This window comes from Apteryx mantelli, chromosome 1, assembly GCF_036417845.1.
Source record: "Apteryx mantelli isolate bAptMan1 chromosome 1, bAptMan1.hap1, whole genome shotgun sequence".
Lineage (NCBI taxonomy): Eukaryota > Metazoa > Chordata > Aves > Apterygiformes > Apterygidae > Apteryx > Apteryx mantelli.
This window is the reverse complement of record NC_089978.1, coordinates 71,878,375-71,939,322: the sequence shown is the minus strand read 5'-3', so window position 1 is coordinate 71,939,322 and position 60,948 is coordinate 71,878,375. Positions and strand designations below refer to the sequence as shown.

Below are 60,948 nucleotides of genomic sequence, written 5' to 3'. Positions count from 1 at the left end.
CTACTATTGAAGGTACAAGATATTCCTTATTATTATTCTTTCCTGAAACTCACCTGCCCTGTACTGTCCTCCTGCCCCAAGGATACAGTCTTAATTCCCTTCATTAATTCCCCAAATTCCCATCTCCTCTCTGGATTTTGAATAATAATATTTCATCTTCTGGGCCTGAGTCACCTGTGCCAGTTCAGTTTAAATCAGATTATAAACCAGGTTAGCTAGTACAATGCAAATTCCAGAGTAAATAGCATTGCACCAGTCTAAACCAGGAGACAGTGGATTAATTTACCTTTGTAAATTTACAAGCACAAGAATTTAAGAATGTTCTCAAACTTGAGGACTTAAAGTGGGTTTAAACTCACACCCTAAACCAGTTCAATTTTTTTAAAGACCAGGCCTCAGCATCCATAACACAGTTAGTCACCTGTGATGAAGCATTGCTGTAGTTATTGCCATTCCGGCTATAAGCAACACGTTTCTTTAAGGTGAACTTTTTTTCCCACAATATGTAATCTCGTGTAAACAAAAAAACAGTACAACTTTATAGTTATTGGCATATATTTTATATGGGCATCTGCAGCATTGCTTCTTGGCTAAAGGCCAGCAAACCCATTAACAGCAACTAATGGCACAGAAGGAAAATTTCCTACAGTCCTATTTTCTAATTGCTAGGAAAGCAAACTAAAAATAAACTTTACAAGTTTGGGGCCAGATTGCAAACCTAGGAGAGCTCCATTAACTTCTAGATGTTCTACAGCTTTGCACTATTTGAAGATGTGGCTCATTGATTTCTTAAGAGAAAAGATTAGGAATGAACCAAAAGTGGGACATTTTACTCCAGCTATGCACTAGTTTTATTTGTATTTTAGAAAGACTTTATTATTTTTCTCCAATTCTAATAAAAATGGTCATCTGAAATTGAATGCTTCACTCCCTACTTATGGATAATTACATACAACATTTTAAATATTTTAATAAAGAATTTGAGAGTCGATTTTAAGCATGCCTTTTAAAAATACCCTAACCAAATTGCACGGATCCCTCCTTTTCATGATGTATCCTTTTGGTCCCTTTCTATGTTATCCTAGGCATCCCATTAACCTTCCTCTTCTTGCCCAGTTTGTATCTGCCCACTTTCCCCAGACAGCTCCTTCATTAAATCTTCTTAAAGAGAAAATGCTGCATTTGCAGCTCACTGTATTTCCTCTGTTTAATCTCCTTCACATTCTCTCTCTTGAGCCTACCTTTGAAGATGAGTCATTAGCCTCTCTTCACCCTCCACTCAGGTTACCACTTTCTGTTCATCACTATCCCCAAGGCTTGTCTCCAGTTCACATCACCCACCAACCAGTCCTGGTGATCCCATCGTCTCCTGACTCTGCAATGCAGAAAGCAGTTCTTAGGCCTCCAATGCCCTCCTCTGTGCACCTACATAAGCTGTGCGGCATAAGGACCATGTCAGACAAAAGTTGATTTTGCCCTCAGTTAAATTTCTTGTGGTTACTGCATAGCTCATAGTGCAATTTAAAGCCTGATCTTGTGTGATCATCCTGTTTCATTCTTAAAATAATGTTTTTATTGAGATTTGATGATACCTCGATATAACTTGCTGTAAGATTTAGACCTGGCACAAGGTTTTTATTTAAAAGCTATCTATCTGGGGTGTTTCATTTTGTCTGTTTGTTTGTTTTCTATTTCATATAGTATGTTGAATCTGAGTTTACTTGTTGATTTTCAGGTATAGAACTGTATTTCCTTGTTTATTCACAGTTGGTACAAAAGCCAAAACCTACTTTCTGTATTAATAGTGTGCCATTGCATTTCATGAAAGGAAGTTGAATACTTTCTCTTGGCACAATAAAGAAAAGAAAATAGGACTTAAAAGTTCAGAAGGCTTTGTATAATTTCAGTACAGATGATTCATTATGACCTGCTGAACATTACAAACTATGAACACAAGAAAAAAGGAAAAAAGGACTTTTATTTTTTTTCTCCAGTGGCATCTTCCAAATTTGTTGGTTTGGATGCTACCTGTTCTGAATAAGAAATCCATTGTAGGAAATGTGATAAAGTCATAACTTACGCATAAATGCTTTTTTGGACCAGAACATACAAGTGCTTAACAGTAATAGTCAAAAAAGAAAGCATGGAGACAGCATTGCTATCTCTAATTCTCCCTGATTTTCAAAGTAAAACCTTGAGTGGGGCAGCTAAGCAAGCTCTGAGTGGAGGAAAGAGAGGGAGACGTGAAGAAAGCATGACTGAACTTGGTGTCTTTCTCAGCTGCAGATCTGAGTTTAGTGCAGCCGTAAGCTCAGATTTGTGGATTTCTGGACTCAAACCATCCCCCCTTTGGGTACAATCAACTCACCTACATTTTTAAAACACAGCTGACAGTGGCAATGCTGCTTCCATTTAGGAGAACAGAGCTCAATCAGAGAAACAAGCTGATTGGAATTTTAGACGTTATCCAAAATGACTCAAATCCAGAGCTTCTTGCTTCCTAAGGGAAACGTCCTTACCGCTACTCACAACCACCATTGAGGCTAGAGCACGGACTCACGCAATCAGTTGGAAGGGAGCTTGGTAGGAGGGTTGGGATATACACCCTTCCTCCCCTAGGTATTTCTGGTTTTTTATCAAATGCAACATGTAAGCAGATGATACTCTAAAAAAAGCTGGGATCAAAACACAGGGCCCTTCTTTAATGCCAATATGCTAGAGTTAGGCTCCCTTTTCCTTTAGTCCCATTCTCTTGCTTTCCAACTCCTGTGCTGGTCCAGCTTCATTGTGAAGAGTGGCCTTGTGATTTGGGCACCTTTGAGCAAGGAGGGAGAGAAGGTGGAGGTCAGACTCTTCTCTACAGTCAAAGCCACCTGCTTGCTGGACTAGTGCTGTTAACCACAGGACTACTGTGCACATTCTTGCAGGCCCATGTTCATAATAAAAATGTTGAGCTTTGTGTTAGGGTTCTTACAGCACTCCTGCCTGAAGAGGCCTCTCTGGAATTGTATGTACCAGGGTGCCTGCTTTATTCATCCTAAACAGGTGTATGTGGGTGATAGGTGTCTACATGCTGAAACTGGTTGAAGTTGCAGGAGTTGTGGACCACCACAGCAACCAACTGTAGCTACCTTGCGGAGCCAAAACCTGAGGTGCCAATGGATTGCCATTGAAAATGTAAACTAAACAATTCTTTTGACTTGAGTACCCTTTTAGGCATCTTCAGAGGCATTTAGGTGCCCTAAAAATGCTTTTTAAAAAAAAATCTTTCCCAGAATACCTTGACTACTTTGAGGTCAATAGCACTTGGCAAGTTGAAGTCAGTAGTTTGGGCACTCATGTGTCCAAACTGCATAAACTGCATGTCCTTAAGTGTTTCTTTCTTCTGGATTAAGGCCGTAGTGCAGAATATAGAGGAAAGCAATACCAGCTTTCACCAACAGCATTGCATGTGTCCAACTATTGTCATTTAAATCCATGTCCAAACCTCTACAAAGATCATGTTGCCCTCTTCCAGTGTCTTTTTTGAAAAGCAAGTTTAATATAAACATAAAAGAATTTGAGTCTTTTCAGAGCCACAGTGTACCTTGATACAGTGCTTGAAAGTGATATGAGAATAAGTGCGCTGGCCCCAAAAGGAAAATTATGGTTTGATTCATATAAGAGCTTTGTTATTTTCTCTGGAGCAGTGCACAGAGGGCCCTAGAGATGCAAACATTTCTCTTTTCTGCTCCTCATCTAGCTAATGGCCTGGCTGGTGCCATCATTTCTGTCTCTTCTTCTGATTCATACTCTTCTACTTCTCCCACAGTGAATCGAGGCTTTGTCATTAGAGCTAGAGTGTCTACCCTGTTGACTGAATTTCCTCGTCGACCTGACAGGTTGGATTGGCCAGCAAGTCTATCTAAGCGTGCCACTGGAATAAGCTCTTCCTGGCGGTGCTTTACTTCAAGAGGCCGTAGTCGGGGCTGGGGTCTGAATGTTACCGGGAACACAGACTCAGAGTCACTGCTATAATTATCTGAAGGAAAAAAGACAGAGGATTCATATTAGCAACAAGAGAAAGAGAAGCACTGTGGTATTAGCAAATTAAAGGTTATTCAGTATAATACAGCATTACAGTTTTAAATGCTGGAACTGAAACATTTTAAATAATTACTATAAAATAAGATAACATTCAAGGAAAACTAAAAATAACCTGAAATTTTTATTTTCTTCCCAAAGCTGATGTATAAATGATTTTATTGATCTTGCCTCTATTCTGAAATACCAGTGAGTGAGCACATATCACAAGTATACCTAACAGGTAGTCCGAAGGGATTATAAAACCCACAGCAGAAGGCAAAAAGTGACCAAAGAGCAGATTCTAGTGCCACTGAAAATCAGGCTTACCTGTCACCTATAATTAACATGAGGTGAAAAAAAAACAGTTCCACCTGAAACCAGAAGTTTGACTCTAGGGTGCTTTGATTACATTGGATGTGTCAGACCTGGTCCTGCTGGCTTTCCAAGCTCCAAGTACACCATAGCTGGCTCTTTTATTCCATTGGGCTTATAGAATTTACTTTTTTTACTTTTCGTAATTACAGCCCACTTGCAGTCTGATTATGCACTAATAAATTACTTATTTAATATAAAAAACAACTCACAATATGCTAGAAAGTGTCAGGAGTTAAAATCAAAAGTCCATGAATAATAAAATTAGTTAAAACATACATGTATTGGGTACAGACACACAGACAAGACCTATCACAGCATAACCTCAGTTAAGTTATTTTAAGCTAATGTTTACTTCACAGTTGGCACAGAGTAAGAACATGTGCACCATCTCTTACCTCAGCTGAACAGGGTACTGATTTCATTAACAGCTCAGCCCCATTTCTGGTAGACCATGCAGGCAAACCACAGTTGCCCCAGGAGGAACAAAATAGGATAGCTATTTTCAGATTTGAAAGGGAAAAGGTTATGATAAGGATTGTCTTCTACTTAGCCCTTTGGGGACATCGCTGCTTCAGAGCATGATGCATACCGGTAATGAACTCATTCATTTGTATGAATGGCAAGAAGAGCTGATAGGCAGTTTAAGCTACTCTTGACCTCTTAGTTACTAAACTTTTTGCATATGCATATTTTTTGCATAGCCAAATCAAGCTTGCCCAGAGGGTGCTTGTTTTAGGAGGGCTTCCAGACATAGGCAGAAGAAGTGGCATTTAGCTCTGCAGATGTGTATAAATGAGGTTGTCATTCTAATCTCCTACATATTGAGTATTTCTCTTCTCAGTTCCCTAGTGCAAGTCATCTCATCCTAACACAGATTATGAGAGGAGTTTAGGGTGACTTCCTCTGACTGTAGACATCCAAAGTGGTGTGAATGCTACGCAAGGGACCTAACTTGATGCCAGAAGCAGAGCCAAGAAATCTAATTATCTGTATAGAGCACAACACAGGGCTTAAATTCAGGGCCAGCTATCAGTGTAAATGTACCCACTTTCACTGCTTCAGGGTTTACTGCTCTCCCCACTGAAATAATGGGCCTATTTCTGAGAGCAGGACTTGGTCCCTGAAAGTGTCTGAAATGTTTTTAAGTCCAAGGCTGCTGTGTAGAACGATTTGAATCTTTTAGAAAGACACATACCCCACCATGACATCCTGACAAACAGCACAGAAAAGAGTCACCTCATCAGAAAAAAGAAAAAAAAATCCCCTCGAATAACTTTGACTTTCCTTTCTGAATAGATCCTATAGGTTTCTGTTCTGCCTCCATCCCATGTGCATGTGCCAAGCAAGCCCCAGGGGATGGTTTGCCTGCACAGATCACTTTTGCTTTCATCTCTTTCAACAGCAAAACAGAAAGGGAAGAAAGAAAATAATTTTGCACCTGCAGGAAACAAACTCAGTTGTCCAAGTTCTGCTACAAAGAAAATGATAAAAACATGGTTTCACTTCACTGAAAACTTGCTAATTTTGCCAGAAATTAAAAGTAATTTTCAAAGCAACCCAAATGCATTTTAGAATCCCATAAATAAAGTCAGAAAAGAGTAGGGGAGGATACAGATGGAGACAATGATGGATACTCAAGTGCCTGAAATTCCATGTTTTCTCTGACACTGTTCTGTATTTACCTTAGGCAATTCAGTGTTACTCCGCTTTTTGCTTCCATCCCTAAACTCCCTCTCCTTATTTAGACTGTAAGTGAGGATAGGACTGTATTTTATTGTGTACCTATGATAACTTGTGCAGTGTTGACACTGGTTGATAGGTTGTTCCAGGAAGACTGATACTATTACAGAAATGCTCACAGACAGCAAGCAGGAAAAAGGGGAAAAGAGACCAGCTATTTGGGAACAGACTGTGCCATACTTTTATCTTAAGTTATTTGGTTAAAGGCTCATGTCCACGAACACAAAGGAGCCCAGAGGCACAAGGGAAGGCGGAGGACCTCCAATACCCTGATCAGAGAAAGGAGACCCCTGCCCTGGCCCCTCCTGGGGTGCCACAGGGGACTGACCAGCCCCACAGGCCAGGGTGAGTCCCACCATGATGCTTCAGACAGAGAGGATTTCCCCCATCACCTTGCAGACCAAGGTTACTGCCTATGGAGTGTGGGGCTCCTTCTGGGATGCAGGGGAACAGCTTTGGGGGACTGTACAAGGAGGAACCAAAGGTGGTGAAAAGGAAGGATCAGGGCAGTTTGGGGAGGAACAAACAAGGGAAAACAAGGAAATAAAAGGGACCAGTCGCATGTAAACATGGGCTAGTCAGTACATTTGTCTGGCCATGCCCTGTGCCTGACCAGCACAGTTTGTCCTGTCTTCATATTAAATTCCATTTCTAACTGTTTTCCCCGGGTGAAGGGCACTAGCCCGTGTGCAGGCATGCATGGAGGTCTGAGTGCTGGCCCCTGGGCTGGGACCATGGGTCAGAGGGGATGTATGCCCATGGCAGCAGCACTGGGAGAGGCCAGAGTGTGTGTGCAATGTGTGGGTGTGTGTGTCAGGGTGTGATCACTAGCAAACATCAAGCTGGACTAGCCAGCAGGCAGGGTAAGAGGCTTGGGAGCCAGGTGTTCGGGTGGCCATGAGGCTAGTTTGATACTGGAGAGACCAGAGAGCCTGCGAGTTGGCTACTGCAGGGACCAGGAGGTCCAGGCCAGCAACTGGGGACACCATGAGGTCTGGGGGTTGGCTCCTGGTAAGGTCATAAGGCCAACTGCCAGAGACACCCAGATGCCTGTGTATGAGGCAACTGGGAGACCAGGATTTCCAGGGGCCAGCTGCTGGGAAGACTGGGTGTCTAAGGCCAGTTACTGGGAGATCCGCAGTGTATGTGTTCATGTGTGTGTTTGTAGTGAGTGTGAGTGTGCACCAGCAACCTGAGTGGGGCTCGCATGTCCAGGTGCAAGCAACTGGGGAGACCAGCAATCCAGGGCAGCTACTGAGTGAACTGAATGTCCAAGGCCAGTTAGGGGAGGGATCCACATTGTACCTATCTATATATATTTTCCACTAATGGACCTTCATCTTGATCAGTCAGAGAAGCGAACAGGATGAAGCCACTGGCGCTGTTTGTGTTTGCGTGAGTGCTGTACTTTCTGCTTTTGCTGATCTGTGTTGCTGACCATGTATATATATGTGTGTGTGTGTGTGTGTGTGTGTATGCCTGTTGGGAATACCTCACTCAGCCTTGCTACTGACTGGACCTTGGCACATGGAGCAGCGGCAGCCCTGCCTCTATTGGGCTACTGGATTTGGCAACTGCTAACACTTACTTTTACATGCTGTTGTGTCTGTGGGGCTGCGGGAAACAGACAATTTATTTTCTTGGACTTACAGGGTGCCCTCATGGCCAGGCCAAATTGCAGGGATCACAGGAATATTTGTGCAAGAGGAAAAAAGAGAAAAGTAGGTGGTGCTGGAATAAGATAGAAACAGAAGTCATGTCCACATAAACAGCATAGATAGATAGATAGGAGAAAAGGGTGTAACTTATTTAAATGGACTATGGACTTCCATGGGAGTATTCATTTATTACTTTAAAATCCACTGAATAACTGACCCGGTTTCTTTCACCACTGGAGTAGGATACAGAGTAAAGCATTTACATTACCTGTAAAAGTCACGCGCCTGGCTTTTCGTCTAGCAGGTTGACAGTAGCCATGTGGCAACGAGAGGCAGCGTACACCCATGGTGCTAGCCTGCGTACAAAGACAGAATTGCATTCAGTGCCTGTGATTTCCTCTCACACCTGAAACAGGACCCGTCCTCTAGGCAGCAAAGTGCAGCTTCCCACAGCCACTGGTGAGCAGGCAGTCCTCCCACTGCTGGCACTGTGCTTATTCAGCAGAACATAAGTAAAAGAATAAGTATCTAATGATGTACCATTCCAGAATAATTTACATATTCATGGCAAAAAGGAGAGGTGTTAGGAGAATTTGCATTTGGTATGACAGTGTAATTAACTGGTAAAGAGGAATGGTTATACCCTTTTTCTACTGTGCCTGCAACCTTAGGGCCAAATTTAGAGAAGTGTGAGTAAGATCAACACTTGGTTTAGCCAGGTTGGACTCGGCCTCATCTCCAGTGAAAATGCCTGTGTCTGATAAAATTGCCCTAGGTTTTCTTTACAGTCAGTGGAGAGAAATACATTCTTCTAAAATCCACCTTTTCTATTTTAGGTGACAACTTTAAATAAAATGAATTGTACCCAGCAAGAGCTTATTTCTCTTCCTTAGCTGTGCTTATCTCAGCTGTAAATGCCTATGCTATCCAATGGCTACGTTTGGTCAGATATATCTTACTGTTTCTCTCTGCTCCAGAGCCCAAACAGTCAATGCAAGTTGTCAAAGGCTCTGGATCAGGCCCTTTGTCAATCCACGAATTCACACAGGTGTGATCATACTTTGTTTTACACGTGCCAAATCAATGCAAGCTACCTTATTACTTACAGCCATAGTAGCTATGTTCTGACCAATGTCCAGAGGTAGGACATAACGAATGTTGCTGTTCACATGCTAAGCAAAGTTCTTCCGTCCTAGGTGCTGCATGAGGATATTGTGAAAAATATCCATTTTAACTATTACAAAAAGCAAATAAAGATGGGTGTCTTTTTATTTACAGACACACAGAGGCATTTTTATATGTCTTGATCAAATGAATATTAGTTTGCATAACAGGTACCGGTCCACCCCAAGGTAAGCTGTTTCCTTTCCTGCAACTCTGCCTCAGGCTATGCTGCCGACGGATGAGGATTTCTTGGGCTTGTTTCTCATTTGTGTCCCTAGGCAGGTTGTGTCGGCTATATGATGGTGCCTGAAATAGAAAATGCACTCAGTTGATTCTCTTCATACTTGAAATATCAATAAATTGAAGCTGCGCAGTCTATTTGATCACATAGCCAAAAGCACACCTTTTCTGGCTCAGCCACCCACTCACCACAGGTTGATACCATAAAAATATACCCACCTGCACAGGTCTCTTAACATGTCTGAGCTCTTCCTCCCTTTCTCGGACTTCTTTTAATCATGCAACTGGCAGTTACAGACGTGAGGGAAGTCCCAGGAGATAGCTAGCTAGTTAAGTCACTTCTGAGCCTTTGGTACAAACATTACTCATCCAGAAGCAAGTTGCAGCCATGCTCAGGAGCAAAAGACTGTGTCAGGTAGAATACATCTCCAGAATGAAATACACATCCAAGCTTCCTTCCCACACGTGGGCAAACCACACCTTAATATTACCTTAAAATTGAGCTTTTTTAGGACAAGCTCATTTATTTGTCATTTATTTGTTGATTTACTATGTACATCTTGTGAAATCAGGGAAATAGTTATCCCCCCCAAAGAGAAAAGTTCATTTAAGTTTATAAAACTCTCCTAAAATGCAGAATCTGATCTTAATCTCATTTGTCTTTGTGAAGTTAGTCTGGTGAACCAGAGCCTCAGCAGGCCTTCAAAGTTTAACATGAAGTACTGGAACTAGTACTATTTTAACTCCTATCTTTTATTTCCAAAAGCACACAATTCTCAATACTACATAGGAAGTGACTGGCACAAATGGACATTACTGTAATCGATTTTGAAGAGAAAAAGTTCATTTCAGTAATCTATGAGGCAACTGTACATGCAAATTGTTGCTAGTAAGATAAGAAATTAATATCTTAGGGATAATTGGCCATGGCAAATCAAACAATATTAGGAAAGAATATCATATTAATAATGACACATTTAAATGAGCAAGGCCTAGCATTTTCTAGCAAATGTGTGTTACATGAGTTATCTCAATTTGTCTGCATAATTTCAAGGTTACTGTAACATATCTTCTACCACACATTGCTGTATGAGAGCACTCAGCTGTACACTCTGGGCATAGGACTGGATTAAATAGATATTATACCTTGAACTGCATCAAAATCAGTACAAGTTTGTGCAAAACAAATCCTTGTTAAGGCATTATCATCTCCATTTTATGAAAAAAAGCCTGTAAAATGAAGCTCTAGAGGAGGGGGATTTTCTTTTCTTTTCTCCTCTTATGGTAGAGGAAGATAAACTACAACTCCCACACAGAATGAGAATTCACCAGCCTGACTCTCAGTTGACTTTGGGCTCTGTAGTGTTTACCACCACCAGGCCTCCCACTTCCACAGAAAAGTTTTACTGTTAGTGGCCACCTGCCAGCCTACGGTCTCTGTAGACAATCTGCCTGTCCCTGGACTCTCGGTAGCTGTCTGCCAAGTGTCCGTCCGTCTCAATGAAATCAGAGCCCACATGCACTGCGAATGCTACGCATACGTGACCCATCTGGCTTCCTACACTTTTTAGGTGGTCTCCCTCAGACTCTGGGTCCCCGATAGGCCAGGTCTCACCTGCCCGTTGCCCTGCTGGCAGGTCTCACTGTCTAGAGCCTCCCACCTGTTCCCAGCCAGTCACCCTGTTTCCAGCCAGCCCTTTCACTGAGATTACACAGTTTGCAGTCTTAAACGTCCTCTACGGATGGTTTGCTTTAGAAATGTGCCCGTGCCTGTTCCAGCAAATACCAGTATTAACTGCCATATCAGCTGGATCACCTGAGTTGCCATAGGAATACCCTACACATCAGCTCCTGCAGAAAGAGGTCACACGCTGTGTGTGCCTAGAGGGAGAGGACTTGGAAAGTCAAACTAAGTCGGGGTGTTTGGCAGCCTCCTAAGGGCCATTTCTGAGTCACAGGCAGCCATACAGCGAGGGAAGCCTGACCTCTAGAGCTCAGTCCTGGATTTTCCTGTCTTTTCCCACTGCTATCAGGGTGAAAAGCTGAAGGAAAAGCCTGTTTGCCTGTTCTTCATCAAGGAGCAAACTCAAAACCACAGGTCCTCCCCTGAGTGTCTCCTGGATTGGAGAGGCTGTGGGCCCAGAGCCCTCGTTTCCCACCGATGTGACTCCAGGGCTCCAGTGAGAGCCGGGTCGACCCCGCTGCTACCACCAGCCGTTGCTATGATGTGAAGGAGGGCAAACAGGAGCTTTCAGTCTACAAATACAGAGTGATATGATAGCATGAAAGTTGCTTACACACCCTTTGTCGCACTTGATATAGATTATGTGCCAGGACATCTCTCATGGACTCCACCTCTGCGGGGGAGAGCCTATGTACTCGCCGATTCCTGCAGCTCCTGTAAATAAAAGAGAAGATTTGATATGATATTAACAAATTGCTTAAGCACTATTCCTACCAAACGATGTACGATCTGCTTTTTGTTTTAGGGCAGAAGGATATGAAGAGACTTTCACCGACCAGCGACACCATGAAATCATCCAAAGCTGAAAGAAAATTGTCAGACCTTTTTTGCCCTTTCCTGGGTTTTATCAATATACTAGCTAGTCAGAAAGAGCTCTAAGCCATCATACAGCTCACAGCAGAAACCGTGCTTTCTTTTAAAGAGCTCCAGAAGGAAATTCATTTTTAAGAATTAGACTGGGCAAGAAACATCTGTATGTTCAGGAAAGCATTGCAAGTTTCCTCCCTTGCTTGAATATATTCTTCAGCATAGTCTAACAGCCTGGGCCTTGCTGTCTTACTGTTTTTAACTCCTTTGTGAAAGAGAAGAACATCCTTAATAAATTAACCATGTCCTCATTAACAATGACAGGAACGTTATTGTTCAGGAGACCTGCTCTGTGCTGAGGCAAATATATAGAGAGTTTCCTTGGAACTGAGTCTGTTTCTTCATTTAAAATGAAAGAACTACCTAAAAGATAGTAATCTTAGAATTTTTTGCAAACTGGGACAAGAAGCACACGGTCATTTATAACTGCCTGGCCTTTTCACTAACAAAACAATGGATGAGGGCTGCTGTGAAATGTTAACTGGATTTGCTATATCAGTGAACCTGTGTGAGAGTTAGTGTTCAGCTGAATTCCCAAGAAGAGAAAGGGGAAGTAGATAGTGATCATCCAGGATGAACCACAGTCAGAGTTCCTTTGTTGTTTCTGTTTTTTTCCATTCTCTGCTTTGCTTTCTTTTCTCTTTTTTTTTTAATGTAATTGTCAATCTTTCTTCTCAGCTAAGTGATGTCCTTAAAGTAATGTCTGTAAATTGTGTGATTAAAGAATGGATTATCATCACTGTACAGTTTTGCCAAAGCTTTGTGTAAATTTTTCACTCCTCTTAAACTAAAAAAACCCCAAAACTTTAATAGCAAAGGAAAGTAGATTCATACAAAACTAAGATTATACAAAACTAAGATTGCTGTAAACATAGAAAAATATTTGGAATTTTGCAATTACAGTTTATTTAACAAGATTACCACTATTTTGTGCTATAATCGAACAAGATCATCTTGAAAACTTGTAAAACCATCATGTACAGCTTGAATTGTACATTCTACTGACTCTTACTGTTAACCAGACAGTGAACATTGGTAGCCTGGCCCTGTCCAACATCCCTGGAATTTAAGAATTCACATTCCTGAAATATTTCAAGGTTTCTGAATGTGTTTTCATTCTTCATCAGAACAAAACTGAAATCGGCCAAATCTTACATAAAGTAAGAAGAAAGAGAGAGCGAGCATGACGATAGGTTAAGGGATAGCATTAGCAGGCTAGAAGATAGCATTAGGGCTAGAATAGGGTTAGGGATATCTCTAGGATGTGAGAGACCCATAAGCAGACTGTTGCAATGAGATGAGGTGATATTCAGCAGACTGAAGAGACGGTTTCCCCCATCTGAGCAGAAGGGGTGAGCAGAACACCTCCAAGACATCAGATCATCTTTTTACTTTCCCAGTTGCAGACCTGGCCATTCCACATGCCAATTCAGGAGAAGTGGACACTCCTAAGTCATTTAATGCTTATTGTTTAGCTCTTAAAGTGACTTAAATAAAATTCCCTGAGTTTCAACTAAGCTGAAGTAGCAAGAGAACAAACAGCATGAAGATAATTGCATTGTTCTGAAGCACAAATAAAAAATGTATATTCTTTTCATGGGATTAGATATTAACCTACCTAATTGATACACAGGTATGGTAATAAAAAAAGTTGCTTTTACATTTTACTATATATAATACATTAAAAAAAAGCTTTCCAAAAAAAACCATCTGGTATGTTACCAAACCCATAAAGCAATCCTTACTAAAACAAATTTCTTTGTTCTTATTGAAAATTCCTGAATGTTAAGCACAAAGCACAGCATGAGAGATATATTTACAAAGAAAATAGTGAGCCGACAATATGCTGTGATAACTGACTATCTCTCTGTAGGTAGTACCATGACAGTATCCCTTTTTTTCTTAAGACATAGATGTAGCTCATATATGGAAGAAATACAATTCCCTACAAAACCTTGTAAGGTTACTTTCTATATATAATATCTCAAATTTTGAACTTTACCAACTCTCCACTGATCTTCACTAGCCCTATGAAGGAAGTAACTTTCATCACATGCAGCCCTTGCACAACTGCATCATCACAAATGACAACACTGCATTTGATTCTGATCTTTTCTGAATTGATATATTCCAAGGTTTATTCTTACCAAAGTCAGTACTGCAGCAATATGAAGCCATTATTAAGTAAGCTCACAGTCAAATCAGTCTCTCTCTCTCTAATGGGCATTTCTAAGGTATATTTCCCAAAATACAAACACAGTTTTTGCAATATCTGCTTGGCTGTGCTTTTGCCTTTGAAATCCTTATTTCTAAGGCTTGTATTCTGCAAACCATTATAACTAAATGCTCTATTTTCATTCAAATGTGGATTCTTTGTTGCACAGTCCATGGACAAATTTCTCCAATCCACACTGGAAATGTTTAATGCATATTCGACACCCACTCCACCTGCAGGAATCCCACCAACATGAATTGAATTTCAGATTATAGAGTGAATCCAGAGCAATTGAGATCTGCCTTGATTGGCAAAGAATATTTCTTTCCTGGTCCCTAAAGGCTGCAGAACTGATCAGAAGCACAAATGAGAAAAGATTCTCGGTAAGATGGCAAAGTAAATATAGTTTTAAATAAAATACATCTGAATTTGATTTCAAATCTCAACTTTTAAGGATTGCTTGTTCATGGCCAGATTTTTGTATCCTCACTCAGGACAGGGACTTTAGGTACAACCTATCTCAATGAAAGCCATAAAACTGTTTACAGATTCTTCCATTTTGAAACCTTTCACTCTTAAGCAGACTCACTTGGTTGCTCAAGGGAATGGAGATATAAGAACCAGTGCTCAGACCAAAGATCCAACTAGCTCATTATTCTGCCTCTGACAGTGTTCAACCATGGACACCTATTGAAGAACAGATCTAGGAAAACATGTATTTTCCTAAGACACTCTCACAGCCTCCAAAGATCGGGACATTTCTGAGCCACAGGCTGTACTTTGTTTTTTAAAGGTGTCATTTTGTCTTTTTGAAAGGTTCTCTCCGTAGCATCAGAGTGCATCAGAGGCTGATGCACAGTAAAATTCAATTACAGCCTGAGTACAGCTGGCAAAACTCAGTCCATCATATCATTGTTTATTTAGAATATTTTTCAATCTAAATTCTCAGCTCAGGAGAGACTATCTGAACTGCATTAAAGCAATTTTTCTTTTTTTCTCCATATCCCTTTCAAGAAAAGAAGAAGAATGTGGTTTGTTTGTCATAGATTTTCTACCAACCTTGTACTTTTGCTCTTGGCTCAGAACGGTTAGGGGAATACAGCAGAAGGGAGCCTGACAAACACACAACCATTTTTACTATCATCCATTCAGTAAAGAATGATTTAGAAAGAAAAGGGCTAGGTCTTACACTGCATGCTGGTATCAGTCTCAAACAAGCCAGTGAGTCTTGGCATGATGAAGACAAACAGCTTCAAGAGAGATTTTAATTTAATGTCCAGTCATTATTTCTTTTTGAGGTGTGATCCTTTAAACTTTCTAGTGTGGGGAGAGAGGACTGTCAAAGAGAGAAAACATGCTGAGCCCTGCTGGAGGCTGCTGCAAAATAAAGAGGCTGAAGGCCTGCAGCAGCAGAGCAGTAGCAGCCACACCAGCTGGCAGGAGCCCAGGAAAGAGTCTGTGGAAGGTAAGTGCCAAACTGCCTCCCTATAGCTAGTCATATGGCAGTATACACCTTCTGGCCAATGTGTTGCAGGTGAAAATAAACAGGTGCAGGGCAGTTACAGTGTGAAGGAGAGAAGATTTTATACAGAATCCTCTTCTACAGGGCAGTTCCTTCAGTGACGTCTTTGGAGATCCCACCAGTTTTCTCCCCAGCTCTGTCTGACACCAAGCTGCATTACTTTTTAGCACATTACCCATGCGCATGCATATGCAAGCTTCATCTCTCCATAAGAACTGAATAGGTAGCACTCCTACTGGGGGACAGCATGTAGAGGGGAGCATGCCCAAGAGAGAGGGGACAGCTGGAGGAGACCCGCTGTGTGTCAGACACCTCCATCAGAGGCCGCCTGGCTACTGGATGTCATTCACAGACATACGCCTTAGGAGAACTAGCACTCATCTCACACTGCTCGGAAAACTAGGCAACAATGCTGATGTAAATTCCTCCTTTTTTCCAACACTGAACATCCAGGATCAGTTTCAGAAAGTGCTCTCTATTGATTCCTTCTGTCCTTTTTTCCATTTTCTTGTTTTCTCTGCAACTGAGTTCTGGCCAAAGCTGGGTGTAGAACTACCAAAATACAAGACAGCTTGAGGGATTGCAAAATGAAGTAGAAAAACCTGCAAACTCTGCAAGGAAATCTGTCCACGGCAAACGTCAACTAAGATTTTAGGACCCCAAATTTCTAATTGGGAGAATGGAGTCAGGACCAAAGACCTTTACTCTAAACTTTTGTGCAGTTCTTTAAGCACCTAGCAGTGATGAACAAAATCCACTGGCCAGCTAAGTGAGGAGGATGGGAGACTTGAATCACTACTGTGACACAAAGCAGCCAGAGCAGATTCTGGGACAGACACATGATTCCACTTCAGTACTGCCCATTATTGAAGAGAAACATAATGAAAATGTCACATTTTTTAATTATCACTTGGTGAACAAAGATTCAAAGTAAACATATGATGAGTACCAAAGTGCCAGCACAAAATAACAACTCCTCTTCTCATAACTGTCTGTCTGTCTGCCTCTATTAAAGTCATAAAATCCCTCAGATATTTCCTCATTTTTGTCCCCTTCCCTCCTGTACCCTATTCTGCTCTGCAGAGGCCAATACTCACTGTAAAGAAGCTGTGGATGCTGTTGAACTTATCATGCCACTCTCAGCCATCTCAATGGCCAGTTTTATCTCCAACTTTTTGTACAATGACACAATGCTGGATTTGGGCTGGTGTTCCCGAATTAAGATCTTCTTCAGATACTTATTGTCAAACTTTTTAAATCTGCAAAAGAGACATTAAAACTAAAGAGTAAAGAAGAAATGTGTTTTTATCCCTGTGGGACAAGCTCATCTTCATTCAAATGCACACATATATAATTCAGCGGTGGAAACTGAATCCAAATTGGAGGCACCTGTGGACTCCTGAAGGCCTAGTAAACAGAAACCTTTAGGGGGACATTTGGCATGGTCTACTGGTCCACATAGATTGCAAAGCCCACTAGACAAAAGACAGAAACAAGCTGCAATCAGAGCAAAATAGCGGGCTGTGTGTGTGTTTTCATATAACACTGCCTCATTTGTAAGAAAAGAATATGGCCAGTCTCCATGCTTTTGTATAAATGTTGTATTCTAATAGGGCATAACAGCAGCAGCTGCACTTACAGTAATCCTGGCCTATTCAGCCAGACACCAATAATGCTCTAAATGGCCCAGCAGTTACAGTAGTTTGGGCCCATTATGTTGCTGATAATTTTGAATCCTGACAATTAGAGTGGAGAAAATATATTTCTTTGTATTCTGAATAACAAAATTTGAATGGACCACAAAGTACTATGTGCATGTATGATGCAGATTATAAAATATCACTAATGCGTGACATAATTTGAATGCGAATGTATGTGTGTGTTTTGAAATAGGTATGTGTTTTCAGGCAGATGTTTAGCAGAACAACAGCAGATCGTCTTAGAAGTTTCTTTCAAAAGAGCAGTTTACCACAGCAAGGTAATGTGGTCCACAGTGTTAGAAAAAGCACTACAGAGTTTATACATTTTTTCTTAACAAAGTCTTGTTTTTATACTTACTCTAATAGCACATAAAGGTACAAAAATGTGTTTCCACTGGGATTAGAGCTCTTTATGTTTTTCTAGGTAACAGGAAGCTACCCTGAGTGTCATTTCACTTAGATAATTTATTTCAAAATACATATGCCAAACATCTTTAAAATAACATAGAAAGGAATAGGGAGTACCTTTTAATACAACCTTTCCTACATTAAATATTTTCATATACAATATGGTCTTTTAATCTGCACCTGAACAGAAACACTACATTTATAACTAATTTGGACAAAATTCTCTTATCATAGCCACGCGTAGATGTGAGATAAGGGGAAATAATGTGTTTTATCTCTTTGAAACATGGAATGCAGATATGTGATTGGAATCACTGCTCCAAGAGGAATTTTAGCCTATTCACTGTATGGACAGTTGTGTGGCCACATGGATGCCTAAAGCTATGTCTGCTCTGCAAGAACCTAGAGAACATTTAGCTTCTGGGTCCAGATATGTGCCCTCGCTACAGCTTTACTCCCTGATGTGACAAGACTGGATGCAAAACAGCAGCTTTCTTCCCACTCCAAAATCCTGATTTCCATAGGGAAAAACCCAGGCACGAAGGGAGCTGCCACATGTCCTGGCAGACCCCCAATCCTGATCACTGGGGTTCAATGCTAAGGGGCAAGCCAAAGTGCTCCTGCACGGAAGTCTTGGCATAGCCTAAAGGACTACTTTTATCCCATGGCATCAGAATATGGTGCTCGTGGAAAAGGAAGATTATTCTATCCCCATATATTGCCTTCACATGCCAAGATGGTGGCCAATATGATCACAGAGTTCCCTTACGGAGAAAGGTACAAAGCAAACAGCAACTCAGAATGCCAAGTCTGTTCTGGACAATGCCTGGAATATACACGAAGTTTCACAAAATCACCTCATCATGCTTACAGAACACATAATGCTAGTCCTGTACAGTTCCTGAGTGAAGACCATGTTAAAAGTAGTATCTGCATATGCTAATGGATATTTAAATTCAGCCATTCACTTCAGTATTATTTTAACTATGACTGAATACAAAGACTTGTAAGGACAAATGACTAATTACTTTTTAATCTGTACCTACCAACGGGGGATTTTGCCGTGGCGACTTACAACGAAGGAAAATGAAGCACTCCTTTCTTACATAGCTTCCATTCTAAATCCAAACCTAAAGGAGCATTGCCAGTCTAAGATTTATGTCAAAGCTATGTTTACAGGCTGTTTACATGCCTGTAGCATGCATTTATATGTTATGTTTTTCTTTCAGAAGGTCTACTTTCTCCTTGTTTGTGCGGAAGCAACTTAGCAAACAATATATGAGCACTGCACTCCCAAGAGATAATGGTTACTCAGGAGTTCACTTTTTAAAAAGAGATAAGACACATGGCCCCAATACTTCATGCTATGTTAGCCTTATGTGGCACAAGATGTATTTCCTGTTCTATTTACCTATTGTATTTTACATCATAGATAGGTTATTTTATTATAGTAGGCTGCAATAAGAGATGCATACTTATCTCTCAGTTGATAGTGACTCCAATGTCCACATATGTCTTCAATACCAGCCTTCAAGTGATCCATCAACTAGAGAAACAGACATGGAAAGATTTTAAGTGGCCATTACAAGAAAATAATGTCATCACAAATATGCAACTGTTAACAGGAATTTGAGATTTTTAAAAGAGGTGGCGAGGGAGCTAATTCTGAAAACATCTACAGTTCTCTAAAAATTCAAACAAACATCCCACTGCAGCATCTCCTGTGCTTGGCTGCAGTGGCAATATTTTGATCAAGGTGGCAAGTCTGTCAGTCTGCTATCATCTCACCATGCCCCAGCAAAAAATAGGCCCAAGAAAAGGACTATGTCCGTTGGAAGATGATACAGATGATACTACTTGCCTGGTTGTCTGTCTACAGAGACCAAAAATTAAATTCTTGCTTCTGTCAGCCAAATTTCCTCTCCCCATGTGTCACCTCCCTGAGAGGGGAGGGGCACATGACCAGGTACCTCACTCCTTAATCTTTGCCTAGACCTCCAAGTGCTCCAAGGATTTTGAATATTGTCATGAGACTGGTCAGTTTATCACTGATAACTACCAGAATTTTCAATCTTCTCTTGTGTGTTTCCAGAGTTATTGAAACAGCTTGAAAACAGCCAATTGTTACATACATATTGTTACACATGATGTTTTTAAACATAAATTCTTTTCAAAACTAAGTGTAAAGGTTGAAATAGCAAGAATTAATTTCACATCAAATTCACATCAATTGAGATGCACTGATTTTTCTAATGTCTCTGCATTCGCTTAATTTTAAGGCGCAATGTTTCTGTTCATTTCAAATATGTTTCCTATAATGACAATGAAACCATATATGTATATCTTTAGAGTATTGTTAAGTCAGTTTGACTGTTATTCTGTTATTTTACATATTGGTAATTTGAAAAGTTAAAGCAAATGTTTGAGAGACAGAAAGATAATTTCTCAGAAGAACTTGAAACTAAATTTGCAGACCAATGGTTCGGCTCACTTTGGTTGTAATGCCTGATTTAAGACTTTTCAGGCTTCACCGTGGCTAGAACCAGTCAAAGCATGGCAATAGAGGAAGCTGACAAATATAGCTGGGAAGGATGATGAATGCATTTTGTAAACTCTACTTTTATGTTTCTGTTCTGCCATGGTCTCAAGTATCCAGATATAAGGGCTAGAATCTGATACTTTACTGTTGTTGCATCACTCAAGTCTTTGGAAAACAGTCTATTCTATAGCTTTGAAAATAGATTCCCCTCCCCACCAAGCTCTGCTATGCCACGACAGTTATGGTACGCTATCATAATATGACAATCTCTGTGAATACAAATGAGATATCATATTTTAGAATATTATGCCTAGGATTTCCTCCAAATAGTCTTAAAAACATTCATTGTCCAAATACACCAAATGCCAGTGCTACTGAATATCTCGCTCTCTCCAGCTGTGTTGGAACTGATACCTTTTCTCCTCTTTTTTCTAGAATACTAGCTACTGATACCAAAAACTTACTCGCACATGAATTTCTTCATTGATGGACTCCTTTTTGTTGGTCTTTTTAACATCTAGATATCTGACCAATGGACCAATTGTGATTCCCTACATTTGGAACAATGAGTTGAAATGTTAATTATCCTTTAGAAAAAGCAGAAAGAAAGCAAAAGAATTTCATTTTAGTCAATCAGGAAAGCTGTGTCTTAGAAGAATGATCTGTTACCTGTAGAGAGAGCTACAGAAAAGGATTAAAAACCAAAAACTTTTAAAAAGTATGCATCAGGTTTTCTAATCAAAATTACATTTATCAACATGTTTGAACTATGTAAAGTAACTAACCCATTGACAACTTCCACCAAAACAGCACTCATTTGAAAGAAAACTTTATCTTTGGGTTCTTACGATCTTGAAACCTCTTACTTCAACATTTTCAGAATAAAACATTTTATTTTGAAACCATTTTTAGCTGCTCCCAATTGTCTGTTGCATTACTACAGAATCTAGCCTTTAAAAAGGGAAATTAGAAACAAAATTGTTTATGTGAAACATTTTGGGTGGAATCTGAGTGTTTAATCACAATTGCATAGTGTCCCATCAACACCCTTGAGTATCTGAGCTATTGGTATAGAAAAATAGAGAAAATGTTATGCAGGTTGTCCAGAAAATTCAATTTCTCCTGGTTCAGCAGTGTAAGCCAATTAAAATAACCCAGAGCACTTGAAGTCACACTAGACATCTGTTCTTACAAATCTGACTTGTTCCCCATATTTTTCTTTAACATTCTTTTACAAAGGTTTTCAAAATGTTCCAGTCTGGTCCCAAGATGAATGAAGATAAATGTCCAAAGTTCAAAATCCTACATAAGACAGAATTACTTTCTTCTGTTCAGTTTTATATGCAACACTAGTAAGGAATAACTCTGCTTGTGCTGAAGTGTAAAGTTAAAATGCTTCTTATTTTGGAAGCATTAGGAAGTGCATGTATACTGAAAAGAAAAGATTTTGGACACAATGGACCCTTTTCCCTGAATGTTTTAGAAGACTTGGGTTTTCAATAGTTCTTCTGAAAAAGTTATTCAGTGATACCTTAAAAACACTCACCAGGTAATTATACACTGCAGTGCTAAATCTGTCCATAAAATACAGTAGTTTGTCCTGGTTTAATAGTAAATTTCAGCGCAATCTTCACTATAAAGCTTTCAATCACTTCTGTTATACACAAATAACTCATTAAGAAATCCACTCACCTGGATGAACACAGTAAAGTATGTAACTACAAGTGTAGCAGTAATGAACAAATTTTTTCTAGGGAAGAGATTCACTGGAAGCAAGAATGCGAGAGAGAAGCTACTGGCTCCTCGAAGGCCACTGTAGGAAATAATGAGCTGGTCTTTGACAGTGAAGGGATATGTTCGGAACTTGTTACTGATGTAGAAGAGAGCAAATACACCTAGGTAGGAAAAAAAGCTGTTATTAAGTAAGTAGAAAAGGAAAATACTTAAAACAAAGCAACATCTTGGCTCGGGAAGCAATTGACAAGACTTTCTTTTCAATTTTGAGCATTTGTACCTTCTCTTTGAGCAACTGATGGAACTGTGAGAAAATGTTCTAGAAAAGACTGTGTTTTCTAACTGCTTTATGTTTTAAATTCACTTGAGTGGTTTAGAAGTGAGGAAAAGATTTGCTTTCTATATTTATGTTATACAGTTCTTCTCTGAAGTGTTCTAGAGACAAGATAAACCACTAGATGAGAGTTTTTCCTGCGCCTTCCCTTGCAGTGTTTCCTGCTTTCTGCACATTATCTGCCCAAAGTGTTTTAACAGTGCTTCACCAGTTCCTGTGGATAGGTTCACTGAAAGGCAAAGAGTAATAGCATTTTAATTTTTAATCCTCTGATTTGTTCTCTTTTTAGTTCTCTACTTATTTCTCTGTTTTAATTTTTCTTTTAATAAAAAGTTAAAATTAATGAAACACCCTGTGAATGTGTAGGGGCTGCAACTTCCCTTTATAGATATATTTAGTGTGTTCCTTGATTTTCTCTTAATTGTCTTCACCTTCCATGAGACATATGTATCTTACGTTTTGTATAGAAATTGTTACACTACTAATGTAAACACTAACAAATGCTGTTAATTACTGGTGTTATTCTACATATTAGTCATTGATAAACTCTGTGGATTATTATAGCTAAGGCCAGTACCAATATCCTGTCATTTAGGTTGCTGGATGCTGCTTTATATAAGACCATTTTTGTTACTTATGTTAGACAGTAACTACTCAGGCTGAAACTCTATAAAGGAGGTGTCACCCTCAAGCCAATTCTCTTTACTTATTCAAACTTCAGACAAAAAGATGCAATAATTTTTCAGGACGGTTTTAGGGGAAAATATTTTGGTCTTCCTCTGGAAAGCTCTGGCTCTCCCCTTGGTGTTGGAGAGAGGGACAGACATGTGGCAGCAGAGTGATTTTTGTATCAAGAAAGCGTCTTTTCTATCCTTATTAGAAGGATATCCCAAAACGGCCTCCAAAGTTAAGCCTTTAAAAACTTAAAGGTCATGCTTGACGCAGCATAAACAAGTAAAATATGTAACTATTTCCTTCTTGCTGTGAAACCACCAGAATCATATCACTTCCACTGCTGAGTACTTGTGTCGTCTCTACATAATAGAGCTGTTCAGGCACATGTACTTGAGCCCTCACAGGATCACAAAACGGTTGAGGTTGGAAGGGATTTCTGGAGATCATCTAGTCCAACCCCTTTCCTCCAATAGGATCACATAGAGCAGGTTGCCCAGGGCCCTGTCCAGTCAGCTTTTGAATGTCTCCAAGGATGAAGACCTCTCTGGGCAAACTGCTCCTCCCCTTTCCTCTTTTTCCTATGGCTAAATGCCTTCTTCCAGGGCTCCCAGGCTTGAAACTCAAAGGTCTTGAAATTTCTATGGGCTTTGAGGGATCAAGCCAGCCTGTTCCTCCTGCTCTGTTATTCTGTTTGACAGTGGGATGAGTCACCTGAGAAGAGATTTAAGAAACAGCACCTTACTCTCAGCTGTTGGATGCCAGTACTTAGCTGGTCCCAAATGTTAGGCTCCAAGTACTTAAGGTTGGAAGGGACTTTTGGAGGTCATCTAGTCCAATCCCCTACTCAAAACAGGTCTAATCAGATCAGGTTGCTCAGGGTTGCCCATGCTGGAGGAATCCCAGTTTGACAGATTAGGGAGCAGGAGACCTTTGCAGGAATTGAGAGAGACAGTGTGAAGAAACAGAGTAACTTCAGACAGACAGTATTTTCTAGTAGTTTAACACATCAGAGACTGTGCAAATTGACTTGTGAAGAGCAGTAGCATGGCATGGTTGGCCTGGGCTGTAGTATAAGGAGGGAAATAGAGTCCCAATTCAGTCATCTATCAGTACGTATATCCACCTTCCCTCTTTTTCAATGCCTCAAGCACTCCTGACCCCCAGATCTTTAGTGTTATAGTACCAGAAGTGTGTTGATGTACATTATCTAATTAGTAAGTTAATTACAGTGTGTGATGAAATTATTATGAAGCCCACTTACCCAAGGGATAGTTAACTAAGATGTCAGCATCTATATAGGCATAATCATGGAAATATTTTAATTTTACTTAAAATATTCCATTCTCACCTAATCATAAAGCCTGTGCTTGCAGAATGTCATTGCTTGCAGATTTGTTTGGGGCATTTCCCCCCTTTTCCTGCAAGCATAGATTTGTGAAATGAACTTGTCAGCAACACACACCTAGTAGACTCATTATTAAACCGGTTATACCAGTCTGCACAGACTTTTCTAACATACCTTTGCACTGAAGTGTTTCTCTCAGAGATGCAGAAAAGCTTGCCCACAAAAGCTGACTTACTCAGTGCCCGCCAAATGAGGCAGAAAAGCAGAGTGAAGCAAATGAAGGCCCAGTTCCACTCATGGTTCTTCCCAACTGTTGACACTCCCATGAACACGAAAATCAGTGTCTCGCTGACGCTACTTAGCATCTTCATGAAATATTTTATTGTCGTATAGGAATTCTGGGAAACATTTTCCTCCACATATTTCTTCATAGTCACTGCACATGCTGTCATCCTGTACCAGGCAAAACATCAGAGATCAACAACATCCATCTGTTTGTCTTTTGATTTAAGGACAACTTCAGCCCTCATCATCTGCATGCTTCCCACTCTCTGTCATCAATTTTTAGTGCCCTTCCTAATATCAAGGAGCATTTTACTTCTTCAGTAATGTCAGCTAGTTCAGTTATATGACCCTAGATAAAAGATGTACCTTAACTGAGCTTTATGAATCCATGTTGCATACAGGAAAAAGGAAGCAAATTAGTCAGCCTTCTTGAAGGGGAAGTGAGAGTATCACATTCTAGTTCAAAGTCCATTTTATTCTGAATGCGTAATGCACAAATAATAACCAAATATTTGAGTCTCAAACAAAGGGTAGTCAATTCTGTACCAGCCTGCGGGTGGACGGATCAGTTAAAGGGACATAATCTGCCTCTCAGTCATCTTTTCCTTTGATGTGGCCATGGAAGAAGATGGTGCTAGTCCAGCACTGGGTCCAAAACTACCTGCTGTGCCCTGCCAGCTAGCTGGCATATCAGCAGGTGGAGGTTAAGCCTCAGTGAGTCTCTGCCCAATCCAGCTCATTTCTGCACAGCAGGGGAAATGCAGTCATCCTAGAGTCTGTCCCTCTGTTTCCTCCCTCTCAGTTTTCCAGGGTATGGCAATGTGACCAAGAAACCAAAGGAATATTTTCCACCAATTTTCTCCTCAATCAAGGCTAAAATCTGCTCAAAGGTATCAGCAACAACCCAGCACAGCTGCTGGTAACATGCACACTGAGCAGTACCTCGCTCCTCAAGCAATCCCACTGAAGACAATAAAATACATCACATGGAGTAAGGCACTTCCCCTCATCAGTGTCAGGATCTGACCTCCATTTTTTGTGTTTCCAGTTAAATCAGCCATTGAGCACCATCTTAAGGATTCCTCTTCTCCCCTTCATTTTTTACAGTTGTAGATGAATAGATAGATTCAGTTTTATGCTAGGAACATATTCCATCATCTAGCTAGCTAGCTTCTGTTGATATTACTTTAGTCTCTGGGGACTTCTGTGTGATGATATTTTTCTGAACTTGTGAATTCAGAGAATGCTGACTGCTCATTAAGGAATCCTTCATCTAGTTTCTACTCATTTAATTTCCACTGAAGAAATCTCATGGGCATGCCCATGGAAGTGAGACATTTAGCAGGTCCAAGGACATTCTAAGACAAGGCCATTAGGCATTAATGTTTAATACTGTTGACTTTCAGAGACATATGCATAATAGAGTTTCATGATCCAAGTGAAAAATGAATGAATTCCTCAATAATTCAGAAGGGTGACAAAAAGTTCCCATCCCTAAAACAAGCAATAATTTCCTTAATGAAGCAGTAAGAATAATAAATCCCAATTATATTAACTTTCTCTTACTACTAATAATTTCACTATACTAATGAAAATAAGAAACAAAAGAAATAAAGCAAATAAATATTCTAGTGCAATGAATAGGCAGGAAAGCAGTGTGCTGGGCAGTGCAGGTTCCTATGATCCCTACAGTTCCTACTGTCCCTATGGTATTAGTGCTCACTACATAGTAGGTCTAAGCCCTGCTCAACTAAGGTCACCATTCACCGCAAACAAAGCAAATGTGTCGGACTTGCAAAAAATAGTCCAAGATTTGAGTCCTTTGTCTAATCATTAGCTCATAGAAACATATTTCCAACCTAATTGCTTACCTGGGTTAAATAGTGAAATCTTTCTTCCCAAGCACTCCTGCAAAGGTTGTCTGTACAAAGCAAATTCTGCTCTGAAGCTAAACAAATCGGTGTTTGATGAGCAAACATATCTGGACAAGCAATAGCTACACATATTTATTTGTTAGGTTGAAACCTGCTCATCCTCCCTTCTGGAGATACTTCTTGGTCCTTCAGGAGGACCAGGGCCCACAAAGCCCTGCTGCCCACCAGCATACGAGCTCAGAGCAAAGGTTGCTGCCACCCACTAGCTGTGCACCAAACACAGTAGTGGCCAGCAGCACTAGCTACAGCATTTGAGAGCTCTTCAGGTTCCCATCTCTCTACATTTCACTCTGCTGAGGGGCTGTTTGGCATAGTGTCTTTCAAATTCACCTACCAACCGTTTTCTTGTAACTTCACTCACTTTTACCCCCATTCCTTTCTCCTCTGACTTTTTTTCCTACATCTGTCCTCTTTCCTTCCCAAAATGCCCTCTTACTCACCCTCACTGTATTTACTGCAGCTGATTGACCTGACAACTTTCCCTCTGCACTGGGTACCCGTGCAGTCACAGCACATTAAGAACACAGTCCTTAATATTACAATAGCAAGTTACCTCTACCACGTCAAAGATGTGATCTTCAGTATCCATATATGTGAATATATGCACACATACAAGTACATACACTATGTGTACATATATGCTTGGTGTTTCTTGTCTATTTTTGCTCAATTTCAATCCCAGTGATGCTGTTCAAATCTAATGTAATTGCAATAAATCATGCTAAAGCTGATGTTCACAGTTGTATACAAAAGCAAGAACTCAGACATTCTTTCTTTACTTTTTCCATATTAACATTTTTTTATCCCTCTTGTAACTTGATGATGCTGCTACGTAGAATACAGATACATAGGTCTGTTATCAAATCATTCTCTCATTAAACAGATGTTATCAGAGGAAGCAAACTGCACACTTAGGCCCAAAGAATAGAAAACAACCAGATGGTGGCAGCACTAGTCATCTTACCAACAGTTTGCAATATTTTTTCCAACCAGCAGATACCTAAATATTTTTCAGAACAGATATCCACTCCTCTGTAGTACATTTAGAGGCCCATACTGACTAGGGGCTTGCTTTTGCTAGTTACTGCTGCATTTTACAGACCCCTTAGTTCACTGCAGGTCTGCAGGCCATATGTTGAAAATGCTTGTATTATACCAATCTCAAGAAAAAACATCTCCTTGAAAGAATGCCCCTTCCCCCGAGAGGGCATCTGAAAGCCATACTTACGCTAAAATGCCTGAGATGTAAAGGATTTCAGCAGACAAGTATGATAGATAGCTAAACATGAAGACCAGCAGGGGTTCAATAGCAGAAATGTTGTGGGTGAATCGAGTCATGAATGCTGAAACAAATCCAAAGATGATACCAAACAGCACACCACCCAGCCCAACCACAAAGAAGCGAGCAAAGCCAGCAAGAATGTCGATGGATTCGATCTCTTCATATCTGTGCATCTGGGTGAAGGCGATGAAGATGTTATATAACACCTACGTATGAAAATAATGAGACAGTAGTCAGATGCCTTTCCAAACCTGGCAGACTTGCACGTTTTTTGTATATATGCCAGATGTTGCTTTAGACAGCTCAGCAAAGTTACAGTTGAAACCTCATCTCGCTCTTAACAAGTCCCAGAATTAAGGGTCTGTCAGGTGTCCTGCAAGTAGCAAAAAAGTGGGGTAGATGACTATGTAAAAAAAGTAAAATGCTGAGGGATCACAAGAAATTGAAGGGAAGATGCCTTGGTGGCTTCTTTAAAGCAACTGAAAAATATTCATGCTCTTTTGTTTTTTTTGAAGACAAACTTCATTATTGGCCTTTGCAGCAGAAGTTGCTGTTGCAGCAGCTGTGTACCCTACAACCCCAGGCTCTCCCTCATGTTATCTTTCTGTCTCTGAATGTGGCAGGGCAGGGCAGTGACTAAAAATCACAGTTTTGTCCTAAATCCCATTTAGGCAGTCTAACATGATCTGTAAACTGGACAAACTTCATTGGATGGACTTCAAAATGTCAAATGTTTTTCAGTAATACTTGATACATAAAAATCGTGAAATATATCACAACAGCAATGGAAAAGAAAGAGAGCAGAGCAGAGGGGACAGGAGCTGGCAAGCCCAGTATCATATTGCCTCTAGATAACTACAGTCATTACTGTTCTGTTATCGGTGTTAGACATAATAGAACTCTTGTTTAATCAAAGTTTTAATGAGTTGCCTTATTAATACAGTAATTATTGCCTATGCTGATTGACACTAAAAAAAAAAAAAAAAAAAAACAGCAAATGGCTGTCACAACTGTATTCACAGCTAGAAATATCCAAAGGACACTTTCCCAGCCTGGCAAAAAAGGCCCTGGTCTGGCCCTAAACCTCTTCATTTTTAACATTCTCATCTGGAGCTGCCCACAGGGACCTGAGTAAGCTGACAGTTTCCCAGCCCATCCTACCCCCTACAAATTTTGTATTAGTGTAGCAGTAGTGTGGGAGGGGGAAGTTCTCAGCCTCTTTATCCTCATGTGGTTTGGGGGGGTGCCACTTAATCTCCTTCGCAGTAACTCCGTGTCAATGTTGCCAGTCTCACAGCAGGCACTAAAAGCTCTTCTTGGTTTGCACTCTAAAGGGCTTAAAGACCCTTCACACATATGTTTTGACTTGAAAGCTTGAAATGAGAAAAAAAAGAAAACACTGTCAGATAACATGAGAGATTGAATTTACTACACTATATAGCTCAGCCTGTAAAGATAATTTCATTAAGTTTAGATCAGACAGGTTTATCATACTTATATTATTAATAATTTCTCTTCTGCAGAAATTAATGATGAAAAATCTTCAGTATTTTCCACTTTCATCCACCTTTTAAAAGCTATTAGAAGGTTTCCACAGGGATGAAGGGGGTAATAATAAAAAGGTCTTAGAGGCTGCTGACAGTTGGTTGACATTAAATCCTGTCAGATTTGTTTGCAGGGAATGTTTACCACAGGAAGGTTGGCTTTCAGTTTTCCAGAGAATGCTGGAAACATCTAACGACACAAATTCTCCATAGTTATTACACCAAAGCATTAGTCCCAAAAGCCATCTGGTACAAAACAGACCAAAACTACTTGTCTTATCTGAGTTTCTTTGGTCTTTCTTCTTCATATAGTTAATTTAAGAAGGCTATTAAGAAGATTAAAGCAGATATTTGCAGGTAGAAGAGTCAAGCTCATTAGGATGATAATCATTCCCCAGCTATTATCTAATCTTAAATTGCTGCTGGGAACATATAACCTTGAGCTGTCATGAAGTCTGTTCTGCAGGAGGCTCATTGCTAGTATTTCTGGGGGACAGACAAAGCATGACAAAATGTTCCAGGTGAGAGCATCCTAAAAAAATAAGCAGAGCTGCTTTTCCTGATGACTGTGTATAAAATTAGGCTTTTCAGTGGCAGAAAAGAAAAAGGGGGTTCATGTCTCAACAGTAGATAAACCTTACTGGATTTACTAAAGTGCTTAATTACAAAGCCTGCTCTGTCTCTCTCTTCCCCCTTTCTTGCTGACTACAAATTCTGGCTAAGACTTAGGTGTCTTTCTAACTGGTACCAAGGTGTTGAACAGTGCTGAGTTTTGAGTAAGGCAAATTGTCATCAGCAAATGACTTAGTAAGTTTGTCTTTCTTTTTCTGGCTCCTAAAGTGTATAATAACATAATTTCCTTATTTGTGACATGCTTTGTGGGAATAAACTGTTTAGTAAAACATCCTGGATTGGTCATCATACAAGTAAGGTGGAATGCAAATGCTGCTTGGCTAAGTTACCTTGTAGTGTTTCTGCCAATAAACGGATTACTATAATTCTTTAAATGGTAGGAAAGCCTGAATCAGCTTAGGATGCCTTGCTTCATTCAGAAAGAAGGGATGGATTTGTAGCAGGCCTCATTTAACAACTCTGTGAATGTCACGCTTCGGGTTTTTCTGAGGAGACATTATCGTGTAGTGGTATACCGCTGGGTGGCCTACAGGGCTGGCGAGAGGAACAGTGAGTGTGACTGTTGCCCACAGGGGACCTCCCCCGGGACCGGGATCCCTGCTCCAGCTGTTGCTTCTGCAGTTTACGTGACACAAACATCGCACAAGCTATCCATACCAGAAGCACTGGAAACTAAGATTTTCAAGCAAGTGCCTTAACCACCAATGTAGACAGCCTTGATAACTCTTTCTTTCTTCTTTCTCACTGCATGAATTTTATTTTATTCTAAACAGACCCTCTTCCACAGCAGAGGTAGAGAATATCTCCATCCTCCTTCCTGACACTCATACTTCTTGGCGACCAAAGCCCTCCACAGAGGCATCAGAGAGGTAAATGACGCCATGACAGAAAGTGGCCACTGCCACTTCATTTTGAGCACAGCATGATATACTAGGTGTTCTCAGAGAGCGTTTCTAAAATGAAGGCTCAAAGGTGAAATAGTCAGGAGAAATATTTTGTTTCCTGATGCATGCAGGTGCTCAGCTCCTGTCAAGACAGAGGTGATCTGAGTACGTGCAGAAGCAGAGCATCAGATGCCTGAAAAGCTTTACAGTTAAAACAGGGTCCTCCACAGAGCTTTAGCGTCTTCAGGTTTGAATGGCATCTGCACTGGGTTTACCAAGGTCACTGTTTTAGACAAGACCTTAAAATGCCACTTGTGTATAACTCATGCTAGGCCCGCTCCTGTTCTTGTCTGCACTCTAATGCTAACACTCAGCTCAGAAGCTGTAACTGGAAAAAGAAGTAATTAACAGGACTTAGAGCCTTCTTGTTACGCCCACTGACTTAGCCCTTCTAAAGATAATGGGTAAGGGGTTAAATATCAACTTTTGTGCCAGTTCCTTCAGTCGAAGAAATAATTCCTAAATCGCCACTTTCATTCTACATTCTATCAGTTTGGGGAATTTTTATACCAGGTTATTAAACTAAATATGGAAGAGAGGGATCTATTGCTGCCCCAGATATAAAATAAAAGTTCAGCAAAATTTATAACATTTTTTTCTGCTGCAGAAAAAATGTTCAAGCTGATAAGCAAGTTGGAGAGAACAGGGGGGATATTTGTATTCAAACAATAGCAAAATATGTACACTTAAATATATCTCAGTCATATTACCTTTTTAAACACATAGAGTTAACTCAAAGGAAGCTGTTAAGAGAGAAACGGGGAGGAAATGATAAGATAAGACATCTGAGGTAAACAGTTTTGAGAACTTTAAAATAACAACAAGTGGGGGTATCAGAGTGGAAAAAGCCACCTAATTGGCTCCATCCAAGTGAGAAGTAGTTCAATCTTCTCAAACAGAAAGCCTGGTAGAGAATTTGGAAACTTGAAAGCCCAGAAAATGGATAAGGGGTGAGGGATGCAGAGGTATATCAGCAGAAGTTGACAAACTGATGGCAATATAGCTGCTGTGAGCAGAGCCACAGAGATGAGGCAAGCAGGGCAAAGGGAACTCACAGTGGTGCAGGAAACACTCCCTATGTACAGCCTTTTCATTTCTTTTACTAACACACCCTGCACCTCTGAGGAATGCCTAAATACCACTACTTTTAAAGACTTTCTATCCCTGCAAATTCATGCTCTAGCAGGATCCTGACTGAAAGCTCATGTAAATGCCATAATGAGTTGAACCCACATCATACACACAGCTGGGAACGAAGGGTAGACAGGGTAGAGAGCCAGTTAAAAAATGGATGGACTGAATCACCTCTCCCAGTGTGAGGAATGGGTGTTACTTTCTGAGGTCTGCACTTAAAAGAACCAAAAAGACAACTGGCGGTGACAGATGCATATTTTTTGTTACAACTATAACACATAAGCAGTATGTGTGCAAACTTAAGTAATATTTGACCATTAATTGTACATCAGCTCTACATCTCTGATTCAAAAAGATCAAGGATTTATGATCAACAGGCTGTAGCCACAAGAAATTATTCTTTTCTTTCCTTTTCCTTTTCACATTACTCATAAACTGCACTACTCCCATGAAGCCTTTCAGCAATGAACTCTGTACAGATTTTACAAGAAGTCCAAGTTGTGCTGTGCTTCATATTTAACAGTATCTGAATAGTTTTTTAATGTGTTTCAGATTCCTGTGCTTTAAATTCTATAAAGATCTTATCTAGCAAAACTCCTTAACCTGCAGTTAGCTTTCAGCACATGAATGATTCTGTTGGTTCCCATGCAATAAATTTCCTGCTTGAAATTTCTTACTTGAAAAAAATACGTGTTCTTGATGTTTTAGTTGATTGTGTCCTAAAGCAACCTAAAGGTTGCTCGAAATTTTAGTAGAAATAATGGTAAAAAAGGGTAAGCATTAGCAAAAGGAGCTTTCTAAAAAATCTTTTTTCCTGTTTCAAAAAATATGTATCTCTTGCTCCAGAAGCATTGTTTCTGTACACTTGAGATAAGACACCTGAGAAAGGTTAACAATTGTTAGCTGTCAGTTTGTGCGAACAGAAACAGAGTTATGCAAAGTCATTAGTGGCTTTTGGAATTTCTGTCTAAGTTCTTTGAGGAAGTGTGAATTTCTTAGGAGAAGGGGCTGGAGGAGGGAGTGATGCAGGGTTGGCCACACCTGTTTTTTTGGCAGAGTGGCACATGACAAAGAAGGGCTTCCTATATTGCTATCCAGCTGCAATCAGTCCTTAAAAAGTACAACAATTTTCTGTTTACTTGCTTGCACAATGTCAAAAATGTTGCTAGATCTTACACTGATCCTAGCAGCATAATCAGCTATAGTTTATCCATTCTCTTCAGTGGATGCAAGAGCAGGGTATGCTGTCTAATGTGTTTGCTTTCCTTTTCCAGCAGCTCTGCGGCAGTTTGCTTCTGAAAGAGTTAATATAGGATGCAGTTTTTACATATGTAAAATCATGTGTGGGTTGCCAACAGTGTATCCATACAATAAGGTGTCTGGGATCATCGAGCTACTCTTGCCCTGCGCCAAATAACCCTTCAAGACACAACAGTCCAGAGAGAGGAAAATGAGGAATGGAAACAAACTCACCACAGTTATGCCATCATTTAGCAATGACTCTCCAAAAATCATCATATAAAGTTGCTCATTAACTGAGGCTTCTTCAAAAACTTCCAGAGCTGCCACAGGATCAACAGCTGAAATCATGCTGCCGAAGAGTAAGTTCTGCAGCAGGTTCAGGTCGGTCAGGCCAAAGGCTTCTATCTGGCAGACTCCGTAGAGGGAGAGGCCAATCCCAAATGAGTTCAAGAGAGATCCCAGCACGGACCACCACAAGATGGACACAAAGTTTTCAAAAAATGGGCGAGTTGGCATGAAATAACCCTCCTCCAGAACAATAGGTGGAAGGAGATACAAGAAGTAAATACTTGTGTTCATCACTGGTGGGGATTTGTGATCAGTACCAAAAATGATTGCTCCAACTAGTGCTCCAATGACAATCAGGACGCAACTTTCAGGCATGAGTCTTGGTAATCGGTGATAGAGATGGAAACCTTGAATAAAAAATTGGGTATTATTCAAGTTTAAATTAACCTGACATCCAGACAGATGTTTTGACTATCATTGAATATTTTGTCTTCAGAAGGCCAGGTTCTGCTCTTAGAATTACTAGTGTAAATACAAAAGCAGTACTATTCCCTTCAAAATGAATTGTCTCTGGATTTGCATCGATACAACAGGGGAAGAACTTGGCCATGAATATCTTTTCTTGATTTCTGACTGAATCTGGACTCCATTTCTAGAAACAGAGAAACATCTGCACACGGACATTTTGAAAATGTTCTCCACAATTTGGAAAAAATCCTTGCTGAATAACTGCCAAGAAAAAGGGCTGCACTCATCATATAAATATTGCAGATGTGAATCTCCTCCTGCCTACTTTGATGTATTACTACCGCAAATGCATTCATATAATTCTTCTCCTTTGACACTGATACTGTGATAATGCCTAACAATGGCTCATCTAGTCACTGTACTAGGTACTGTATAAACATACTGTGAATGAGAGCTGCCTCATCTAGAAATGTAAGGAGTTGCTCTAAGTTTACAAGAATGAGAATGAGACAAACTAAGAAACCTGTAATCCAGTGGCTGTGTCTCCATACCTGAAGTTAGGTGAACCTTCATCCCATAAATTGAGCTGTTGATGACGTGACTGCATTTCCGCAACTTTCAAACTAGCAATGTTCAAATTAAAGGAAGAGGAAAATTCTTTTTATGAAATTTAAAATGATTTCCTTGGGAGTTTAACCGCTTTTAACAAAAAAGTATTTTATGGTCATAGCTTTATTAATCTCCTTTTTTAATTAAAAAAACACATTCAAATCTTCTGTCAATTTTACAGAATGATGGGATTATTTTTCCATCCCATAAAGGCTTTCAAGATCTCAGAAATGTTTCACACCCCAAAATCTTAAAATCCAAAAGGAAGATCATACATGAATGCCACACTGAAAATTTTTAACAACTTGGTAATCTTCTTCCCTAGGTAACAAAATCAGGACATTTATTCAGACTAACTCATTTTCCAAAGTAGCTTGGAATTCACCACCACCACACTTTTCAACAATAATTTTGTTGGAAAACTCCCAGCAAAGGAACAGGTCTTTATACTCTTCAGGATCACAGTGTTCCTCTTCTGAAGTATCTATTTCTTGCTCAAAACCAGTCTATAGAGTAGATATGCCATATGGCAAGTTTTGTGCTTTTATAGATGATGCATAAAGAAATTGGTCAATATGCTCACTGCTAACACACTCTGCTGATGAGATAACAATAAAGTTGCATTCATGAAAATTTTGATAATTGTTTTAGTAGTGAAGACATCTGTTCATAGAAGTTGGATTGGGATGATCAGCTACTATGAAACTTCCAAATCACGGTCAGCAGTAATGATCTTTGACAGCTGTTTGACTACAACATGAAAAATTGACAATATCTTCAGGCTACCTCCAGAAAAAAATCAGTCTCACAAAACAGTCCATTCTATAGCAATGTTTGAAAATCAGATGAAAATCACGTGGCAAGAAAATCATTTGTATGCAGCTCCTCATATTAATGTCATTTACTTCACCATTTATTTAATTTTGCTGTAGTAGTTCTAAATGGCCAAACCAGTTTGAGCCCAGTCATACAGCTACAGGACAGATGATGAGCTATTTTTGCTGTGTTAATTGCAGACCCTACTTCTATGTGAGTTTGTCTTTCTTCATTCAGATACATATATGGAGCTACAATAGAAACTAGATGTATTAGTATGCATTCAGATAGCACTTACCCTATTTCTCTTATGACTTACACCCTATTAGTCTCTCAGAGCAACTTCAGACAACAAACATTTAAAATAAAGACTCACAGGGAACTGTTTCCTATTATTCACACAACAGAAGAATGCTTCTCACCTTCTCCCCCCCCCCCAGATTAAATACATTTAAAGTCTCAGTCATCTGTTATTGATTTCTACAGCTATGGCAGGTTGTAGGCTCTGATATCTTGTGAAGTTTCAAGGCTAGAAAAAAGAATGAAAAGCACCAGGGGGCCAGGAGATACATTGCTACTCACAAGCACGGATGACCCAAGAGATATCAGTGTTACAGGTGACATATTTACTTAAATAAGTTAGAAGCATTCACAGTTGAAATTATGTCATTGTCAAAGTCAAAGAACACACCTGTTCTTTCCAGTACAAGACCTGTAAAAACAATCCCAGCCACAAAAATGCACGTAAAATACTTGGTTACGTAGTACGTTTTTAATTTCTTGCCCAGATAGAAAGACCCAAGATCCCATTTTTTACTTACCTATTTTTGCAAGAGAGGCAAGGAGTATCCAAAGAGTAACTTCACAAGGAATTTGCACGTAACCATAATCAACTGTGAAAACATGCAGCCTTCCATCTTGTGAAGAGCCAACAGCACCCCCATGGTCAGGTTCATAGTGAGGCAAGAAACTACTGCTCAGATTGGGCTCATCTGAATAAACAGCAGCAGAAGGGCATACCAGAATCAACAGCAACAGCAACCAGTTCAAAAGGTTTGCACGTGTGAGCACAAGAGAGCCCATGTCTGGGGCTGTGACTCTCCTCTATTACAGACGTAGCATTTGGTGGGTGCATAAGGTATGCCACACTCACACCTGTCAATTCGCACTGCTCGTATTCTCAGCTGCTTCTTCATCAGGGATGCTTCATTTGCCTTTTAGAGTTCATTTTTAAAGTCCTAAACTGCCTTTGCTCTTCCTTGTATTACAGATAGACCTGAAGTTTAAATGAAGGCACCGGTTCTACAGGCTCCTCAGACCCAGATCAACTCTTGTCACAGCATCATCCTGTTAAAGAATAATGCCCTTCTAACTACACTCTTTTTCCACTCACTCTGATTTTTCCCACTGTCAAAGACAACTAAACAGCAACATGCACCACTCAGGCAGCAAGTGCAGCACAAGTACATAGTATCAGGCAGGAGAGACAGTGGCACCCTCAGCAGGCAGAAGAGCCTGCTCCATACCTTCTCTCCTTTCGTCTCTCCCTCTCTCCCTGCCTGCCTCTCCAGCGCAGCTGGCAACTGAGGTACCACAGTTGGCACTGCTCACTGGTCTTTCCTCACTTCATAAAAAAATAGTTGGTGTGTAAATAAATGTACTCCCCAGGGCTTACTGTAGGGACATCTGGTGGAGGACCAGGCAAATTACATCCTCATTTAGCCCTAAAACTTATTATTTCTCTTAAATGCATGTGTTTAATTTAGGCACAATTTTTAGCAAACAATTTATAAAAAGAGGAAGATCTGTGTCAGACTACATGCACAAAACTGAAAGTCAGGTACCTCTTGTATTCGACATCCGTTTTACCCATGCCAACAAGACATTTACTAGACAACCACGTTACCCTCCTCCAACAAGACATTCACCATGTTACGAAATATTTTTTTAGAAAGTCAGTCACTTCCCCTCCTCCAGAAAAAAAACTATCATGTTTAGTGTGAGGATAACAAAGTGTGCAAATGTAGTAGTGTAGATTAGAAGTTGTTAAAGCCCATATTGCCCACATTAGAGGTGAGTAAATTTAATTTACTGACAATTACTCTTTTTACACCCACTGGGCTGCTTGTGCTAGAACACAATGCTGAATCTCTTAGAGTGTCAGATTACGTCTACATTAGCAAGTACTGCAGCCTAGCGGGAATAGAGCTGTACAGCAAAACAGCTAGTGCAGAGCTAGTGCTCTTCATCCACACCATATGTGTTTGGGAGGGGATCCCTTTAGGCTAGCTCTTAGCTGATCCCATAGACTGAATGTCCACTCAGGGGTGGAGAATATCTTCCATGCAACTGTCTGCAGAAAGAGATCCAGTCTGTGCACTCTGTGACACTCTGAGATGCAAAGAAGAAGGCAACAAGTGGTGACTATTGGGAGATTTGCTTTAAAGCACAGCATGATCTGAACTAAAACCCTAATGCAGATGCAAACTCAGGGTCAAAAATTCCTCTGGTACAGCCAGCAGTGTAGCTCAATGTTCTGTCTCTACAAGAGGCACTTTCTTCTGCTTCTCCCGCACTCTACCATTACCAGATTGAATCCAACACAAAATAAAGTAGGTAAGGCTCAGCCTGCTTATGAAGGAGTGGTTCTTTTTTATCAGTATACATTATATGGTCCTGTTAACAGCAGTATTTCTTGAAGTCCCTTTCCAATGTGGAATCTGGCTGACCAGCTATTCAATTAGCATTATAACAGGGATTTGTTCACCTGAGGGCCAAAGGAAGCCTGCTGAACACCAGATCTGTGGTTCTCCTTGTCAGACTTTCTTCTTAACACAGACCATTGCATTTCACTCCGTTGCAGCCATACACACACAGACTACAAGCTGGATTAAAGGTAAGCGAATTGCATGATTTGAACCCTGGAGAGTTAGCACCCAGAGGACTGCAAGGGAAAAGGCAAGCACTTCAGTCTCTAGAAGAAGGATAAAGTCAGCCTACTAGCTGTGGCAAACAGGACTTTGATTTACATCCATGATGCACCCAGTGCACCAACAGAGTCAGTGGGACCTGTGAGTGACCAGCACCACAGAGGATCAACAAGTGTGGAGATGTCTCTGAGAGTGAAATGTTTCACAAGGCTTCTCCTTCTGCAGGAATGGTGGAGGTGCTGGGATCAGCCCCAACAGCGCTCCTTCTTGTCTCCTGCTCTCTACCACTTCAGCATACCTACTTGTGGCAGCTTCCCAGAGCTTTCCTCCTTGGTTCTTCCACAGGAGGGAGTAACTCATTTTTAGAGTTTAGATTTGTCCCACTGGACTGTATAGGAAAATTAAACTGCAAGTTTTCTCTAGAGTTCCCTTTATTAATCTTTTTCTAGAAAAAAAAATAAAAATAGATCTTCCAGCAGAAATACAGTGCAAAGAGCAAAACATTCACATGTATCAACATCACAGCAAAATATGATAATAAATATAATATTAATAATAATAATAGTGATAAAATAATAATTTATGAAATATAACTCACAATTACAGTTGTTGTGCAGTGCCACTTAGTTTTACTGTGGGCTGTAGCACTGTCACATTGCAGTTCATCTCACTATTTTGGAGAAGGCTATTGCTGACCAAAGTGACAGTTCTTACTGGTCACCTAATGCAAGAAAGGTCTTTTACAATCATGTCACCACTCCTGAGCCTGCTGTCATCTCTCTGTGAGATTTCTGTTATCGATAAACCAGGCTGAGTAACCTCTGGAAAAAGCCCTTTAGGCTATAATTTCCCAACATCTTAGTAGTTTTCACTGGCATGTGATATCGCATATATTTCCAGAACTTTTTGTTTGAAGCAGCAGAAATAGAAGACTTCCAGGTAATGACTGGTAAAATCCGTAGAGCCTTCTTCACTACTGGAGGTAAAGTCTCTGGCTCTTGGAAAGCCTGGAATTTTACTAAAAGCAGTTTGATTTTTTTGTCTTCTAATGCACAGTTCACTGCTGCCTGCAGTTCAAAGATGCTTGGTCCGCTGACATAGGCAGGGCTCAAAATAATTATTGCTCGCCTACTTTGTCTAATAGCTGTTACGACTTCATCTGTGTATGCTGGAAAAGAAGTAGTCATCGTTACTCGGACACTGGACTTTTTATCAAACCAGTTCCTTTAACAACAGGTAAAAACCTGAAATATGGATGTAGAGCAATCACATAATCCCTACTGCATTTGCTGTCAGAGATACCACTGTCACTCTTATGCAGTCTGGAGACCACAACTTGCTGCACAAGAGGTGAAGGACACAGCTCAAACCACAATACACTTAGGAAGTTGCTACTCAAACAGGGTCTCACGAGATACTTGGATGAGTCTGTCTATCCCAGTGAAAGGTGCCAAGGGCTTCTTAATTACTGCAGGGAGCACTGAATGAAGTCAGTCAGAAAGTAACTAATGAAGTATTTGGAGGTCTTTCTTTCAGGGAATGGAGTCTGTCTACAAAGAATTTATTGGACAAGAAGCTTTGTCTCATCCTCGTATCTCCCCAGGGAACATGCTGAAATGTACATGTGCCTCAAGTGCAGAGGCCAGGTATAAAAATCAAAACATGATGAGAATTCTGCCGAAACACACCATTTGCAGATCTACTGCATAAGTTTTTTTGGAAAATGAAAAATATTTTTAAAGAGCATTGAAGATTTTTTACCATCCACGGGGACCTTACCTCCTCCTGGAAGAATATCTCTTTCAAGAAGGCATAACTTGTATCCGTATTTGTTTTCCAGTATGTCTGGAAGGAATTCCAGGGCAAATTCTTCCTCACTAATTAATGCAGACTCACTTTCAGAAGAGTCTAGTTTTGCATAGGACACAAACGCATCAAATTCTTTGCCATCTAAAATAAATAAGTAAGTAAGTAACACTGTATACCTTAATGTATACATCTGAAGCTTTCAGCTTCTTTGTTAATTATTAATTTCTATTTATATCTTGTACATTTGTGTTCTATTGAACTGAGTGCAACAGATTAATTGAAATTTTCCACCTGTTCATGAAGTACAGCCATTCAGTTACCCAAAGCTAACTCTTACTCCCCACTGGCTTGAAAATTTTGTAGACATATACTACCAAAGTGAATGGAGATGCTGCAGACGACTATACATACTGCAAAGGAAGTTTTAGTTGAGCATTCTTCTGCATTTTCACAAATATGTGCCAGTTTTCACTAGTGGAAGAACTGGCCCCTTCCATCCAAATTCCATGCTGTAGTTAATGATTCCCAATCTTTTCTGTCATTCACACAAACACTGATTTCAAAAATACTCATCAGTGCACAACCTACTTTGGAAATACAGCGAATTTTATTACAAAAGGGGGAAGGACCCTCTTGTATATCACCTGCTTGTAAAAGATGTGTCCTATTTTCATATACTATTATGTTTCCAATCAGAGATACTGGTATAAGTAGCAAAGATCTGATCCAAATATCAGCTCAGAAACTGAGTGCTGACCAGTTCCAGAATTTTGATTCAGTCCCATTACAGGAAGATGTCTGCTAGGTGCAGATGCCAAATACATTTATGGCTTTTCTCAGCTTTGAAATACCCTCGTTTTGCTGTCCTGGGTTAGGCCCATTCTCAACTACAAGTCAAAAGAAAACTGCATTTATTTGCTAAATAAAATTTGAACCACATTTGAGGGAGGAGGAAGGAAAACTATGGAATTGCTGGAGAAAGACACAAGAAGACACACTGGATTCAGTCCTCTTACCCATATGTAGGTGCCTAGTGCATTTGAGTTGCCCTAAGGTTGATGGGGCTGCCAAGCATGACACAGAAACCCTATACAGGAAAAGCAGGACACCCTCAGGCAACCCAGATGACGTCAGACACCTACAGTTGATCAGTGGAATTGTTCCATAAGTCAGTACAGTCAGTAGAAACCAGAGAGCAATTCAGCTGGTCAGCATAGGGTCCTACTGCAGGGTCCTACTGCAGGGTCAGCTGAAAAGCTCTCTAAATTTCATTGTATTGACCAGGCCTCCACAGAATGGGAACTGATACACCTACCTAACATGTAGCCACCTCCAGCACAAATACCTAAGTGATGGTGAGTTGAATATCAGCTCGTGCCTCAGTGTTAAATTTGTAATTTCTACATCAAGATGTAAGTTTGGGATCACAAACCTGAACCAGAGCCATCAGGTTCCCACAGGATCTAGAAGAGCCAATATGGATTCCACGGAGTGTGGGGAATACAAAGGGAAAACTAACTGCATGCACGACCTGGGGTTGAACAATTACATCCAGAACTACCATGTAGCAGAAAGTACGTCAACAGAATAAAATCTAGGTGTGTAAACTCAGTTTGGAGGCTGAGGATGTGATTAGATAATACAGGTCAACTCTCTGCTCCTCCACTGTGCTCCTGGCCACACACTTCCACCACTTCCTTGCACTGGCTTTGGAGCTCTTATGATAATAGAGGAAGCTGATTCATCTTGCTAGCTACTCATTTTCTTTCTGAGTACTTTTTCCACCAAGTTGAGCCAGTGTAGGCCCATGAGATTGAATCATCAACAGTAGGCACCCTGGACTGGTGTCGGAGTTAGAGATGGTGCAGGGGGTCATTAGATTGATTTAGTTGTACTGTCCAACTGCACCCTGAATTGAAGCTCCTTTAAAATAAGTTTTTAAATGTCAGCAAATCCTTTGCACTAAAAGCCAGATGTTCCTCATTTCACCCACAGAGGTCACTGCAGTCTTATTAGAGAACCACCACTACTAAATATATCACTACTTTCCTTTATAACATTACTGTTACAATAGCATGCCAAAAATATATAAACAGTAAGCATCACTGGGATTTTGTTTCCAGAACTGTACAGGAGGAGAGTTCCACCCTGAGGAACTTTTGACACCAACAGATAAGACACACAAAGGGTTGGCAAGGAAGATTATCTGGATCAAGCAAAGTGAATGCATCAATCACCTATAAATGTTAGAGGCACAGATTTTGCATTGTTTCTTTCACTTTGTGGGAGAAGGCAAGATTGTTAGCAGGCATATCAGAACTGGCTAAGGGGGAGAGAGGCATCAGATAAAGCATAACCTTACTGCTGTCTCTAACTACCTAATGGAAGGATACAGAGAAGATGGAGATAGGCTCTTCTCAGAGGTGCACAGTAATAGGATAATAGGCAACAGACACAAGTTGCAACAAGAGAAATTCTCTTTAGATACTAGTGTTCACTGTGAGGGTGGTCAAACACTGAAACAGGTTCTCTAGAGAGGTTTTGAATTCTTTATCATTGGAGATATTCAAAACTTGACTAAAAGACTTCATGAGCAACCCTGTCAAGGTTGGCTCTTCTTTGAGCAGGGTGTTGGATCAGAGGATTCCCAGGGGTTCCTTCCAACCTATGTGACTCTGTAATTTTTTGATTCCATGCTAAGAGGGATAGGAGAGAAGGAAAGATGGAAAGGATGAAACAGCAAATAACAAATTATAACTGCTGCTTAATTGCTCTATGATCAAGCTGTTCGAGATCTCTCATGTATCATGTGATTTGATATGCATCCACATGAGGTGAGAGCGACATAGTCCTGCTGTGGGGAACACATCTTTTAGCGAATAACCTTCAAGCAGATAACTTGCTGGATAGGCACAGCTGTTCTGACTGCTCCATGAGCCCATGCTGCAAATGGCAATGCGTGCATGTGGTACATGAGGGTCAGGGAGTGGGACAGAGGCTGGCACTTCTAGTTGCAGAAACATGCATGAGATGCAGTTAGCTGCAAGGGACCCAATAGTGTCTTAAATGTCAATGCACAAATCTTGACAGGTCTTTCTCTGTCCTACTGACATACAGGGGTAAGCTCTAAGGGGACTTTCCAGAGGTTCTTACATCAATTTGCTACCAAACAGAGGGGAAATTCTGAGTGATTTCCCAAATCACTTTTGCCAGCTGCCATGAGGCTCATAAAAATACTTTCCAAAAGGGCAGTTAATTGTCTCATTGCATGTATATTTATAGATATATATATACAGCTATTTCACACTTGTACATAAATGAAGTATACATACAGAAACACAAATGCAGACACAGAGACATATACATCTCATGCTGCATCAAGACTCAAGAATTTTTAGAAAATTTTCCTAAGGCACATAATATCAGATTTCTTTACACCCGTATAAGAAAATTAGACAATAAGTTCTTTGAAGTAGGCACTGTCATTTCTGATATATTTTTACACTGCTTCCTACCCTGGAGGCCCATTTTAGCTGGCGTGACGGGCAGCACTACCTCAGATATAGGAAATATCAGAACAGAAGGTGATCGCTCTGCTGTAAACGTCAAGATGGTCAACATAATTTTTAGAAAGGAAATATGAATATTGCCTAAAAGTACACTTCTCAGTTGGTGCCCTATGTCGTCTTATTTCTCATCTTTGCTTATTCTTCTGAGAAATTATTTGGCTTAAACTGAAAAATGCATTAGATTTTGTACTTCACTTGGTTCTGCAAGGACATTTGATTCTAGTATTCAGGTTTTGTTTTTGTGAGAATGCAGTTAAAATGCTAGCAATTCTCTGTTGTTCTCTATAAAGGGACTGCCACAATTCAACACCCTACTCTGATCTTCTGTGGGTAAATTAGGGATCTTGTAAAAGGCTAACTGTGACATTTCAGTTGGTGTTTAGATATTTCTTCCATACCATCTGGTGTTTTTGCCATCTGAATCCACTGAATATCTTGCTAGCTTTAACAGCCTTTTTATCAGCTCAAAGAGAGCAGGGTTACTAAGAGCATTAAATTAGGTGGTTAATACACACTGGATTAATGCACAAGGCAAAAGGCAATAAGAAAACTGGAGAAAAGTAATATTATACCATGTTTCTTACCTTCCACAGTTTCGTTCTGGACCAGATAACTTCGGTATATCAGCACTATTTCAATCCAGTGCTGGTAAACAAAGACAATGCACACAAGAAATGCAAATAGAGTTGAAATGGCACTGCACAGTACATATAAGAGAAACACTGTGGAAAGAAAAGGGTCTATCATAACTCAGAGTTTCCAAAATAATTTTAACACTTAGGTTAAATGCTCAGTCCAGAAATGGGGATAAGCCAGCTCACTATCTGCATTCTTGCTCCACTGGCAAACTTTAGAGAAGTCTGGAATTCATTTAGTTGCAAATCTCAACATAGTGTTTCAGTCTACCACCAAGGATCATGTTTGAATGGCATCTGCTTGATAGTATGAAAAGCCAGTCTGTGATGGAAGGCACAGAGAAAATGGTTTATGGTACACTCAAAAGGTCTGAAAGTAGCCATCGCTTGAGATGAAAAAGATACATCAATTTACTACCACACACAGTACCCAGCTGCAGACTTCGTGTTCCACCCCACTGATGAATCTCCACTATGAACTATGGTTAGAAGTGAGAGAGCAATTTAATTTCCACACTAACTCAGTTTTTGGTCTTTGCTTGAAAGGCTGGCGTATGCATATCAGTTATGGTAGCTTCTCAGAAACATGCACACTAAGGACTGGAGAAACAAACAGAAATGTCCTATAAAAACCAAGGAATATATTGCTTTCAGCAACCACTCTGCTTCTGTTTAGTAGATCCACCTCTCTCCTCTTCCCACTTAGTCTCTAGCTTCCACTTGGGCCACTTGCCAGCAGCAGCCTCCCAGATACTCAGGCCATCTGAATAGTTATCAGAATGATGTGTCTTTCTAGACATCTGACAAATCAAATTTGCCCCATCCAGCTTCAAGAAACTTCTGTAGCTGACTGAAAAGCCAATGACCATGTCAATGGGGAATGAATCTGTAACAGTGAGCAAAACAAAATGTGTCTTTAAAGCCAAATAACCCTCCATCTAGTTTTACCTCCTTGTTTCCTTTTTAGCTTGATCACAGCTGTCGAGTTCCCCACAGCATTCTGAGCAAAACACGTGAAGTTGCTTCTGAGGTCCCTCTCGGTAACTTCTTTCAGCTTAGCAACATGACAAAGTATGCGGCCCTTTAAACCATTTGAATGAACGCTAAAGGGAAAAAATATATATTTGCAATATACCTTTGCTGTTCATTCATACAATCCACTAATGTCTTAGATACAAAGAAAGAGGAGCCAGTAACTTTTTAACATTCAGCTTGACGTTTTAACATAGATGTGATATTCTGATCTGGAACTTCCATTGGTTTTTACGTTATAAGAAAATATTAACATCAAATGTCAACAGACTAACAGGTTGATTGTTAATTCATCAGCTCAGCAAAATATTTAAGCACTTGCCTAGCTTTAATTAAAAGGCACCTTTGACTTCTTTAAGACTATTTGTGTTTTTCTAAGATTTAAAAAATCCCCCCAGAGGAAATGCATGGGAATGAAACTTTGAAAAGGAACCCAAAGAGAGGATGAGCTGGACAAGACGACTGTGAAAGCACACTCTCTTTCATAGGGATAAAAAGCCTGAGGACAGGATAGGCAAACAGAATAAGATAGAAATAAGTGATTTGAAGTTTAGAAGATGGGGACGGAACAGAGGAGTCACTCTGGGGTTGGGGACAGATAGTGGGCAACAGATCTGCGTCTGCAATCACTAGAGAACAGCCAGGATTTCTGAGTCTCAGCATTCCTCTTTGAAAGCCAAAGTACAGGTGTCTCTGGGTGGTCCTGAAGGTGCCGCATGTCACACTACTGCAGGCCAGTATGGGCCAGTGACAACCCTTTGTTACTCTGGTAGCGCAAGAGGTGCAGGTATGGGCACGGATAGTAAATCTAAGGATTCAAGCCATGCTAAAGACCTGTTGGGGGTGTTAGGTTCATGTAGGTGTTGGAAAAATAAACAAACAGAAAGTGTACACACCTAAAAAGCTAAAAGCTTGGTAAAAAGAGCACTACAAAGCTAAGCATTCAAAAGTTAGGAAAATCCAGAAGTTAGTTCCTGAAATCTGAAACTGAATCTTGTGTGTGTGTGTATATGAGATCATCTCCCCCTACTCACATCTTCTGTTAAGAACTTCATTTTAGCAGTGACAGCAGGGCTTTTGCTTTCCCCAACATACAGTTTTCCATAAAGATGGCTCAGAGCTGTGTAGTGTAGACCCACTTGTCTGTATTGCCTCCACCACATTTCCTGCCCAAGTTGGACACTGTATAAGTGAATGAGACAGGGAACTACAGAAACAAAAAGGAGACATAGTGACAATTTGGGTTGTCCCAAAGTTACAGGAAACCTTTCCCCCACATGTCACTTCTCTGAGAGGTCTGGTTAATTTCTGGCAGGGAAGACATCTTGAAGAGTCCTAAAATTCAGTGCTGTAAGTCCTCAGACTGACTCAATAGCCTCAGTAAACACATATAGCTCAGTAAATACACCTCAACTTCTGAGACACCCAAACTTGTTTCCATGTCCCAGAGAACTTGTCCATTGTACTGTTTTAACCCCACTCACAGACAGGTTTCTAAGACAGATGGTGTGAATTGCTCACAAGGAGGGACAAAGGGAGCATGTGGAAACAGCTGATCCAAGAACAGGGAGCCAAGCACCATCCATACTGACGTGGCCTGTGAGCTAAAGCTTTAGGAGGAAGAGTTCAGGTTACAAAGTAAATTCAAGTTCTTGACTTTATGGCTGTATTGTACTGTTAAGACGTTCTTCTGTATGTAAAGAGCATGCACCTCTCACACGCCCAGGGACATACACATTAACATGTTGAACGTTAACAGAGTGTGTGTGGTTATAGCCTGCTGAGTTTCTTTCAGTGAAATGTCATATTAAGCAAAGCTGTTGTGGAAGGATTTTTACAATTGCTGACAGCGTAATCAGACTACTAGGTTTGTTTTTTACCTTGTTTCCTGTTTCAATTTCTCATTTATATTTTCTTCGTTGTCTCTTTTCCATGTTACCCTTTGCAGAGAAACTCTTTCAAACCCAAACTGTACAATGCATTTCAATTCAAGTGGCTTTCCTGGAACAAATTAACACAGGAAAACCATGCATAGAGGTCACTAGAATATTTTCTCCTTCAATAGCCTGGGATCTGTATAGTATATGATGCTTCCTTTAATATGCACTAAGATATACATCAAGAAAACACCACATTTTATATAAAATTCTCATATTCCAGGAGAGCAAAACTGGTTTGTTTTATCAAAATCTATCAAGATCTGGCATGATCTAGCATGATCTAACATTACCCCTTTCAAATATTTCCTTTTGCTTTCAGATAAGGAACCAAAACTTACCAAGCTCTGCTTCAAGGATCTTCACACCATTGGGATACAAGAAGCTTGGTGGATGGATAGTGTTTTTTGCTGCAATTAACAGTAATAATATTAATCATCAAAACAGAAAATATCTAGATAGAGAAAATATCTGATAGATTTTTTTTTCCAAATGTTAGGTGGAATTTAGACATCTAAGTCCAAGAGGATGATTTACAGTTGTTACGAAGATGTCTGAGATTCCAGGGAGTTTTTACTACAAAACTTAGTAGCTGAGTAACTTGGAGCAGGCTGAGTAACTTAAAGACCTGATATTGCAGTTACTCTGAGGCTCTGTCATCTTAGGTGAGCTGAATAGCTTAACAACTATCCTGCCCTTATGGTTATTTAGGATTCACAAATAAGGTATCCCAATGCAAAAGCCCCTGAAGGACCCAATCCCCATACCAATTCCCTGCCCAGCCCAGTTCCATGCCCAGTAAACATACATACAGCATACCAACCCTCATCCACATTTTAAATACACAACACAAGTACTTGCACTAAAATAAACATGCTTTTTCAAATGAAGGGCTACCAAAGGCACAGATAATGGCGCACACAGTTTGTACAACATGGTTTTACAATATGGTTTTTGATCTAAGCAGTTACCCATGCTGCAGCAAAACCAGCCTGAAGGGGCTAAATCCCACAGTTCCTATATTCTGGGAAGGTCCTATACTGCAGGAAATGGTGCCACACTGCTTTTCTTTTTTAAAGCCAAGCCACAACACAGAAAAGTATGCAAAATTCAGAGAGTATATGGGTACATGGCACTTTTCAGGTGTTTTTCAACCATGCTGTGAACTGAGGGACAAGAACTGAGAGGCACAATTAGATTAGCTCAGTTTTGGTCAGATCAGAATAAAAGCAGAGCAACTTCATGCCCACTTGGAAAATACTGTAGAAGTACAGCTAGAGACAAGAGTGAGCTAGCACCTGCCATTGTAACCAAGTACATGGAGCTCTGAAAGGGTGGTGGAATGTGGTTTCCCGGTCCTGTCCTGATGTACTCTTCCCATGACTTTTTAGTATAAAAATGCATTAAACATTTCAGAGCAGGGACCAGCTACTTCAGAGTAGTGCTCTCACCATTAGATCATAGAACTAGTTTGCATCAATTGATGTCTTTCTTTCACTCCATAAAGCTTCTTCTCCTTTTCACAGAGCGGCCCACTTTCCAGAAGGCTGGGAATAAGTCCTGTGCTATTGTTAAAGAGGAACAGCTGTACTGGCTCAGATCAAAAGTCCTTCTACCTCAGGACACAGAACAGTTGTAGCTACGCCTTCCTCTGGATGCCTGTGATTGACTGGAGTGATAGGAGCATCTGATAAGTGTCAATCACCGATGTCTGGAGAAAAGCATACCCACATCTCTCTTCTAGCAAACTAAATACAGGCTTTTTCATTCTTGGTACATAATTGCTAGCATGCTCCCTTCCATAGTTTTGGTGCACGTCAAATAATACTCTGCCAGGCAATGTCCAGGCTTGACCTGAAGAGGAGCAGAGGCCAGTAATCATTATAGAAAGGTCACCATGTTTTGGGAGAGAATATAGGGCCATGCCATATCGTGGGGCCACCGGGCTATGACTAATTTTATTTACTAATGCAGATAAGGCCTAAAAGAATAGGTCATGCACATGGTAATACTTCCCCCAAAACAGCATGCAACAAGAAGTGGCTTGCTTGTTAGTTAAGTTGCTCTCAGGTCTCCCGCAAGTTCTCTGCAAGTTCTCTGCCATGAAAATGTTACATGGAAGATGGGCCCAGCAACATCACCTTTCTCATCATTGTCAAGTGAAAAGATGAAGTTCTCCTCCATGCCACAAGAAACAATTTGGCATCTAACTGCAGAATGCGATTTTGTAACTTTCACTTTCACATAAACTTCTATTTCAGGGATACAGGTAGATTGAGATGGACTGCTCTTTTCTGCATTTCCCATGCAGACTTAGTGTTACTCCCTCCTAATACGTGAATATCCTTATAAAGCACCAAAACTCCACATAAAATAGATGGAGAACATAGGCACCTACAGGGGTTTCACAAATTCAACTCCCAGATCTAGAGATTTAAATCCTTTTGTAGATGTGATCCCCACTGTTAGAAATGACAGTAAATCCAAGGCAAAACCAGATCTTGAAAATTATGGCACTGTATGTTATATATTATTATTGAGCATTTAAGGTTCTAGTCCACACCCAGAGATGTCCTCAGAATCCGTGGATCAGGATTCTAATGAAAGTTTAGTTCATCCAGTTTATGGGCCAGCTAAAGATTTCTAATTTATTTTGATATAAGTCATGTCTCAGATTATGAGACTAAACGTTAGCCAAAGTGTAAAGGGATTGTGAAGACTGTACATGAATAGCCCCAAAGGTAAGAAAAGAACCCAAAGAGGAAAGCATGCCACTTTCACAAAAGAAGAGCCTGAACAAAAGAGAGAAATAGTGTAGGAAAGAATAGAGAAAATATCTTTTCACTTAAGATGCTTTATTCTGAACTGTTATATTACTCACCAATGACTTCTACTGTAACTATGGTTCGCACTGTCCATTCAATATTGTTGTCAACTAGAGTGTAATCACACACATACGTTCCTGCATCTTTGTCATAGGTTGGATTCAAGTAGATTTCATTGTGCTTAAGCTTTAGGCTTTTTCTATCTTTTTGAAGTTTTACTTGACGCCCATGCTAACAAGAAGAAAAGAATATCAAGGATTAGATATCGCTTTTCTTTGTTGATGTTAATTACATTATCTTTTAAGATATTCGGATGGGACTGCCATGATGGTAGGGCTAAGCCAAACTCTTCTCACTGAAGCCAAAAAAAGCTTTATTAGGAGTCATAGGACATTTGTCAGTTATATTAAACCATTGGGTTCTATAATATTGGAATCTCACTGTCTTTTAATACAATTTTTAACATTCATGTCTGCAGAGAGAAATGTGAAACCATGAACCTTATGTAAAGTTCCAGAATCAAAGAGCAAAGAAAAGGATCACTTCTATGTTTAATGAGGGATTGGGTATTTTTATTTTGCAAATAAATGATTTGAAGCCAGTTTCACATTCTTTTCCAAGAAGTAAATTATGTTTTCAGATTGACTGAAGTTTGATAATACTGTCACTGCTTTCAAAAGGATGAAGGCTGACTATTTTTTGAAAAGCTCATCTCTAAGGCTATGGACAATTTTCTTTAAACCAAATTCCTGAAGAAAATCCACTAATGCAAAATAGAAAGTCTCTTTTTAAATTCAGCGGGCCTCAGAGCAAGACCTAGGTAGAGATATGCCTCATTTAAATTTTGAAAGTAACTGAAGAGTAGCTTTAACTAGACAATGTTTCCACTTGATAGAATAAATAATGTTATAATACCATGTAGTAAAATGCACAATTGAGGAACTTTCAGTCATTTTCATTTGCTAATATTATACAGGTTTATATGGTATAGTGCAATCCTTATAAATGGAGTAAAGGATAAATTTTAACTTGCAAGTATTTTAATGGTCATTTGAAAAAGAGTGAGTCAGTACATTTCACTGACATAGTTTTTCATTAAAAATGGGCGACTTGGAAAAAATACTTTGAAACTTTATTTTTAAAAGAATTTTGTTTCTGACAAAGCTCCTTGTTTGGTACATTTGATATTTTCAGAATTTAAAATGTCAAAAGAAAATTTAAAGTTTATATTTCAATCATGTGCCAATTTGGTAAAGAACCTATTTCAAGTAATTGAAGAGAAAGTATTTCTAGCCTTCTATTTCATAGAATGATTTTGTGTGCGTGGATGGGTTTTTTTAAGAATGAGAAAAAATTCAAAATCATATCAACTTCTGTGAAACAAAAAACCTTCACTTTCTTCAAAACTGTTACTTACAGACTTGATATATAGCAATACAAAATTCTAATTTGGGGTTGTAAATCTCAGACTGCATTGTCTGTTAGAGAAGTTCAGGGACCTATGACACCTAAACATGAACTAGGCCTAAAACCTGCACTGATCTTTCTTGAATGCTTAAGACAGTGAATCTTACCTTGTACCATTTTACATCTGGCTTTTTTATAGGGCTGTAACATTTTGTCCCCGGGCAAACTATTGAATTCCCATTGTCAGCAAGAAGATACAGTGTATTTGTGGCATAATCTGAACAGTTTGCCTCGCTCTTTGTTTGAACCTCCAGAACCATTTTGAGGCATAGGCTGTTTTCCCTGTGTGATGCAAAAAAACAGGTTAAACATTTAATATACAAAACAAAACTCAAAAAGTATTATTATTTATTATCAATTATTTATTTTTAATAATTCCTGCATAGAAATATAAGCATTTTGCCCCACTACATACCGTATCATACAGATGTAGATTCCAGAAGCACTAACCCCTATCGGTTTAAACCAGAGTTCATTCCCTTTGCGAATAGGGTTAGAGCTTTTCTCAGTAATAGCCTTCAGTGGCTCTTTATCTTTCTGACGCCAGAACCATTTTGCCTCGTGTTGTTTTAGAAGTGACTTGTTAAAAATGTGGGTAGCATCTTTATCCGGTAAAGCACATTGTAAAACAAACTCCTCATTACTAATTGCGCGATACCATATTTGAGGTTTTACATAGGAACAACCTAAAAAGAAGGACAATAAAATATCAGAATCACCTAACAAGAACACAAGGCATTCATCCTTTTAGAAAAATTAGGAATCCTGCAAAAATACAATTTTACCTTTCTTCATGCCAAATATTTTGTTACATGATGTTAGGTTGGCCTAATACAAAGCTGATTTCCTTAACTATGGAAATGATCAAAGTTCTCAAGGGTTTATTCAAAGGTTTTCAAAGGTTTTCAAAGGTTTATAGGCCTTTTTCAAAAGCCTAATGTGAAAATGGCTTAAGATTTTCAATGAACCTATGATTTTCAAATGGGCGCTAACCTGTGAAACCTCATTTCTGAAGAAGAGCAGATGTAGCTTTCCCAGTTCTCTTCATATTAATGGAGAAGGGACTGACAAAAATATGAAAAATCTGAAGAAGCAGAGCCTACCTGTCCCACTCCCTATTCAGGCTAAGAGTGACGTGCATTTCATCATCCTCTCATTGCTTTCAGATCTTCCCCATCTTACAGCTACTTACAGCTAGTTACAGCTACTGCCACAAAAACTAAACAAATTTTTGGATTCCGAAAGCTGTGATCACCCATCCTAACCACAGTTTCTCTAACTTGTTGCGTAGCCCCTCTGGCCAGTCAGGATGTGGTAACCCCAAAGTGGGTTCAAAGACTGAAAGTGGGAGGATGGCAGGATTTCACTTCAGCAGAAGAGAGGGCATGAATTGTTCAGTTCGTCACCTGCCCACCCGGGAGACTCTTGACAGTTTCAATTTCTCTCTGCAAACTGAACTCGTAAAATGCTGTTCCCCAATGGAAAGGAAAGGGCAAAAGTGAAGGAGAATTTCTGAGAACTGAATGGAGAAAATGAATTGCTGCTGTGAATCCTTGAAGTCTCCAGCAGCTGGTCTAAGTATGTGGGAGGAGGAAGAGGCTGAGATCGATATCAAAGTCTTCTGCCCACACAATCTATCTGGAGGAGCTTGATCAAGTTCAGCTCATATTTAGGGTCAACTGTATTACCAACACTTAAAAGGCCTGCAGAAAGGCTACATACAGTTGTTTGCCTGACACAGGCACAAATAGGTGCAGAAAAAAATCATGAAGGCATGACAAACTGTAGATTCACTTTTCTCAGCTGTTAGCAAGCAATCATGAACACGAAAACCCACCAAAGCAGCCTCTTACCTGACAAATTAATCTCTCTAACTTCTGCCCCACCAACAAATAATGCTAGGATCCAGCAAAATGCAAGCATGATTTTCTTTATCAATTTTGGTTGATATTCAGAGACATTTTCTTTAAGAATCATCTTAATTGCTGTAAAATAGGAAAACAGCCATTTGTTGCAAATAATAATCCACATTATACAGGACAGGTAGGTAATTGTATATTTCATTATGTAGCTCTATACACATCAGCAGAAAGTATTTCCTAGATATTGTGTTTTAAAAATGGGATTGGCAAGCTCTTCCTGCTCATACTGTTTCACACTGATGCAGGATAGATGATATCCAAGAACATGCAACAATCTGTAAACACATCTTGCATGGAGTTGCTCACAGGTGATACCTACAGCAAAGCAGAGCTCCAGATCTGTAGTGGAATTGCAGGTCTTTCAGCAGCTCTTGTTGAAGAAAGTAAGAGAAAACTTCCCTCCAAGCTAGGTGGTAAAATAACTGATAATAGGATCATCCTTTAGCTAGAGATAACCACTAGCAGCAGACTGAGGAAGGCAAAACTGGCAACAAGATCCCTGGAGCTCTTCCTTCAGGCTCTGTTGTATCTTAAAGTCCAGCAGGCCCAGTGTATGTGAACAAGATTCCTTTGGGACTAAACTAAATCAGAGCTACAGCTGCAAATGATGTTCAGTCCGTGGGACTGGATTAGAACTAGTTGGAAGTGAAACCCTGCAAAATATGTACAGTGTGGACATCAGGTCTTTGGTGCTAACCCAACAGATATGCTCCTCTTGGACTGTAATTCTGGCTAACACAGACATACCCTAAGATCTCTGCTAGGGTCAGCAGATCAACTTATGCAACTCTTCTCCTCCATGACTTACCTGCATGTGCCTCATCTCTGTATCACAATACAGTGCTGCACTACTTGAATGATCCTGGCAGAAACATGCTGGAAAGGGTAACATCCACACAGCCCTGAGGTATCAGCTCTGTGCTGTGTGGTCGGTGAGCCAAGACTGGGAGGTCCCTGACCCTGATCCCCAGGAGACAAGTGGAGCAGTCCGTGCTGCACACAGATCCCTGTGTCACAGCCCCCATCCAGGAGCTAATGACCGGCCCAGTACACTGCCACGGGTGAAACCACAAACCCTGCTGAATGAGGTATTTTATCTCCACTGCTAAGAAGTTTTGAGCTGAGTGTCCTGCAGCCTTCTCAGCTACAGGGCTAGAGCAAAGGCAGGCTGTCCAGCATGCATCCAGGATGGGTATGGCTTGATTTGGGTATTTAGTAAGAACATATCCAATGCCTGTGACTGACATTTGTGGACTGCTCCATTCAGTGAATAAATGCAACATGCTTTGCTGATGTTCGCATTGTGCGGCCAAGACCTCGAGGAGCTTTTTTCTTTGCTCATTGGGCCACAGAGTGACTCTGCATTTGCGCAGCTGCCAGAGAGGCATTGAGTCAGCCCAAGGGAAAAAAAGAAAAGGCCAGACAAGGGTTAGTCCGTAATCAGTTGGCACCTCATGCAGATCAGACACAACTCATAGGAGCAGGCAGCAACAAAGCATCCAGTGTACACTGAGTTAGCAACAAAGGTGAAAAGAACACCCACTCTGCACTTGTTCAGGCAGCTGTTTTACAGAGAAAGGAGCACTTTAGTCACCATTCAGTTCAGCATGTCTCCATTCCTCACAAGTGAATGGAATGATCTATTTTTACACTCAGAGGTCACATAGAGTAGGCTGTTTGTCTTACCCCTCAAAATTAGCTGCTGCCCATTGTCACCTCCCCACACAAATTTTAAAATCCTCCCAAAGCTCCAAGCCAATGAGTAAGTGTGAATAAAGAGAAGGAGTTTCCTACCAGCACTGAGCGAAGGCCCTCCTAAACTTCAGGAAGACTGTCTTACCCACTGCATAATGATTAGTGGATCCTGTTTCTTTCGAATTTGGATTTAAGACAAACATAAAGACATCTCCCAAGGCATACATTAGTGCTACATCTCTGGCACTATTCATAGTGCCTAAAATAAAGGATGGTGTTTTGATTTATGTTACCCATCAGCCAGTGTGGCAAAGGCACACCGGTACCAGTAGCAAGCAGAGCCCAAGGGCCCTGCATTTGACTTAATGCTGCAGTCTCTTGAGTCAGTGAACTACCTAATGGATTACTGTTGTCAAAAGGGGAAGGTTTCATCTGCTCATCTGTCCTCCCAGCTCCCCTGTCCCTTGATCCCAGGCAAACGGTCCAGCCCCTCGCCTGTGACAGCTCTGGTGCTCTTTGGTGACCCAATTCAATTCAACTTGCTAAGCCAACAGAAAACTACTTGAGGAGTGCCTGACCTAACACAAGATAAGGAGTGGGAGTATTTATAGCTGGAAGTGGAAGAGGAGAGACAAATGAAGGGAGCAGGACTTCTGCAGTCAGGTAGCAGTGAGCTCTTTAGATCAGCTCTCCTGAAACCACAACTTAACATCATACTGGGCTGTCTTTGTCTCCACAAGTAGCCAGCTACACATTTGATTTAAGCAGAGAATGGAGGGTGTGGATGTGGTCTTCATTTCAAGTTTAGAGGGACATTTTAATTCACAAGTCTGGAGCCATTTTGCAATGTTTTCAACGCCATACAGATGTCCTCTACCTGCACGGTATCTGGAGATCAAATCAAACCCCTTCTTTCCTGCTAGCCCTGTTTCAGACATTTCCTCCCTCCTTCCAAAGCTTCCACCTACCACGGGCCAGGATAGAAACACATCATCCAAAATCCAGCACTCAGCAGGGGGAGAGGAATCAACATGTCTGTAAAACTTTGAGTTCTACCAAAACCGGACGTATTCTGTGGGATGCGAAGCCAATATTCTGCAAAGTATCTCCCGGCAAGAAAGCAAACTGATCTTCCACCCTGACCTCTTTATTTAACTGATTTGGGCCTGAGAGAAGGGGATGATTTTTTAAGGTACACTTCAAATACAACTGAACAATTTTACTTTAGATCTGTGAAGGCTGTGAAAAGATTTTGAACCTCGTTCATTCTTCTGTATCATGTGGCAATGCCCTTACTGTGCCCTGTGCCCTTACTTCCCAGCTGCTTGTTTATCTGTAACCAGGGACATGCAGGCTACACGTAGGGAAACCATATTAAGAGATCATTCACAAAGCATCTGATAATGCCACCGATGTATTATCAGTGCAGCTCTCTGCTCTCCAGTTTATTGCCACGTTAACAACCTGCTCTTCAAGTTCAAAGGGTCAGCATGAACAGGGAGGAAGTGGGAAAGGGAGGGGTAACTAATGAACTTAATAGCTTTGGTTAGCAATCTGTACTACTTTATGTTACATTTTGCTAACCAATTTTTTGGCTACCTGGTAACACTTTCAGTAGAGGTCCTCAGAAACTTCTCATTTTTAGAGTGATTAAGAATATGACAACATGCGAAATAAAGTGTGTGAGAAGTGTCATCTTTTAATTGTGCCTGACAGGAAGAGAAAAATTCTCAGCAGAAGCAGACAGTAATTACCAAAGGAGAGGGGGACTTGAAACAGGATAGCCTTAAGCTGCTGATTTGCACTGCAAGCGTACTCAAGGTAAGACAAACTCAGTGACTGACTTTTATCTTTGTCAGCATCTACCAGAAAAAGAAAACACTCAACTCTGGGCAACATATTACCAAAAGGAAGATTAGATTTGTCTCCTGCCTTCCCCTGCCATGTATATACCCATTTTATTAATCCATAATCCAGAGATTTAGGATGCCATTTCACTGAAAAGTAATTTAAATACAAAGGAAATTAGTGTGGTTTTATCATAATTTCCTGTGGTAAAATGAAGTAAGAGAGAAGAATAAAAACCGTATTACTTTGCCTATGTTTCAGCTCTGAAAGGATTCTCACAAGATAACAACAAATCTCTACTTCACAGTCTGTTTCAAATATTTACATAAAATCTGAGCAAAATAAATCAGAATCAATTTCTCAGGAGTGATACCAAGTTTCATGACAGCCTTGAAGTCTAGTAGAGAGTGGCATGCCACAGCCTATTATACTGATTCTGCTGAGACTCACTTCAGTCTCAGAGCTATCAATTTCTATGAGTTGTATTGGATTTACAACAGTTGAAAGGCAAACATAATCTGAACATAAGAGTAAGAAGATTACTAATAGTCACACAGGAGAAAAAATAAAAAAGCTCCACCATACCTATAAAGCAAAAAAATGGACTGTCTAATGAAGCTGTTTACTATAATGCGCTACTGCTTTGTTTGCCTAAGCAATTAAAACAATATACTTTAAAACACATATTCAAAGAAAAAAAAAACAACTCACCTGTTAAGAAGATAGGGGGAGGCCTAAAACTTGAAGTTAAAAGCTTTAATAAAAAAAAAAAAATTATCTGAAAATCTTACCTGCACATCTTACACTACACGATAAGAATTGTGGTTAGTTCTAGCTGAGCACTGTGTTGAGTATGTTTCCTTTACAGGAATTTCCTCTACCTCATCATCCCTTCCTTTCTCAGTTTAGTTGCATTAGGTTCAAAGTTTCTGGGTAATTTTCTTATAAAAAGAACAGAGGAAAAAAGTTTACCCCCAATAAAGAATTAAAGAATTTTATTTTTTAAAAATCTTTTTTTCACATTCTGTCCAAAAATGTATTGGACTTTTTAGTTTGCTTCATTTAAGAACAGGAAGGGTGAAAGATTATTTCTTCTTTGCCCAAAAGCTACTACTGAACGGTTCAAGAAAGTATGTAATATCTGAAATCTACAAGACAGCCACATATCTGCCTAATACAGAATAATATTCACTATAATAGGCAATTCTCTTCATCCTTAGTCTCCTCAGTTACATTTGACACCTACTGCAAACTGGCAGCACAAGGGGGCTGTGTTGCACTATTGCTTTCCATCCACCTCCTCACAGCCAAGCTTTGTTGCCGCAGCTTGGCAGAAACAGAAAAGTGAAGACCTGAAAATGAACCATCCATGACTTGCCTGTCAGACCTGCTAACCATGAAGAGCCTTTCAGCATATACAGTCACACATGGTCCAACCACTCTTCCAGGCTTGCTGTACGGGTGGGAAACCCTTAAAAAACAGGGTGCACTTTCATTCAAACTATATAAAAGCATCAGAGAGCACCTTGCTCTTAGTTCAGATCCTGGTTCTCCCCATTTCGGTAGAGGTCATATGAATATACAGGTCTATAGATTCGCATCAGACTCATCCGAAAAACAGTTGTACTTGTTTCTTTTTTTCATACATGAAGCTTACTCTATTTACTGCTGATTGGGTCAATTACTCTATTTTATTCAGTCTCCACGAAAAAAAGCTAAAAAAGGCTTTTTGCTACATAACAGGTGATCCCAGTGTTGCCTCAATTTACACACATACACATTCTTTTAGGCAATGGCTAGTATTAATGCTTGTTTATGTTGTGTCCTGAGTTTTGGGGTATATTGGATGTATTCACAGCTATGCATCTCAGCTTCCACTGTGTGTTTAGCTCTCAGCTCTTTCCAGAACAGGGCCCACCGACAAACAAGTTTGGTGATTGTCTCCTAAAATATTTTTAGTATTTTGCCCCAAAACAAAATATACTTTTGGTTTATAAGCTATAATATTTCTTCTTAGGTTTCAGTACTAAGAATTAAATATTCTGAAGGTGTCTTTTCTGACTGGAAAAAAGAACTTTACTTTCCTCTTTCCTTGAAGGAATTATGGAGTCCAACACAGATAAAGTCAAGCCCATGCCACCTTCAAGTCACAGCTCAGACTATCAGAAATAGAAGAAGATGGTTCTTTCCCAAAGACGTATCTTACACACATAAAACACACATCATGCATTTTAAATACTAAACATAGTACTCTCCAGGTAATACATTTATTAAATAAATAATTTTAAGTAGGGCAGTCCAACTCTACCAGTGTCAGCTCTAGAGAAGATCTTAGCCTAGAAGTACAACGGAAGCACCATTCACATGAAGTTTTGAAAGTCAGGCTGTCAGAAGTGTGACTGGTATGTCATATTGATTACCAAACTGGATGAAAATCTTGTCAAACAGTTCCAGATATTTGGTCAAGCCTCTGCCCCAATTCAGCCCTTTTTCTTTTGTAAAAGTAATGTGCATACTAACAAAGCAGCCTCACTCACCTTTACTTCTCAGGCTCATATTTCCCCTTTACTGCTAGAGCAAGTTTACAGAAAAGAGGATAAAGGACTGCTCTAGAATTTCCTGTTTCCTATCCCTCTCCTCCCACTGCTCACTCACATACACATTTAGTGTATTTTATGTAACAGCCACAGAAATTACAGACTCCATGCTCAGGAGTGCTCCCTCAAAAGTGCTTTCCCTCCCTGTGGAAAGTCTAGGAGGGGTCCATATCCTACCTTGTCCAGCTCACTTTTGCTCAAGCATTTAGCAAGACAAGAAGCAGGGGAAAAATACACCATCTCAGTGTGTATGTAATGTAGTCTTGTACCACTTAGAGTTCTGGGAGGGATTATGTCTCTCTGGTACTTTGATACCATCCTAGCTTCACACATCTACACATCATGACCTCCTCTGGCCAGTTACGGTTAACACTGAATGGGTAAGAAATTTTCCACTCTGCTTATTTTCTAAACTGAATCAATGGTGTCAGTTTTGCCCTCAGAGAAGGTGTCTGAACAACATCTAAATATCAAGTTCTGTCTGTAAGAAGGTCATACAGTCAATGAAATGGCACACAGTCAAGAGTAGCTTATGAATCAGTGAGCTAACTCACCTATCACTCTTCTGTGAAATAAGGGAAGCTGTTGGTATTTAGTGCAGATTTGCTGCACTACAGTACAGTTTGCCTGTGAGTCAGGGGACTTCCACATTTCCACCATATGCCTCAGGGCAGTGGGGTATAATATGACCAGTGCTGCATAACTCCTTGGATGCACTGATGACTGAATAGATCACTTGCATATGGAGAAAAGAGCAAAGCAAATATTCCCAATTCAAAATACTGTGGTACATTTAAAAGCTACATCAGAATAACAGACCTTTAAAATCTCTTCACTCTCACAGTCTTTAGCATTGTTAATTAGAAAAGATTCTCTAACACCTTAAAGTCGATGGCAATGCCTTCTTTCCTTTGATAGTCTAGCCTGCTTACAGCAGGCTGAGGAACATAAAAACAACACAGATGGCCACCATTACATTACATGTTTTCTTTCAGGAACTTAGTGTGCTCCAGCACAGAAACAGGTTGGAATATTTTCCCCATTTAATCCCATAGGAGACCTTACTGCTTTAATACCCATTGTAAATGCATTCATGCCCATTCGTCCATGAGCCAATACTGCTCCTTAGCTTAAATGTCTCTCTTCTTTCTAGTGCTTTTTTCCTTTTCCTGGATGTA

General features: G+C 40.1%; 2 protein-coding genes across 2 annotated transcripts; both read right to left on the bottom strand.

Annotated features, from left to right (window-relative positions):
- Positions 1-3,622: 3,622 nt before the first annotated feature.
- On the bottom strand, positions 3,623-36,639 carry SLC9A4 (solute carrier family 9 member A4). The gene is given in 13 exon segments (XM_013954084.2): positions 3,623-4,021; positions 8,107-8,194; positions 9,177-9,308; positions 11,544-11,640; positions 16,688-16,849; positions 19,174-19,244; positions 20,702-20,788; positions 21,930-22,132; positions 24,561-24,778; positions 27,773-28,032; positions 33,555-34,018; positions 36,326-36,596; positions 36,598-36,639. Coding segments are annotated over 13 exon segments (2,382 nt in total). The 3' UTR covers positions 3,623-3,734.
- A 2,314-nt stretch (positions 36,640-38,953) lies between these two features.
- On the bottom strand, positions 38,954-53,685 carry IL18RAP (interleukin 18 receptor accessory protein). Its single transcript, XM_013954091.2, has 10 exons — positions 53,562-53,685; positions 52,124-52,394; positions 51,816-51,990; positions 50,298-50,472; positions 47,758-47,826; positions 47,360-47,480; positions 45,396-45,550; positions 44,397-44,534; positions 40,214-40,384; positions 38,954-39,602 (listed from the first exon to the last, which is right to left on the bottom strand). The coding sequence occupies exons 1-10, from the start codon at positions 53,683-53,685 to the stop codon at positions 39,229-39,231; spliced, it is 1,773 nt and encodes a 590-aa protein (XP_013809545.2). The 3' UTR covers positions 38,954-39,228.
- Between the last annotated feature and the right edge of the window lie 7,263 nt (positions 53,686-60,948).

Excerpts from the sequence above, each read along its gene's own strand:
- IL18RAP (XM_013954091.2), bottom strand. The coding sequence starts at position 53,685 with ATGATTCTTAAAGAAAATGTCTCTGAATATCAACCAAAATTGATAAAG. Across the intron at positions 52,395-53,561 it reads TAGAGAGATTAATTTGTCAG|GTTGTTCCTATGTAAAACCT; the intron begins GTAAGAGGCTGC and ends CCTTCTTTTTAG. Across the intron at positions 45,551-47,359 it reads AAATTGAAACAGGAAACAAG|CGTTCATTCAAATGGTTTAA; the intron begins GTAAAAAACAAA and ends TTTTCCCTTTAG.